At 52.6% G+C, this 68,710-nt stretch overlaps 11 protein-coding genes across 11 annotated transcripts; 5 read left to right on the top strand and 6 right to left on the bottom strand.

The window, feature by feature from the left end:
• Positions 1-529: 529 nt before the first annotated feature.
• Positions 530-1,480, bottom strand: LOC104031697 (olfactory receptor 4S2). The gene has a single exon (XM_009483775.2). The coding sequence runs from the start codon at positions 1,463-1,465 to the stop codon at positions 530-532; it is 936 nt and encodes a 311-aa protein (XP_009482050.1). The 5' UTR covers positions 1,466-1,480.
• Positions 1,481-10,704: 9,224 nt separating this feature from the next.
• On the top strand, positions 10,705-11,729 carry LOC142593828 (proto-oncogene Mas-like). Its single transcript, XM_075713113.1, has one exon. The coding sequence runs from the start codon at positions 10,705-10,707 to the stop codon at positions 11,659-11,661; it is 957 nt and encodes a 318-aa protein (XP_075569228.1). The 3' UTR covers positions 11,662-11,729.
• Positions 11,730-16,504: 4,775 nt separating this feature from the next.
• Positions 16,505-17,461, top strand: LOC104026810 (proto-oncogene Mas). Its single transcript, XM_009491860.2, has one exon. It carries the CDS (start codon positions 16,505-16,507, stop codon positions 17,459-17,461), a length of 957 nt encoding a protein of 318 aa, XP_009490135.2.
• A 7,307-nt stretch (positions 17,462-24,768) lies between these two features.
• Positions 24,769-25,651, bottom strand: LOC142593767 (proto-oncogene Mas-like). The gene is given in 2 exon segments (XM_075712364.1): positions 24,769-25,446; positions 25,448-25,651. Coding segments are annotated over 2 exon segments (882 nt in total).
• Positions 25,652-27,137: 1,486 nt separating this feature from the next.
• Positions 27,138-28,124, bottom strand: LOC104035305 (mas-related G-protein coupled receptor member H). The gene has a single exon (XM_075712363.1). It carries the CDS (start codon positions 28,122-28,124, stop codon positions 27,138-27,140), a length of 987 nt encoding a protein of 328 aa, XP_075568478.1.
• A 4,029-nt stretch (positions 28,125-32,153) lies between these two features.
• LOC142593766 (mas-related G-protein coupled receptor member D-like) lies at positions 32,154-33,313 on the top strand. Its single transcript, XM_075712362.1, is given in 2 exon segments — positions 32,154-32,970; positions 32,973-33,313. Coding segments are annotated over 2 exon segments (969 nt in total). The 5' UTR covers positions 32,154-32,342.
• A 5,267-nt stretch (positions 33,314-38,580) lies between these two features.
• LOC104035304 (proto-oncogene Mas-like) lies at positions 38,581-39,552 on the bottom strand. Its single transcript, XM_009488550.2, has one exon. It carries the CDS (start codon positions 39,550-39,552, stop codon positions 38,581-38,583), a length of 972 nt encoding a protein of 323 aa, XP_009486825.1.
• A 2,932-nt stretch (positions 39,553-42,484) lies between these two features.
• On the bottom strand, positions 42,485-43,465 carry LOC104035303 (proto-oncogene Mas). The gene has a single exon (XM_009488549.1). The coding sequence runs from the start codon at positions 43,463-43,465 to the stop codon at positions 42,485-42,487; it is 981 nt and encodes a 326-aa protein (XP_009486824.1).
• Positions 43,466-52,944: 9,479 nt separating this feature from the next.
• LOC104037656 (mas-related G-protein coupled receptor member H) lies at positions 52,945-54,300 on the top strand. The gene is made up of 2 exons (XM_075712907.1): positions 52,945-52,999; positions 53,333-54,300. Exon 2 carries the CDS (start codon positions 53,359-53,361, stop codon positions 54,298-54,300), a length of 942 nt encoding a protein of 313 aa, XP_075569022.1. The 5' UTR covers positions 52,945-52,999; positions 53,333-53,358.
• Positions 54,301-60,154: 5,854 nt separating this feature from the next.
• LOC104027097 (mas-related G-protein coupled receptor member H) lies at positions 60,155-61,093 on the bottom strand. The gene has a single exon (XM_009477727.2). The coding sequence runs from the start codon at positions 61,067-61,069 to the stop codon at positions 60,155-60,157; it is 915 nt and encodes a 304-aa protein (XP_009476002.2). The 5' UTR covers positions 61,070-61,093.
• Positions 61,068-65,567, top strand: RHOD (ras homolog family member D). The gene is made up of 7 exons (XM_075712359.1): positions 61,068-61,077; positions 61,374-61,554; positions 63,710-63,827; positions 64,527-64,614; positions 64,919-65,028; positions 65,166-65,300; positions 65,397-65,567. The coding sequence occupies exons 1-7, from the start codon at positions 61,068-61,070 to the stop codon at positions 65,565-65,567; spliced, it is 813 nt and encodes a 270-aa protein (XP_075568474.1).
• The last annotated feature ends 3,143 nt before the right edge of the window (positions 65,568-68,710 follow it).

Genomic DNA, 68,710 nt, shown 5'->3' with positions numbered 1-68,710 from the left:
ATGACCCAACTAACACCTAATATCAGGTTTTTAATTGCTAACCCATGGATTCAAGATAGCACAAGGTGGTTCTCATAAAAAGGCATTTACTGCAAGCAGAAAAGGGCCTCCTTTGGTTTGGTATGACTGTTTCCAGCAGCAGGTGACCATAGTCCTCTCTTTCCCAGCCAAATGAATTACAGAGCAGATGGAGTTCGTCTGAAAGTTTATGCCTGAATAATGGGATGCTCTTCCTAGACAACATTTTCAGTATTTTTGATAGTATTTATTTGAACACTGATGTTTCAGTTAGTGCTTAGGAGCCCCAGGCCTGCGCTAGTTAACAAGGGAAGAGAAGGGGGATGCCTGCTTGTCACAGAGTTCACAATGTCTTTCAAATCAAAAGATGAACCTTCACTGTCTTCCTAATTACAACAGGAGCTAACAGCAAGCTTTTCTTTGAAAGGCAGTTCTTGGGGAATTTTCACAAAAGACATTATAGTGAAAGATGCTTGATTTTCTCCAAACCTTTGGAAATGTTACCACAGTTCTACACTTTTCCATTTTCACTTCCCACTTTTCTACTCCACAGTTTTCTCATGGCACTCTTTACCTCCTCATTTCTTAGCGTGTAGATGAGTGGGTTCAGCATGGGTGCGATGACAGTGTAAAACACTGCCATGCTCTTGTCCTTCAATAGATTGCTGGACGGACGCATGTAGATGAACATGCATGGCCCGAAGAACAGAATCACCACAGTGATGTGGGACCCACAGGTGGAGAGGGCCTTATGCCATCCTTTGGATGTTTGACTTTTCAAGGAAACCAGGATGAAAACATAGGACATGACCAGGATGAAGAAACAGCTCAGAGTTATCATTCCGCTGTTGACAACGACAATGATGCCCACAGCATACGTGTCGGTACAGGCCAGTTGTAGTAGGGGGTGGACATCACAGAAGTAGTGGTCAATTTTGTTAGGGCCACAGAAGGGGAGCTGTGTGGTTAGAAGAGTCTGCACTACAGAGTGCATGAAGCCTCCTACCCACGAGCCGATGACCATCCAGCCACACACATGCCTGGTCATGAGGGTGGTGTAGTGGAGAGGTCTGCAGATGGCAATGCAGCGATCGTAGGCCATCACTGTGAGGATGAAGATCTCTGTGCAGCCAAAGAAATGTACCGCAAACAGCTGTGCTATGCAACCCACAAAGGAGATGGTTTTATTTTCAACGAGAAAGTCAGCAATCATTTTGGGAGCTGTGGCAGAAGAGTAACAGATATCTACAAAGGACAAGTAGCAGAGGAAGAAATACATGGGGGAGTTCAGACGTTGACTGCTAATTACAGTGATAACAATGAGCAGATTTGCTGGCACAGTAATCATATAGAAGAACAGAAACATCACAAAACATATTTTCTGCACCCCTTGATTCTCTGAGAGGCCCAGAAGAATGAATTCCTTCACACTGCTTGCATTCTCCATGTTAATCGGTTGGGCAGCGATATGCAACGTACAGCCTAGGCACATGGGAAAAATAAAGACAAGTGATTCATCAGGTTTTTTCATTGTTAATAATAAATTCTTTATCAGATGTGCATACAGACTAAGAAATATAGAGGATTAGTATTAAGTTTATGAAGTGGGGGTTTTGTTGAGTTTTTTTCCTTCCCTCTCTAGGCATTCAATTCTCCTTGCATGAGATTTCAGCCGTGGCTGTTACCACACTGAGACAGCTGCACTTCGTGATATGCTCCTCCACCCTGGTCCTCCAGGATTCTGAAGGACTGGATCTATGGCTAGTGTGCTAAGGACAAGGCCAGCGTGTTCACCTCGAGCACTACAGTGGCTACCAATGTTTAATAGCATGGTTGCTCTCGGTGTGGACAAAGTCCATGAAAACAATTTTTGTAAAAATAGTGCCTTTAAGAACACCTGGAATTATTCCTTGGAATGCTGATTTATCTTATAAGCAAAAAATGATCTTTGAATTGTTGTTCAGAGAGGAAATGAAACCACCCACAGAGAAAAAATAATCTCTTGTGTATGTACATTGTGAAATGCAAATTTGCAGCTTCATGGGCTGAACAATGAGTTCTGGGGAAGTTATCTGTCATGGTGAAAGCAGCAAGCAATTTCACATAGGGCTTGCTCTAGCATTTACCTTGCTCTAAATCTCAGCAATGTTCCTTTAAGAGGACGGAAGAATGAAAGGATCTTTTCAGATCTTCTGTCCCAACGCTGTATGAATTTGACTTTATAATGGTTTGTGATACACTCTGGGGGATATTCTCAAGGGTTAATTTCTGTTTGGTGAAACCAGTCTAGCTGGTGGTCAAAGTCTCTCTATAGGCAGAACAGCTAAACTAAAGTCCTTTACAGAACTCTTCTTTTTCCATTGACTAGGAGGAGCCCAAGTAAATTATCATCAGCAGGGTAAAGTCAACTTCAGAGAATAATCGTTTTTGTCCCCTGAAAGTAGCTCAGAGCGTTCCATAATGCCACAACTCCCCCCCCCCCCCCTTTTTTTTTTTGGTGCTATGGCTGAACTCTAGGCATGTCTACACCTCTACAGTTTCTCTTTTCAGACATGGTCACATTCCGGTGTGAATGTGGGACTTCTTTAGTTTGGCCTGTTCCAGCTATAGCCCCTGGAGCAGTACCTGTCACTAGTAAATAAATAATCTACATCTTTAAATAGACTTAGTCCTTAACATTACCAACTTGCCAGTATGCACCTAGATATCAGAGTTTCTTTGATCAAATAAGCATGGAAAACAATTTACAGAGTTTAACAAAAAAACAGGTAGCTCTTGGAAACAAATTATCAGCTATATGGGATTCATCCTAGTATCAAAACATTCCCAGTCAACTGCTGTTAAAAATCACCATTGCAAGTCCTGCCCAATGACAATACAAGCAGTTCTCCCTGTTTGTGCAAGTGATCTGAACAGATCTGTGGAATGATTCGGTTAATTCAAATTATCTAGCACCTATTTAAACTTACAGCAAAATCAGAAACTCTTGTGCAGGCAAAAGCTGATCAAGCATCCACAGGAAACACTGAAATGGAGAAAAACCAAAATTGCTCTCAAACCCACAAAGGAAAGCCTAGAAAGGAAGTTGGGAAAGTTAGGGACTTTTCCTGTGCTTACAGCTGTACTAACAGTATGTGAAAGATATTCAAGAAGGGGGGTAAAATTTACATGGATAATTTCTTTTCTGATATATCTCCAGGAAAAAAAGATCAGTAAGAACAATGTGATATTGATTTCTACCTAGTCTTACCAAGTTGTGATCCTTTCCATCCCTCCTCTCTTCACTTAGCACTGACATAGTTTTCTACAGAAAACAGAAGGACAAAATGGGTACTTATTTACAGCTGTGCAGTAGCCAGTGGAAGAGAAACAGCCGGGCTCCATCTAGGCCAGAGCAGAACTGGAAGCAAACCCTACCAGTCTTGGTGTCATGTTTAGGCAATCAGGGGTTCAGAAAGGAGCGGCCAAGAGATAAATGGCCAAGGAGAACTATATTCCTGAATAACAGCAGATGGGAAGCTCCTAAGCTAAAACAATGTGTATATTTTTGAAAGGATTGTAAAGATACGACCCATTCACAACAGACAGCTTTACTGTGTGTCCCTTTTCGTAAGGCCCCTGTCACCACCACTAAATTGCATTTTACAATATATTCATCTGCCTCATTCCATCTCACTGACATAGGCACCTATATCTGAGCCGGTCGTATGCACTCTTTTTTCTGCCTTTGCAGCACAATTCATGACCAGCCTAAGGTGTCTACTTAAAGATGCGATGAATTACATGCTGGAGGTGCCTATTTCTTTCTGTTGACTCTGAGAGGATGACTAGAACGATTAATTCACTAGAGGATTCCCACAGGTTATGTCTTACCTCTAAAAGTATCTTTTCAGGGAGAGATTAGAGGTATATGATATAATGCAATCAATTGCAAAATAAAATAAATACAATGTGGATTGCTAACATTTCAAAAGTGATGAGAAATTGCACCATCTCCTTATTGCAAGCATTCTTCCCTAAAATCTCAGGTGGTTAATGGGAAACAAAATAAGAAAATAACCTAATCTGGGACGACGGAACTGGCTCTGTGCATAGTTTCAGCCAAAGATAGCCGTAGAGAGTTGATAAGTTTACTGAAAAATTCTTTTTGTATTTTCACATTTCTTCAAGAAGAAGGGAAACAAAAGAGCAAAGGCAATCAGGAAAAGAAAAGAAGAAAGGAAACAAAAACAGAAAAGAAAGAATCCAGAGAACCTGGAAAACTTACCTCCTCTGTGTTTGGAGATCTAATTTTTTGTGGAAGGGCAGTATGATTTTATCTTCTCAACACCTGCCTTTCCTGGTAGGAATGTGTTAGAGCACAGAGTCTTTAAAGAACATAGAATGGCTTCTGGAAAGCTTCCAACGCTTGCTTAGGAGGTGCCTTTTACTGTATAATCCCATCTAATTTAATTTCTCGCTTTTCTGTATCACAAGCGTTATCTTGGTATTTTCTGCCTATGTGAGAACTGCTTTGCTGGGCTCTCTGGATAGTGTGGCCTGGCCTGGGTGCACTGAACGGTGCACTCACAGCCCAGCAGCAGAAAGAAGGCTGAGAAGAAAACTGTTTAAGTAGCACTCTTTAACCCTCTCCAAGGAAATCCCCCACCTGAAGGGCTCTTGGGGCTGGGGGAGGGAGGCGTGGAGGCTTAGTGAAGGGAAGACATGAAAGGAAGGGGCAAAGGAGGAGAAATTCATTCTGCCCTGACTGAAAAGTTTAAGCAAACACATTTTAAAGAAATAGCCGCCGGTCAGTGATAATGATATTATGAAGGCATTTCAGGATTTCTCCAGTAGAAATAACAGCCATTGGATTAGCTGAATATTAAACTGGACAAGTTAATCCTTTCCAGAGTCCTTCATTAAACCCTGCTTTATGGTTTTCCCAAGTGTAGAGGCCCATTAGATCCACTTCTTGGCTTTATAGCATTGTGAGTAATAAACCAGTACTTTTAAATCTTTGTGTATTCCAAAAAGTAAATACATGAAACACAAATCTTCATTAAAAAAAAAGATCAGAGAGATTTCTAGTAGTAAGGAGAGAGGTACCATGCTCTGGGGGTGGTAAAGAGTTACCTGTCACAGTAGTCTTTTAAAGGGCAGGTTAGGCACACTTCTCAGTAGCAGTTATGATTAAGTTTTCACAGAGACAGAAGCTGGCCTGGGTTACCTCTTGATGACCCTTGAAGTCCTACTTTGCATGAAATTTCGTCACTGGGAACCCACTGAATAAAGCCTCTTGCAAGAACTTATATGTTTGAGCAAAGATCAGTGAATTACAGAGTAAGTAGAAAAAAATCCTTCTCTTACAAATGGGGAAACAGAGGGAAGAAGTCAGCTCTTTTATTCCTATGGAAGTCAGCTGAGTTGAGTCTTTGTCACTCTAGGCTTTCCTATGGAAAGAAATACATCTCTCCAGAAATTGATTCACCCAATCTACCTCAGACCTGCTTTTAGGATGGGATTAGGCCTGAAACAGACATCTAGAGTTTGAACAAAATCACTTAGGGCAAACAAAGGCCACATCCAAAGAATTACAGTCAATGGCTCAATGTCCAAGTAGAAACCAGCAATGAGCAGTGTCCCTCAAGGATCCGTACTGGGACCAATACTATTTAATATCTTCATGATTGATACAGACAGTGGGATTGAGTGCACCCTCAGCGAGTTTGCAGATGGCACCAAGCTGAGTGGTGCAGTTGATATGCTTGAGGGAGGGATTCCATCCAGAAGGACCTTGACAGGCTCAACGAGTGGGCCCATGAGAACCTCATGAAGTTCAGTAAGGTCAAGTGCAAGGTCCTGAGGAGGTTAACTACTACTCTGGGTGAAAATAGTCCTCTAACTTAAATATCATCTTACACTGTAGTCTGGAGTCCTGGCCAGGTTAATAAGGGTTAACAGTAGTCACTATAGGAAACGGAGTATTGGGTAAGAAAGTAAAAAGCAGTCTTACAATCTTTGGGAAAGGAAGAGGAACAATGAATGACAGAAGAAGCTAAAGATGAACCATCAGGTACTTGGCCTGCTAAGCTAATTTGGGCCAGATCTGCCACTTTCTGTACCCACTGACACACGTGACAGCAATTTGGCTAGTGTCATACACATCTTCTTTTGTTTCCCTAGCCAAATGGCCTAGTAGAAGTGACTTAATGCACAAGCTCAAATCAAGAGTTGCTGGTATGTCCTGTTGCAAAATAGTTCCCTATAAGGATGTGCTTACTGCCAGGAAAGGAGAAAGGCATTTTCTCCGTTTTCACTCCACTTATTTTGGCACGTGGATCTGGACACCACGGCAGTGGTAGCTCATGCACATGGAGGGACTGTGCATGGTGAGAAGATGAGTGAGGTGTTGTGGGTGGGTAATGAATGCTGGCAAGGAGCTGTCTGGATAGAGACATGAGGTGATAAAGAGGTGTGAATTTGATGGTGAGCAGGATGGGGCTGAGACACTGTTTGGGGGAAAGCTGTGAAACTGGAAATGGAAGGCATGAGGCTGGAGGCTATCTTGAGGGATTTTGTGAAATCAGAAGTGCTTGAGGTGTGGTGAAGGACTGTGCTGGAAGACAGTATGAAGTGGCAGGTAATACTGTGGGGTGTGGAGTTGTGTTGAAAGACCTCAGGATATCAGAAGTGTGCAGTGTGTATTGAAGGCAGCACAAGCAGAGGTTGTGCAATTGTAGCTGCTGAGGTGTGGCAAGGCTATGGAGTTTGGGTGGACCGTCCTCCAGGAAAGGTTGTGTGAAGCAATAGGGAGGTAACTCATGTTGGGAGAGGCTGTGGGTCAGAAGAGGACACTGCGGTTGTGGGTGTGTTAAGGCCAGTTTGGCAGGGACGATAGGCCCTTGGGGAATGGGAAGTGCCGAGGGAGGTTGTGAAATCATCAGCAGGCATTATGGAAGAGGACTGACAATTTCTCAATCTATGTGACCCTGAGCAGCAGTAAGGCATCCTTTTCAAGAACTGTGAAACTAGAGCATCTCAGGGACATGAGTAGGAAACAAAGCATCAGTGCAAGAGGCAATAATAATGTAATTTTGTACAGAGAGTTCTTGCTTTCTTTGTATAGTGAGACTGGCTGAAGAGGAGGGAAGCAGTAAAACATGTCCAGAGCCATGACAGTGAGAGGTTTTGTACAAAGAAAGAAGGGGGAAGTGTGACCACACACAACTACATATTTCCCCAAAAGAGTGATTGGCTGGATGTCAGATGTCACGTTGAAAACACTGTGGCTTTTTAAACAGTGTCTAACTAGCCCAGCACTACAGTATGATACAAAGATTTTATCTGGACCATACATCACAGAATTCAGGTGACAGTTTTACCCAGCAGACCCATACCAGGAAGCTGCTGCAAATCAGTCACTGAAATTTCGCAGAACTCACAAAAAGGTGAGAAATTCCTAGATGGTATCTTTGCCATTGCACTCTGTCTAATACTTTCTGTCATGCCATTGCACTCTGTCTAATGCTTTCTGTCATGCTTTTGGAGAGATGGTGAGGGGAAGGGAGGAGGAAAAAAAACTGAGGAAAGGAGATCAAATATTTTCTTCTGCTGTTTAGAAATTGGCTATAGGTAAGCAATCGTCTTGATCATTTTCAAGATAAGGAGAGCTTCATTCTGGGGACCCTTTTCCATGAATTTTTGTTATTGAATTGCTCTAAATACACTTCTGTAATATAAGATACCATTACTCAGAGACCTAGCATTAGCAGTTTTGGTCTTAAATGATCATTTAAGATTAACCAAGAAAATACAACATCATAACTTTGTGTCCATAGTCTAAAATGTCTTTGTGGTGTCAGGGTTGTTCAGACTGACATCTGCCACAAGAACTACATGGTACTCAGCATGCAAACCACAGGAAGGATGTTTCATCTCAAGAGAGAAAAAGACCACCTAGGCTCAGTCTGCTGCTGCTTGATGCAAGCTTTCATTAATTAGATTCATTAAGCAAGTAGATTCATATCCTGAATGTGTCTTGGAGACAACAAGAAATCAGTCTTTCCAAGGTCATACAATAAATATATGAGAACTGTGGGTGACTTTTTTGGTATTCTTTTCCATGGTCTACAGAAGTCAGAGAAGGATTCCTTCACTTCCATTACAGTGGAAGGCAAAATTGTTGATGTTTTGTCATTTATCCACAGGGCGTCCATTATAGCCATATGTGTACCTGGCAGTCTTTATGCATATATGACCAATGGCACAGGGCCATGTCATTTAACATTAGGAAATATGCTTGACAAGCTCAAGTTAGACAGCTAAGCACCTGGCATTCCCTGAATGCCCAGCGGAGAGAGACACACTTCTGGAGGATGAGGTCTTCTGGAGATGACTGCAGCAGGGAGGCAGAATAGCCGCTTTCCTAAAATGGGCACCGGGTCAAAAGGCTGGAGTGGGCTTAGGCAGAGCTCAAGTGACACTCAAATGTTCATGTCCTCTTCAAATCAATCGGAAATTTGCTTCAGGTTACACAGATAGCTTGTGGCAGTGATAGTGCTGCATTGGGTCTTCTAAAGGCTAGAAAACCATTTAACCACCGGGTCTTCCTTTCTCCTCACAGCAGACTTGTTTCACAGAATTAGAGGCTGCTTCAGCTTCTTTCTCCTTGGAATCAATGTCTGATAATTTGCTGCCACCCCAAAAGCAGGTAGCGAGGAAATGAACAAAGTCATAAGGCCATATCTCTGCAATTGCTTGCTACAGATGTTCAGGGAAGAGGTAGCCTTGCTAGTGATGTTGGTCAGGCAGTACGCCGGTCTCCCCAGATGAGGAAAGAGAAGATGAGTTTGAATTCAGGGGTGTTCCTGTTGTGAAACTGTGCTACAACAGAGATTCTGTGCATTCTGAAGGACATGATGGGTTTTGTTTTCCGTAGTCCCTTTCAGTATGTACTAAAATTCTTTCATCAGAGACCACTGGTTTCTAAAGTCTTAATGTTAGAAGCACTCGAGGTCCCGTAACAGCTGAGGATGGAATCATCCAACCTTCTATGTAAGAATATGGTGCAGTGCCAGAAGTTCCCTGGTTTCAGTCAGCCCTAAAGTTTTCACATCTGGCAAGCCCTAGTGAAGTTAAGGGTGGAATTTACCCCAGCTAACTTCAGCTGTCCACACACTAATCCTCTCGCTGAAGCTGGCGCTCTGCAATGTATCTGCAGGCAGCAAAGACAGGCAGGTGACTGCACACCTACCTAAGACACCTATCTCAGGATAAAATACATTACCGTTGCAGGTGCTCATAAACCTCCTTTGATTCAAATGGCAGCTTTAAAGGCAATGTTAAATCAGATGTTTGCATTTTTAATGGTGAAAGCCAGGTTTAACAGTCCCAGCTGGATTCCCAGCCAAGCACTGCTGACGTACGTGCCTTCCATGGATTAATGTGGCAAGACGGTCTCCACTGCTCCAGGCCATCATCTGGGCCAGGAAATAACCTGCATCATGCATTTATCTTGCCTCTATCCACGCAACACTGAAGACAGTGTGTCTGGAGTGCTGAGATGAAACAATAATGATTCAATCTGTCACATTTTGCTTGTTTATGGAAGGCCATCTCCACATATGCTGCAGCATTTTACGAAGAGAGAGCAGAATACTCATGGTGGTTAGACTGTTCAAAGAATCTTCTCTTCCTAGCTCTCCCCATTTTGACTTGTTCCTCTCTTCTTTTTAACTATCTCCTGCTGTCTTTCAAGACACTTCTCTACCTTCCCACATCAAAGTTAAGAGCTGGTGGGGAGAGAGGAAAAGAGTCACGCTGTTTGACCTTTTCAGACAAAAAAAAAGGTGTGAAATCTATTTTTCAGCTTCCCCCCCCCCCAAGATTCTCATTCAGATCCCAGTATCGTGGGGGAAGAAGCAGGATGAACTGCCTCAGGGAATGGGGTGAAATAATTATTTCAGTCATAATCCCAATGTCCTGTGAGGGTCAGACATTTTGTCCCACATATAGTTCTTACAGTTTCTGGGAAGGAAGTTGTTAAGGGCTGATTCCATCAGACTGAATTGCTTATTGTCTGTACCTAGGGCTCAAGAGAACAAACCAACCACATTAAACCACACTTTATTAAATAGAAATCAGTCATCAACATAAAAAACTACCAGCTATTTTGAGTACTCCCTACCATGTTTTCTGAGCATATGCATAGGACTCTACCAGTTTTCATGCTAATTAAACTTGTATGCTGATTGCCTAGAACTTTCACACACATTTGACAAGATTTGTCTCCCCTAATCCTAGCCACATGAAGCAAAGACAATTGTATATACAAGAGCTGTTAACACTGGGTTGTCTTTTTATTCAGACAAGAAAAAGAGGTACTTTTCAGACATGATTAATCTGAGCTTTTTTAAGATATTTGTTTCCCAATACTGACTGCAAAAATAACCCTCAAGAAATGAATTTTTAAAAGGGAGAAATACACCGCAGTCTAACTTCTACATGTCGTATAGAATTTGGCCTTAAACACAGTGCTTTGAACAACGCTCTGTGCCCCAAGTCCAAACACATCAATCCCTCCCTAAATCAAGCTCTGGCTACAAAGAGCTGGAACAAATCCAGAAACACCACCATGAAGGAAAGTCACACTGGAGTTACCACCTCTGTCCTTTCTGCTTACAGGTCTGTCTAAAAGAATTCATTATGAGTACTTCAGCTATATCAATCGTCCTTCCAACTGCAACCAGCCAGGCTCATGGGACTAATCAGAGTGTGGCTGTGGGAAAGACAGAGGCATCATATGCTGTCCTCAAGTTCATGGAGAGCTTCTGCCTCATCAGCGCTGCCTGTGGGATGGTGGGAAATGGCATGGTCCTATGGTACCTTGGCTTCCGCATCCGGAGGAACCACTTCACTGTCTACATCCTGAACCTGGCCGCTGCAGACTTCGGGTATCTCCTCTGCATCGCCATTGAGACAGTTCAGTACCTGATGCAGTTCAACGTGGGGGTGCAGTTTGGGATATTCCTCTTCCTGGACCTTTTCATGTATGGCACTGGCCTGTATCTCCTGACCACCATCAGCGTCGAGAGGTGCCTGTCTGTCCTGTGTCCCATCTGGTGCCGAAGCCACCGCCCAAAGAACTTGTCCAGCATCATCTCTGGGCTGCTCTGGGGTCTCTCCCTGCTGCTGAACACGCTTGGGTATGGTTTGTGTACCGTTCGCCCCTCTGCCAGGAGCTGCCGTCTCCTGCTCATCACCATCGGAGCCTTGGACTTCCTCTTCTGCACGCCGCTCATGCTGCTCTTCAGCCTGACCCTCTTCCTAAGAGTCAAGTGCAGTTCCCAACACCTCCGAACAGGCAGGCTCTTCATCGTCATCATGCTCACCGTCCTCTTCTTCCTCATTTTCGCTGTGCCTCTGAGCGTCCTGATCCTCTTTGACTTCTTGGGCTACAAATTCCTCTACTCCCCAGAGATCGGCTTTGTGCTGTCCTGTGTGAATAGCACTCTCAACCCCATCATTTACTTCCTTGTGGGGAGCTACAAGGATCGGAGAATCAAGTTCGCCCTCAGGCTGGCATTCCAGAGGGCCTTTGAAGATTCAGCAGATGACAAAGATGAACGGGAAACCCGTGACACAGTAACGATGTCCTCTTAGTACCCTGCTGTGCCTAACACAGTAACACTGGTCTGGAGCTGAGGGCCGATAGTTTACAGAATTTAAGAATTCTGAGGTACTGGGGAAGGCTTATCTCACCTAACCTTCAGTATCTTCACTGTAGATATCTACCCTTTAGCTAGTTATTTTAAGTTCCGTCTGTTGTCGGTGAAAACAGAGAGGCACCTGGACCACAGAATTTATCTGACCTGTATTAGGACCCCATTGAAATTGCCTATTCCTTTTCAGTGGCCGTCAAATGATTTCAATTTGATAAGGTGAAATGTCTTGGTGTCTGCATTTCACCAAAAGAATCCCACTCAGAATTTGCAGCTCACTCAATAAATTTCTGCCTTTCAGAGCACAAGAATATCAAGTTCATAAATTCTCAGTCACTTTTTACTCAGGTCTCTGAAGATGAGATGGGAACCAATCCTCCTCCTGTTGAAATCAGCCACAAAATTCCTGGAAGGAGAGTCTATCTCACTCACTTAATTTTAAATACCTGTATCTCAGCAACACATGCAACCTTTTGCGGCTCACAGAGTGCACGATTCTTTGTTTCCTAACATGAGCATTTCAAATAGTGAAATGATTCCTGCCCTAGAAGTTCCTTTCTTCTATTAACTAGGGAGGTTTCCATACCATAGAGTTGTGATGTAGTAGAAAAGGGCCTCAACCCCTCCCAACTTGCCTTACAACTTTATGCACTGGTTGCATGCTCCCTCTTCTTGTGTTTCAAAGAAATACGGGGCTGGAGTTGCATATTATTTTAGCTTCCTCCAGCCCGGGACAGAGTATCTCCATCTAACTACAGCATGCATTGGGTTGTTATTTCTTCCTCTAAGAAGGACAGATGATAAGAACCCATGGCTTCTAACATCTCCTCTACAAATAGAAATAAATTCAAGGATAGGTCAAAAATAGGAAACAGAAGAAAGGTAAATAAATACCACAATTTGCAACAAATTATTCTCTAGACCCAATCCCTTGAGATGCAAAATGTGATTAATTGAAGTGTTGTACTATCAGACTAGATAACATTTGCTCTTTTAACCTAAATTGATAGAAAAAGGCAACACAGGTAATTTTCTTTGAGAAACCTTACAGATTTCCTCTTCATGACTTCATCTGCAAATACATTCCTAAAGGGAAGCTGCATTCTTCTATTGTCTATTGTGTTTTTTCTGTTCATTTGTCTTTTTATTAATTTTGAAATGCACCACTTAAAAAAATAGTGGTTCACCCTAATGTCTGTAGTTGCTTTTTGCTTCCTGTTTACAGTTCCTGAAAGCTGAAATTTGAGTTCCATTTCTACTATTCTTTAATTTTTAATGCTATTGTTCTGCGATGTACATATAGTGGATTCAGATTAGGTCTAGTAAGGTTTTTTTCTTCTAACTTCTACTGCTGAGGGGAAGAGAGCATCCATTTATCAGAAAACATGTTAAAAATGTTTTCCTTTTAATATCTGTAATGTTTTTATCATTGGGATAACCGAAACATTTCCATTATTATTAAAAATGTCAAAAGATTTTTTTTAAAAAAGGAAAACAATTTGTATTTAAAAATGTTTTTGTGCTCAGAAGAAGCCATCAACTGATAAAAACATACTGAATATGAAAAACTTTCCATCCTGACAGCTTGTCCTTAAACATACCCATCATGAAGACATGCGGCATTTCATGTGAACACATTTTACCCATCACATTAATATGATCACTTTACATCCAACCCTGGACATTCAAAAGGTGATGCCTGCATATGAACAAGCATTGTAGACACCCTCAATCATCCATGGTAAAAGACAAACATTCTCAGGGGTGGCATCTGCCAGATATTTGCAATGTATCTCCTGTGGTCCAAAATAAGTCAGTGATAGGATCTGCAAGGAGATGGGGATTATTTGTAGGCTTTTCCACCTTGAACTAACACCAAAATAGTCAGCCCAGCCTGCCAGGGAAAATGTCCTCAGCATCTGAACTAAGTTTGTCCTCTGAATTGCTCGCTATCCCTCTGGAAGGATGCCAGGGCATCCAGAAGATCAGCAGTCACGCATGAGAAGGGTACGTTCCTCAGGGGCCACCAGCACCCTGAAAAAAACCCTCATTTCTGCTTCCCTGGGGACAGCTGAAAGGAGACAGGCAGCCCAGGCCATAAGTGTTGAGCGTGCTCCTCAACACAGTCCATGTGCCAGCGGCATGCGGTGCCTGCGAGGGATGGTGTCACCTGTTCAAGGACAGCAAACCTGCCTCCACTCCTCTGAGGAGTCCCTAGACACCAGAGTCTGAAATAATCTTTACTTTCTCATTGATTTCAGCAGAAGGCACACGCATTACTGTTGGTATTTCTGCGGTGCAGTCAAGGCCTGGAGGAAAGGATGTGTATGGGCATGTGGACGCTTGTGAACAGTCTGGTTTTCACCACATGCAGGCGAGTGAAAGACTCTCCTGTGCCTTGATTTGGTTCCCTTTCCCAAGCCTCTGTCCCCTGGTAGTTATCCCCACCCTCCCCTTCAAGCAGCTACCCCATTCTCCATTCCAAGAGCTTCTACAACAACCAGCCCACTTCTCTCCCTCACCCCAGCCTACCTCACACACACCTCGAAGGAGCAGCCTTCCCCTTGCAGCCCTCCCCAGCATCAGCTGCCAAATTCCTTCTCTTGCACCTTTCATGGAGATGTGGCTTCATGCCACAGGAAGGAATGGGCAGCAGCTAGGAGGAGAAGGCTACATCCTCTTTGAAAGAGGAGAGTCAGGGTCAGCTAACTGGGGACAGAAGGAGGAGCAAGCACCTCCAGACAGCGATCTTTTGCACTATTTAGGTGCTGCACCAGCTCATAGCCAAGTGGTGTCTTACAGCCCACAGAGCAACTTGGGATCAGGCACAAAGAGCAGAGGAGGAACAACAGTGCAAACGGGCTTTGGCAGGTCTTGCTGGTGAGACCTGAGATACGTTATAGAAACCCCACTTTAGGCCCTACAGGTTGTATGCTTTAAAAGCTTAACTGTCAAAAACACAGTCACCGATTCCTACCCAGGCCAGAAAAAGACAGCACGTCAAAGCAATTGTCCATAGGCAAGGAGCTGTAGATAAAGGACTTTTAGTCCGGTCCTAAGCTCTGTTTAATTCGAACTAAGAGAGGTGACAAAGTCAGGTAACCACAATGTCACAAAATTTGGATCAGGTCTGCTCAAAGGCAACTCCTGACTGCAGAGGCAGAGAAAGATCTTTGCTTCTTCACAGTGTGACACCAGAAGACTGAGGGTCATTTGTCGCCCTGGAGCCAACACCTGCCCATTTCCAAATTTGCACAGCCACATGATGAGAAGTCCTTCCTGTCCATTTTATGTGGCACACAGCAAGTTTATTTCTTGTCTGCAGTATTTCTGTTAATTGCTACAAATAAATTGCGGTGTTTACTATCCTTCTAAAGTCCCTTTCAGCTCAACCCTTTAAGATACTTTATGCCTCTGGGGTCAGAGGTGAGCAACGAGTCATCAAGGAGCTGTAAGAGCGCTGCGCAGTTTAGAGAGGCTCCACCTATCAGAGGAGAAAGAAATAGGCACCTTTTTACACATACTGTGAAAGAAAGGCTCAGAAGCATTCCGGGGTGGAAAGTGAGGGCTGATCATGTCCAGAAAGGACTACTGATGCCTAGCACTCAGGGAATGAAGGCCTCATTGTCTGATCTGTCTCCCTCAGCCCAGGCATATTGGACAAGCCATTTTTCTTCTTGGGGTCTTGGCAGGATTTGGGAAAAGGCATTGCACAGGAAGTGAATTTTGAAGGAAACATTGGGAAAAGGGGTACTGTCCCGCAGACTAATCCGATCTAAACCAAGTGTGATTTTCCAAGAAAGGCAAAACGAAACAGAATACCGTTCCTCTGAGAACTTCCCACAATCTCTACTAACCACTCATTTATACATCCCTAGCATAACAGCATTTGGCCCTAGTACAAATGCACAAAGAGCCTTTCACAGATGCAAGCAAAATCCCAGAGCATCACTGGCAATGGAATCCCTGGCAGGTAATTTTCTCCCCACCTACTGTAGAAGCAACCAGAGAAGTGGAGCAGAAATGTGAACTTGCCTCACAACATAAAAGAAACCCATTCTCATCTGCTGCTGACTTCATCCCATCATCCTCCTCTGCACAGTGAAAACGCTCCTTCCTGACAGCACCTGCTTCATGACATCGCAGAAGACACAAGCTGAATCTGCAGACTGAAACACCTTCCCCGTCTTTTCCACAGAAACTATTTCCCAGAAGATCCAATGGGATAAATGAGAAACCAAGAGAAAGACACTCTAGAGCTGCTGCCAGATCCCAGCTTCTCTGAGAGCTCAACTCAGCTGCACAGGGGCAGAAGGTAAGCATTTGAGGACTGGGTTCAGAAACGCCCCACCATCCACACGTCCTGCAGTGTTCTTTGTCTCTGCCGTGCCATTTTCCAGTCCTCTCTCACAGGCATACATGCACACACAGTCACTACGTAGTCACGCCCTCCCAATCTCCTACTGCTCTGTCTGTAAGTAGCAATGTTTTCTTCTTTTTCTTTACTCTGTTGAACGGTCTCATTCTCTCTTCTTCTGCATGGATGCCACACTTAGCCAATCTCCACCTCTCCAAATTCCTGCATGATTTTGCCCTCTCCTCAACATCTTGCATCTTGCTAGCTGTTACCTACATAGATAGCAACCATGCATGCCCCTTGAGAGCTATCTGTCCCAAGCCACAAAGCTGTAAGAATTGAAGCAATGTGTCAGTCACAAAATGCCCTCTGTCAATACTCTGATCCCAAGAGAAACAGAATGGAGAGACGTATTTGATTTGTGGTCATGACTGAGGAGCTCATAACGCTCTTTCCCCAAAGCAACGCAAGCAGGGCTCATAGGACTAATCAGAGTGTGGCTGTGGGAAAGACAGAGGCATCATATGCTGTCCTCAAGTTCATGGAGAGCTTCTGCCTCATCAGCACTGCCTGTGGGATGGTGGGAAATGGCATGGTCCTATGGTACCTTGGCTTCCGCATCCGGAGGAACCACTTCACTGTCTACATCCTGAACCTGGCCGCTGCAGACTTCGGGTATCTCCTCTGCATCGCCATTGAGACAGTTCAGTACCTGATGCAGTTCAACGTGGGGGTGCAGTTTGGGATATTCCTCTTCCTGGACCTTTTCATGTATGGCACTGGCCTGTATCTCCTGACCACCATCAGCGTCGAGAGGTGCCTGTCTGTCCTGTGTCCCATCTGGTGCCGAAGCCACCGCCCAAAGAACTTGTCCAGCATCATCTCTGGGCTGCTCTGGGGTCTCTCCCTGCTGCTGAACACGCTTGGGTATGGTTTGTGTACCATTCGCCCCTCTGCCAGGAGCTGCCGTCTCCTGCTCATCACCATCGGAGCCTTGGACTTCCTCTTCTGCACGCCGCTCATGCTGCTCTTCAGCCTGACCCTCTTCCTAAGAGTCAAGTGCAGTTCCCAACACCTCCGAACAGGCAGGCTCTTCATCGTCATCATGCTCACCGTCCTCTTCTTCCTCATTTTCGCTGTGCCTCTGAGCGTCCTGATCCTCTTTGACTTCTTGGGCTACAAATTCCTCTACTCCCCAGAGATCGGCTTTGTGCTGTCCTGTGTGAATAGCACTCTCAACCCCATCATTTACTTCCTTGTGGGGAGCTACAAGGATCGGAGAATCAAGTTCGCCCTCAGGCTGGCATTCCAGAGGGCCTTTGAAGATTCAGCAGATGACAAAGATGAACGGGAAACCCGTGACACAATAACTATGTCCTCCTAAATTTCTCCCATTTTTTTGCCCAAGCACCTATTGAAATGGAGAGAAGGAAAGAGAGAGGAAGAACATAAAGATTCCTTTGAACCATTGGATCCTAGGTCCCAGGAGTGGGGGGAAAAGTGAATATATGAATCTAATTTAGGGCTATACCAAGCCATGTTACTAGGCTCATATGTTAACCCCATATTCAAATGCACTTCTGTTTATTTAGATTCCTCCATAGTAAAGCATGAGAACTGTCTTTGTGGCTAGCGTACTTTGCTTACTGTCACTCTCTTTGGGTGCCAAGTTTAAGAAACAGCATTTTTAAATGGCTCTGCCTGGTCTTTGCTTTTTTCTCTCAGCTGTGACTCTAGAGCCAACATTTCAGCTCCTTTTCCATCAACTTTCTCACTTCTAAAGCCATTGCATGGCTCACATATTGTCAAAAATGCCTTTTGAAAACTAATTTCAAAACCAATTACTTTTGGCAATAAAGCATAAAAGCAATCTCCCTTCACACACACACACACACACACACCCAATTTATTCTTTAAAAAAAACCCCAGAAATCAGTTGTTCAAAAAGAGACATGGAAGCAAGCATGCCCACAATGTGGTAGAGGATCAGAGATCTATGTGGGAGATACGCTCCTCTGCTCACCAGGCGTCTGCTTGGATAATGTCCCTGGAGGCTCCACCAGAAGGAGCCTGCCAAAACCACCCTGGCCACAAACTGAAAGCCTCCTCTTAAAAAAAGGGAGGGACACAGAGGCGTGGGGTAGATTTTTGTAGGGGGAAAAATGAATGAAGGGATGAGCTTCTGGCAGAGATGGTGGCGCAGAAGAGCTTCAGAAGCAGCTGAGAGAGACACACACTGCACAGTCCTGCACAGTAGAGGAGTCTCTGCAAGGCTTGGCAGCAAAAGGTATTACCTGGCTGCAGGCACAGACTAGACTTTTCAGACCCTCTCTCCTGGCATCTGCTTCAAATCCCTGTGGGGGTCCCATGAAGCCCTGGCCAGAAGAAATCTAGGACAGCTTTTGGGGATCACAAGAGGAGTCAGAAGGTGTTGGAGAACACAGACAGGATTAGTGCTGTCAAGGACATTCTCTTTCCTGAATGTACCTTTATGGCAGAATTCCCTTATCCTCATTTTTACTCCTTTCATGCACCTTTCAAAACTCACTTGCATAGCAACAAAGGGGCCTTTTCTCCCTCCTTCACCCCCAGCTCAGGCAGCCGGGGATGCTCCCTGAGTGTCACATCTCAAATAGTGTGACACATCCCTGCAGTAAAGGTGACTGGTCGCAGAAATTTGAGTGGGGTTAATTCAACAAATTCAGCCAAGGGAAGAGCTGGGCCAAGGCTGTTGCATGGGCTCTTGGACACTCTACATGGCACTTGCCATGTCAGACTTAATCCTCAATATGCCATTCACTTTCTTTTTTCCCTAAGAGAACAGATGTAATCTGAGACTAGGATTAAAAGGCTCATACTATTTAAGATGTCAACATTACCCCAAACTTCAAAGTACAGATACTATTACTCTGCTTTTTCTATTCAGATTAGTAAAGTGCCACTACATTTTCCCTGGAAATGAACTGGACAGGAATTTGGAAGGTTTAGAAAACAAGGCAGAAAATTTTATGGTATCCAAACAGAAAATGTACCTTTGTCAGGAAGATGAGCTAAGGATAGAAGTGAAGCAGTTGTGGTAGGGAGAGGTGATTTTTTGTTATATCAAACTAACTAAACTTAGCAAATTTCAGGTTAAATACATACTGAGAACAGTTCCTCTGAGCTCATCCTGATGACTATTCAGTGAGGTGACTCCTCCACCATCTCTCACAGGAGCTGTCTCTTACCTTCCATTTTTGTTTTACTCTTCAGAGGCTTTCCATGGCACAACAAAACCCTTGACCCTCTTGGGTTATTCCTTATAGGGTAGTAGATAAAAAAAATTACTACTGCTGTTTGCAGAAAGAAAACCTCTGGGTGCAACATGTGTTGACCAGCTAAAAATTTGATGGGTTTGATACATGCCCTGAGGAGAACATCAGGCAGGAAGGTAGTGATAAAAATGTAAATCTTTCCCAGCTGATATTGCTCTGTGTATGTTTTAGGTGCTAATGAGGAGGGAAGGATGGAGAAAAATCAGGAGGAAAAATAAACACATTGGGAAATCTGATATGAAGATGGACTTGCATGTGTCTTCATTGTTAAAACACATTGCTCCACACAACATTAGACGATAGGCTTTTGGGTTGGTGGACTCAACACTGGACCGAAGAGGGGTATCGACACCAAAATGCGGATTCCCCTCAGGGCTGATGGGTGACTGCTGTTGCACATAACTTTGTAGCACTCTTGGTTTCACAGCTTTGAGAAGAGACAAGAAGCAGCCGATTGCGCTAAGGAGCAAGAGGAAGCAGGTGTGCAGAGGTGCAACCAGCACCCAGCAAGGTGGGGGTGGGAGGCTGGAAACTTCGTCCCTTCAAAGATGACAAAGAAAAGAGGAATGGGAGGATGGAAATCAGCCCAAACAGAAAAATGGCGATGGTACCTAACAGGGGCACAGCCTAAACTGGGTTCTTGGCCATGAGCAGAGAGGGAACACAGAGGGATCTGGCTGACATTAGGTAAAGGTAGGGGGGAAGGGTAAGAACGGAAGAGTGAAAGAATTAAAAAAAATATATCAGTTACAATGTGTGAAAATCAGCTCAAGAAACTGGCTGCCCTCTTCCTTTCAGACTGGTACCTCAGAAGTTTCTCAAATTCAGTCTCATCTCCTCCTGACAGAGCTTCCCGGCGACTGCAGGCCGCGGCAGAGGTAGCGCTGGAGAGGGCAGGCCCTGCGCCTGTGTCCCAGGGGCGAGGGACCAGAGCGGGGAACACCCGAAGTCCGCTAAGTACAAAAAATTTTGTGTGTGTGTGTGTGTGTACTGGGTGTCTGCGGCAAGCCGCTGGCAGCGCGGGCTGCAGGGTCCTCTGTGAGGGGAGCTGAGGGGCTGCCCTGCGCCGGGCACAGCCGGTTCCAGCCGGTTCTGGCTGGTTGCGGCTGGTTCCAGCCGGTTGCGGCCGGTTGCGGCCAGTTCCACGGCAGCTGCAGACCACAGCTGAGCCCTTCAGGGGAGTCTGTGGCACCGCACGTGTGAGAACGGGCAGAAAACACCAGAGAGGCAGAGGGGGAGGGAGGAAGAGTGAGGAGCAGCGGGGAGAAGAGCGAGGGCAGAGGAGGGGAAGGGTGCGCGGGTGCCACCCCGCCGCTGGGGAGCAGCCTGCGCCGGAGCAGACAGGCATTGCCTGACAGGGACGGGGACTGGTAAGGATTCAGGTTTAACAGGGCCAAGTGCCGGGTCCTGCACTTGGAGCACAACAACCCCACGCAGCGCTACAGGCTTGGGGAAGAGTGGCTGGAAAGCTGCCTGACCGAAAAGGACCTGGGGGTGTTGGTCGACAGCCGGCTGAACATGAGCCAGCAGTGTGCCCAGGTGGCCAAGAAGGCCAACAGCATCCTGGCTTGTATCAGGAAACAGTGTGGCCAGCAGGAGCAGGGAGGTGATTGTGCCCCTGTACTCGGCGCTGGTGAGGCCGCACCTGGAATGCTGTGTCCAGTTTTGGGCCCCTCACTACAAGAAGGACATTGGGGTGCTGGAGCGTGTCCAGAGAAGGGCAACGGAGCTGGGGAAGGGTGTGGAGCACAGGGCTGATGGGGAGCGGCTGAGGGAGCTGGGGGTGTTCAGCCTGGAGAAGAGGAGGCTGAAGGGTGACCTTATCGTTCTGCAGCTCCTGACAGGAGGGGGTAGTGAGGTGGGTGTTGGTCTCTTCTCCCAAGTAGTTAGCGATAGGATGAGAGGAAATGGGCTTAAGCTGCGCCAGGGGAGGTTTAGGTTGGAAATTAGGAAAAATTTCTTGACGGAAAGGGTGGTCAAGAATTGGAAGAGGCTGCCCAGAGAGATGGTGGAGTCCCCATCCCTGGAGGGGTTAAAAAAATGGGTAGATGTGGCACTTGGGGACATGGTTTAGTCTAGTCTACCCTTGATTGGCTTAGAGTAGACTTGGTAGTGTAGGTTAATGGTTGGACTGGATGATCTTAAAGGTCTTTTCCAACCTAAACGATTCTAGGGTTCTATGATTCTATGATTTCCTGTGCAAGGGGAACTAGGGACACGTTTCTCCACCAGTTTTAAAGAGAACTGAGGACTTCTGTCATGTTCTGAGGGTCTGCCATAATACATCAATCCCCGTACCTCAAACCCGTCTCTGTCAGAGGAAAGGACCCGTTACAATGCTTTGTTGCTGGTGTTTCTCTCCCCGTTTCTCCCCTTTCTCTCCCATCCTTTAAGAGGCAAAAGGAAATAAGAACTTTCCTATGCCTAGGGCTGTACTTTCCTGGGAATGTCTGTCCCTATCCAGGTCCCAGCTTGGTGCCGCTGCATCCCAATGCGTGTGGGGAAAACTAGAGAGTGAGACCATGACCAAGGGGGCTTCTGGTGAAAGATACAGAAAGGGAATGGCTGGGAACCAGATCTGTAGAAACAATAAGCTAAGGTGTCATTAGTATTTTAAAAAAAAGTAATAATCCTTCCTCTCAGCACCTGGGCCTGAACCAGGTACTGTAGGGAGTCTGACATGGGGTTAAGGCAGATCGACTCCACAACCTCAGCAGCTTTTCACTGTCAATTTTCCCTACAATTTCCATGTGAATGTTTTCTGATTTACAACCGGTCACTTGGAAGTCTAATATTTCCCAGCTGCACCATGGGTGGCATTTGTCCCCTTGGGATCTCTCAGGACCTTTCACAAAGAAGCTGTCTTATGCATCACCTCAAACCAAAGGAGGAATGAGTTCATGAAGTCCAATTTCTTCTGAACAAAGTTTTAGGGCACTCAGCGATGCTCATGACTTGTAATCTTCTCTGAGTAGACGAAATGACTAATGGAAAGGAACTTTGGAAGATAAGCAGTATAGAAAGCATCCTTTTTTGCTGACAGATATTCCTAGCTTATATAGATTGTTTCTGTCCTGGTAATTACATTAATATTAGCACCTACTGAATTGTTTTGTTTTTATTGTTCTCTGTTTTTTTATTTGATGAATTTCATGGATATTTGGCAATACTATTTTCTCCATCTTAAAATACATCTTGTTATCTCAGTCCATTATGCCTATTCCGGAGCTTCCTTAGGATGTTTCCATCATAGCTGTGCTTTGCATTAGAGCAGCGATATATGCGTCACTGGTTTTCTGGGAAGTTCCTGACAAAAAAGAGGGATCTGAGAAGAACCAGAAATACTCATTACACAATGTGTGGTAGAGGAAATAATACTTGAATTACTGTCAAAGACAGCAGTATGTATAAGGCAAATCATAATGACAATAAACAAAGGGGGAAATGAAGATGAAAAATGAAGACAGAAAATGGGGACTGGGCCAAGTAAATAATTTTTTTTATTTAATACACAGGAAGAACCTTCAAGTCAGTGTGGGATGAAAAAGGACAGAAAAGCCAAGTTTATTTTAGAACAGATAATTCCAGCTGTTAGTCTGATATTTCACAGCTGTGCTTGCTCTTTGGCAGGTGAATGAAACTTTCTCTAGTGATTCCAGAGGGAGCAGGACCAGCCCCTGTGTGACTCGCTCAACTACACATGAGGATTTACACTTGGGATATTCTTCTTCATCTGTCCCGTCCAAGCAAATCCTTTGTCATGCCAACACTTTATACTGTCCACATTCCCCAATTCCACCTGCACCTCTAGCCATCCCAGGACCTCTTTCATCTGCATCCCAAGTTAGGTGTCGATTTGCCATCTTTACCCTACCAGCATCCCATGCTTAGTAAGCTGCAGGACTCAGGCACTCCACCTATGCCATATGCATCATACCTTTGCACGTGTGTAAACACTTTGGCTGTTGTTAACAGCGTCTTGAGGCTGCTTCTGGCCCATGAAAGAGCGAAGCTTTAATGGGAGCTGCATCTATGCGAAAGTGAACTCCAGCAAGGTCCAGAGATATTGCCTATACCTACAAATCCTCCCTCAGTTATGTCCCAAGACAGTCATAATGAAATAGCTATTCTACCCTTAATGGGTTTAGTGGTGGACTTGGTAGTGTTAGGTTAATGGTTGGACTGGATGATCTTAAAGGTCTTTTCCAACCTAAACGATTCTATGATTCTATAGGAAACAGCGATACTTCTATTGTTATGGTGATTTTCTTTTTTATTGTTGAAGAAAACTTCAGTTTGAAATAAGATAAAGTGTTTGGGATGGGAGGGATTTGTCTCTAGCCTTCTAAAAGTAGGATTTAAGTCACTGGATTTTGGATTCTTGCAATGCAGGAATCACAGATGTGCCAGTTGACCCCACTATAAAAACGGAGATCCCGTAAACACAATCAGTGGAGCTGAGAGTGTAACTAGGTAAGGGGAGAAGACAGTAGTGAGGCATCATGGTTTCTAGTGAAACCTCTGCTAAAACAATATTGTAATCAATCACCAAAAGTTCTCCAAAACTTGTTAACTAACGTGAAACAGCTTCAGTGAAAGTGCTGCCCTGCAACAAGAAAACCACAAAGGCTATGACCCCCTGTTACTTCTTTGAACGTTCTGATCAGAACATTTTCCCTTCTTTCTCTGATTTAGACCTAGCTTCCAAAAAGCAGATTTAGATTCCTCAAAAGACCATAAAGACTCATTCACTGACCAAAGGAACAAAAGTTTATTAGGTTGGGTCCGGGGCATGAGGGCCCCGTTGCCCACTGGGCTGCCTGCAGGGCTCAGCATCTTCAGCCCCTGCTGCCGCCCCGCATTCCCCTGCCTGAGCACGCCCCAGTCCCACCAGCACATGCCATTTGCACCATCGAATGTCTCCACATGAGCCTGAGGTAGCTGCAACAAACCCCATCTCTGGTGGGAGCCGCCTCCCATGGGCTGTCACATTGCACGGGAGCCCTCCAGGCTTGGCCACAAGTCAAAGCGATGGAGAAGTTGGCACACAGGCTGCAGACCTGGCCAGCATCCAGGGTCACTCCTCCTCCCCTGCTCTACCTGGCCTGTGCCCCTTGCTCAGCATCGCCTCATACCAGGCATGAGGAGAGGCACCAGCCTCGAGGAGACCTGAGGATGCTTCCTCGGTGGCTGTCCCCACCACAGTCCCAGGCAGAGGAGGCACATCACCAGCCCAGCCACTTGCCCCTCTGCTCTGCCCCACGGGAGCAGCCCCAGCCTCCCTCCCCTCACCAGCAGGCATTCAAACAACCATCTCCGCAGCTGCCATCCTGGGGAGGCGGCTCCCTTCCTTGCACGCTGTTTTCTCTTCAAACACTCAGTGAAAAGTGGTTCTCACCGGGCCCCAGAACCAGGGCTGCCGGTAGCTCCCCACTAGGAAGCCAATTAATGGGTTAATGCTCCTTTTTGCAGCCACCACCAGGAATGATGAACTAAGTTCATCATGCTCAATAAATAAGCTTTCCAAAACTTGCTCGACAGTTAAAGGAACAGCAAAGATGAAGAAGAGGCTGGTGAGAACTGCTACGTACAGCCTCCCTGGGGGACGCCTCGGCAAGCAGCACTGGAGGTTGGTGAATAAGATTGAGGCTGACAGCAGTGGCAGGGTGGAGAATGTGAGGGAACTCAGAAGGTCTGCACCTCTGAATATGTTGCCACAGACAGACATTAGGTAAAAATTACAGCAAATAGAAGTTAAGGAAATGAAAAGGCCAGGCAAAGCCCAGAGCACCCCACACACGTGGTGGTGGCATCGGTACCAGATTGGGAAGAGGACAGAGAGACATTGCTCCACACTGATTGTCAGGAGGTACATGCTGCTAAGGTAACAGAAGAGAAACAGGAGGTCAACTACAATGAAGATCACATCTGGGAAGTTCAAACAAAAAAACCTATCTGTGCTGTGTAAGGCAAATGGTAAACAAAAAAAAAAAAGGATCAGAGAGAAGCCAGCAATGCCCAGGTTCAGGAGGTAGACAGTGAAGCCCCCCAGTGAAGGGCCTCTTCTTCATGTGGAAGTCCAGGCACTGCATGACCACCACATTTCCTGGCATCCCACAGAGCCAAACACCCCACCAAAACAGTGCACAAAACTCAGACATAAAAGTCTGTGATTCACAAGACCGGCTGTCTCTCCCATGCGCTCCATCATACAAAGAATCATTGAATAGAGAGAGGTCTGTTGTGTTGGTCTCCTCCATCACAAATCACCCTGCTCTGGGTGGCCACCTTCTCCCTCTCCAACCACCTCCTAGGGGAGACGAGGAAGGAGAAGGAAATGAGGGGCATCAGCATTCCCAGCACTCGACATCTTTCACCACAGCCCCACACCATCCCCAGGGTACGCCAGGAAGGACCCCGTCCCCTGCTGTGCCCAGGACAGGCTCCCACCCCTCCAGCCCTCTCCCTGGCCAGGAGGCATCTCCTACCTCCTGGTGCTCCTGGGAAGAGTGCTGCTGCAGGAGACCCAGCACACGGGGCTTCCACAAGGCCAGGCTTGCCAGGAGAAAGAGGATGGTGATGGCTGCCAGGACCACCCACTCTGTTTCAGCTTCCTCTTTTGCACCTGGGAGACATCACGTCCTGTGGTCAGGAGACACCACTCACAAATCTCATCACATTGGTGACAGCTTCCCCTCACATGTCCCATGGACGGCGATCTTGTCAGTAGGAGATGGCCACATCACCACCTTCCTCTCCTCCTGCCATCCTCCAGCTTTGTCCCACCATGCGAGGGGCTTCTGGCTTTTGCTGTGTACCTGGCGCTGGACCAGGAGACCCTTCACATTGGGAAATCACCAGTGTGTGGATATGCAACAGCATAAGGTCTTCACCTGCTGTCTCTAACAAAACTCCCCAGGTGTCTCGGCTTAGAGATTGCATCTGTGGGTTACACGGGGCTGCAAATGAGATTTTATCTGCAAGATTCTTGTCTTGCCAAATCTCATCCATCAGCATCATGGAGACAGCTCACTTTTCTCTGTATTTCTTTTTCTTTCCCATTCTCTTTCTTTCTTTTTTTTTCTTTCTCCCTTTCTTTCTTTCTCATTTTCTTTCTCTCTTTCTTTCTCTCCATCTCTCAATCTCTCATTCATTCTCTCTTTCTCAGTTTCTCTTTCTTTCTTTCTTTCTTTCTTATTTATTTATTTATTTATTTTTCTTTCTTTCTTTCTTTCTTTCTTCTTTCTTTCTCTCTTTCTTTCTTTCCTTCTCTCTTTCTCATTCTTCAAATTGTATTTTTACCCCATCTCTTGTTGTCTACACCACTAATCCCCCCAACACCTACCAGGACCCCTTGGCTTGCCCATTTTTGCAATCATTTTTGCAGACCCATGCCTTGTTTGGACAACAGAGATGGCCAGAACTTCCCCAGGGCCTAACGTGTCAGACTTTCCCCAGGCAAGAGATCCCCCAAAACACCAGGAAACTCATCTGCTGAGCCAAAGGAACCAGAGTCTATTTGCTGGGGCCAGAACAGTGAGGGTCATTGCAATGAGGAATACAGCTGGTGCCCAGGGACCAAGCCCAGCTGAGCAGGGCTGCACTGGGTCTATGCCATGTGCCCCCATGCTGAGCTGCAGCGTTGTTCCCCTCCCTGGCAGCAAGCAAGCACTGAGTGCATGGGGACCTCCATCCCCCAGGCTGTCTGCAAGGCTCCGCATTCTGGGCCTCCTCGCCAGCAGTGCTTTATAGAGTGGTCTCCATCGCAGTGTCCTCAGGTACATGGCTCTTCTCCTCGCTCACCACTTTCTCTTCAAACACTCGACGGAAGGCAGCTTTCATGAAGCCTTGGAACCTGCGCTGCCGGCAGCTCCCCACAAGAAAGTAAATGACTGGATTGATGCTGCAGTTCAGCAATGCCAGCAGAAAAGATGTATGTTCAGGAAACAATTCATGCGAACTTGGAAGGTTGAGGAAAACCTCTACGCTGAAAGGAATACCAAAGGCAAAGAAGAAGATCACGTTGAGAAGGACAGCAACATAGAGTTTCCCTGGGTGTCGTCTCTGTGAACCACATCGGAGTTTGATGAACAGGGATAGGTTGGAAATCAACATCACTGATGACAAAATAATGGCAATTGCAATGGCTACACATGCAAATACTGTCTCGTAGCTCTCAGCAAAGTTAAAGCTAAGATACATTGAGGAAACAAAAAAACCAGCGAAAGCCCAGAGCACCCCACTCATGACACCTGATAAGTGCTTTGGGCGGTGGCAGCGATACCAGATTGGGAAGAAGACAGAGATACACCGCTCCACACTGATTGCTGTCAGGAGACCTAGGCTGCTAAGGTCGAAAAAGTGGCACAGAAATCCGACTACAAATACAAATTCTATGTATAAAGAAAAAAAATTATACGAATAAGGACAAGTTGCTGTTAAACTCAAAATTGCCAACATGAGCAGAAAAAACAGGAGGAGCAGAGAGAAGTCAGCAACAGCTAGATTTAGGATGTAGACGGTGAAAGGGTTCTGCTTCATGTGGAAGCCCAGGAACCACATGACTATCCCATTCCCCGCAAGTCCACAGAGAGAAATCCCCATACAGACACCTGCAAAGACCATCAATTCGTAAGATAGTCTTGGGCAAGCATATTCAATATTTTTCCTGTAGTACTCATATCCAGAAGTCATGTAGGTCAGAGAGAGGTCTGTTGTGATGGTCTCCTCCATCGCAAATCACCTTGCTCTGAGTGGCCACCTTCTCCCTCTCCAACCACCTCCTAGGGGAGACAAGGAAGGAGAAGTAAATGAGGGGCATCAGCATTCCCAGCACTCGACATCTTTCACCACAGCCCCACACCATCCCCAGGGTACACCAGGAAGGACCCCGTCCCCTGCTGTGCCCAAGACAGGCTCCCACCCCTCCAGCCCTCTCCCTGGCCAGGAGGCATCTCCCACCTGCCCATCCCTGGCCTCCTACCTCCTGGTGCTCCTGGGAAGAGTGCTGCTGCAGGAGACCCAGCACACAAGCCTGGCCGCGAGGCCAGGCTTGCCGGGAGAAAGAGGATGGTGATAGCTACCAGGGCCACCCACTCTGCTTTGGCCTCGTCCCTCATGCCTGAGGAGCAGACCTTTGCCCAGAGATCATGTTCTGTGGTCAGGAGACCCCCCTCACAATCTCATGACATCGGTGACAGCTTCCCCTCACATGTCCCATGGACGGCGATCTTGTCAGTAGGAGATGGCCACATCAGTTCCTTCCTCTCCTCCCCCCAGCTTTTCACCAGGAGGTGCTGATCTGTTATAATCCCATTACGAAAGGCACTCAGACTCCGTGAAGTGTCATTTTAAATGCCATTTACTAGATCTAAAACAATGAAGAAGGAGAGGATAGCACAGATAATCTTATGTCCCTTCAGGTGTTGGGAAGCCCAGGTGTGGCAGCACCAAACAGGCCTCTGATCAGGGCAGATAATGTCCATGGAAAAGTTACCCCATTATGGTCATTTGAGCTATTACAGGATTTTTTTAAAAAAGAAAACAACTCATTCTACTGTCAGACAAAATGGATGTACACATGAGAACCGTTGCAGCAGTCTTAGATAAAGGCAAGGACGTGCAGGTGGGGTAATCACAACACCCAATGGGAGCTGCCTGCAGGCTTATCCCTTATCATCAACCAACCAGGTTTATCCCATGGCCAATGGAGATGCACAGCATGGCACAGCACAGCATGGCACAGTGCGGGCCTGGGACTACTCAGGTTGAGTGTTTTGTGGATCACTAACTCCATGATGCATAATGGTCTTCTAGTCAGGACCTCTACAACCCCGTCCTCCAGCTTCAGCTGCCATGCCAGTGTCTTCTGGGTTTTGCCATGCAAAGCTGGTGGTGGAAGCCTTCCTCTAGCTCTCTTCTGTTCCTTTGCTATCCTTACAGCCTGCATCACCAAGGGCATGGTGTGGAAGAGATTTGGCAGGGCAAGAGGAAGGCAGAAATATGAGAATGAGTGAGATGAGCCAGGGACCATCAACAATGGGGATGAACGAGCAGAAATCCCTCAGAAGTCCCTGACTGTCCCATGGCCTTAACACTCCTTCTTCTTCTCATCATTCCTCAGGTGCAGAACCACTTCTGGTCATGCCCGTTCCTTCCCCTGCCCCTCCAGCCTCATCATACACCCACTCCCTGCAGCTGGGATGCCAACAGAGACCCCTCAACGGCAGCCAATGAGGCAGAGCACTGGCCCTGTCTCAAGTTGCGTGAGAAATCACCAGTACTCAGATACAGAACGGCACGAGGGCTTTGCCCTCTGCCTCTAATCACATCCCTGACATGCATGTGTCTCCTCTGAGATTACATTTTGTGGGGTACATAATGCCACTGCTGCAAATGTGCTTTTATCTACAAGTGGTTCCTGTCACACAATCTCATCCTTTAGCATTAGAGGGACTAGCATTTTCATTACTTATTTTCTCTCCCTCTTTCATGTGTTTTCCGTCTTTTGCATACCTCTTCTTGAGAGTTATTGCCTATGCTTGTCATCCCCAAGACTGATGTCCTCCAAGGATGTCCTTTAATTTCATATGATGAACACACAGTAATGAACAAGGTCCATAGTCTCTCCAGGGGGTCCAGCCTGGAGCTACAGGAGTTGGGGCCAGAGGTAGAATCATAGAATCATAGAATCATTTAGGTTGGAAAAGACCTTTAAGGTCATCCAGTCCAACCATTAACCTAACATTACCAAGTCCACCACTAAACCAATTAAGGGGAGAGTAATAATTTCATATTTCCTGGCTTGGTGGCTGGATTACTTTTTAATGAAAGTAGAACTAGAATAGAATCATTAAGGTTGGAAAGGATCTCTAAGATCATCAGTCCAACCATCAACCCAACACCCCCATGCCCACTAAACCATGTCCCAAAGTGCCACGTCTGCCCATTTTTTGAACACCTCCAGAGATGGGGACTCCACCACCTCTCTGGGCAGCCTGTTCCAATGCTTGACTACTCTTTCTGTCAAGAAATTTTTCCTAATATCCAATCTAAACCTCCCCTGATGCAGCTTGAACCCATTTCCTCTCATCCTATCTCTAACTACTTGGGAGAAGAGCCCAACACCCACCTCACTACAACCTCCTTTCAGGTAGCTGTAGAGAGTGATAAGGTCTCCCCTCAGCCTCCTCTTCTCCAGGCTAAACACCCCCAGCTCCCTCAGCCGCTCCCCATCAGCCCTGTGCTCCAGACCCTTCCCCAGCTCCGTTGCCCTTCTCTGGACACGCCCCAGCACCTCAATGTCTTTCTTGTACTGAGGGGCACAAACCTGGACACAGTATTTGAGACTTGAAACAAGGCTAGACCATAGGCTTAAGCTCTGTCCATGAGAGTGCGATGGAGACAGGTCTTCAGACAGGCGCAACTCATGCAAAGCTCAAACAAAGCCTGGTTGCTCAGGCCTGACCCTAACTGGAGCCCCTGGTCCCATGGGCAGGGGATGAATGGGTGGGGTCAGGGAAAATAAGGCCTGCTGTTGTCTTCAGGACCCTGGAAGAGAGAATCAGAGTGCCTCACATGGACAGTTCAGTGTGCTATGTTGTTCAGTCGTCCTTCATGAGATTAAGTCCCTCTCTTCCCCTTTCCCACAGTTTTGGGCCTATAAAAATCAGCTCATCATTGTCCTACAATGACAGCATGTGTTTTTCTTTCTTCATCTCCACTGTGAAAAACATTTCCCTTTATTGATTTCTTCTATGGCTTTGTAGCACCAAATTTCTCACAAGTATTATGTTCCATGCTTTGACAGATTGAAGCAAAGCCTCTATCTGACGGTAATGTCTCCCAGAAGAAAGTTGGGAGAAGTCTTTGAGCACCAGTTTACAGATCATTAGAGGCACTGAGCAAAGCCCTCATGCTGTTGCACACCTGCACATCAGTGATTTCCCGCTGTTGAGGGTCCCTGGCTCATCTCTCACTCTCACCTTTCTGCCATCCTCCATCCCTGGGAATGATTTATGTACCCTCCTGTGTTGACAGATGGAGCTTTCCCCATGCAGTCAAGTGGTGCGGCTGGAAAGTAACAGGAGAGCACGTTACTCTGCAAAACTGTGCCCAAAGCTTCCTGGTCTGGGATAATACGCCCTTCACACACCTCCCACATTGTACATGAACCGTCCAGCCAGCATCATCCCTTATTGGCATGGTGCTCCTCTCTCTTCCTTCACCTCCAAGTAGAAGATCTTGCTTGCCCTTGGCTCTGAGGGGGTTGTCTCCTATGGTTTGGGGGCTATAGCGAAGTTACTGAAAGTACGTTCCAGGTTTTGCCACACATTATGGCAAAACCTCTGTACGGGGGCAAAGTGCCCCTGGAGACAGCAGGGGGAAGTCTTGGACCACCAGGTACACACAGTGAAAGCCATAAGCCCTTGCATGGTGGGACAAAGCTGGAGGATGAAGGGGGTGACGTGGCCAACTCTTACTGACAATATCGCTGTCCATGGGACATGTGAGCGGAAGCTGTCACTGATGTCATGAGATTGTGAGGGGAGTCTCCTGACCACGGAATGTGATCTCTGGGCAAAGGTCTGCTCCTCAGGCACGAGAGACAAGGCCAAAGCAGAGTGGCCCTGGCAGGCATCACAAGACCCTTTCCCCTGGCAAGCCTGGAGGCCTCGTGTGCTGGGTCTCCTGCAGCAGCACTCTTCCCAGGAGCACCAGAAGGAGGGAGATGCCTCCTGGCCAGGGAGAGGGCTGGAGGGGTGGGAGCCTGTCCTGGGCACAGCAGGGGACGGGGTCCTTCCTGCCGCAGCCTGGGGCTAGCTTGCAGCCATGGCGAAAGATGTTGAGTGCTGGGAATGCTGATGCCCCTCATTTACTTCTCCTTCCTCATCTCTCCCAGGAGGTGGTGGGAGAAGGAGAAGGTGGCCACCCAGAGCAGGGTGATTTGCGATGGAGGAGACCATCACAACAGACCTCTCTCTGACCTACGTGACTTCTGGATATGCAGACTATCAGGCAGTTAATGAATCTCAGTGTATGCTAGGAGATTTTAGCATGTTGATAATTTCAGCTGTCTGTATTGGTATTTGCCTGTGTGGACTTGTGGGGAATACGGTGGTCGTGTGGTTCCTGGGCTTCCACATGAAGAAGAACCCCCTCACTGTCTACGTCCTGAACCTGGCCATCGCTGACTTCTCTCTGCCCCTGTTCCTTCTTGTTAAACTTATACTACACGTTATTTCAACAGTCTATTGTATTTTCTCATTTCAATATCTTCTCACCGGTTATATGCTGATGGCTCTGTTTCTGTTTTCATATTTTGCCAGCACGAATCTCCTGACAGCAATGAGTGCAGAGAGGTGCCTGTCTGTTTTGTTCCCAATCTGGTACCAGTGTCGCCGCCCAAAGCACTTGTCAGGCATCCTGTGTAGGGTGCTCTGGGCTCTTGCCGGACTTTTTGTTTCTTTGGCTTTGATTAGTTGTTATTTGCATATAAGCTGTGAACAACCATTACAAGGTTTAAGCACTGTGAATTTTCTCATTTTGTTTTTATTCCCATTCCTTTCCAACCTTACACTATCATCAAACTCCGACGTGGCTCACAGAGACAACACCCAGGGAAACTCTGTGTTGCTGTCCTACTCGGTGTGATCTTCTGGTTCATCTTTGGGTTTCCTTTCAGTGTGGTGATGCTCTTTAATCCTATTTATTTCAAACTGGTTTACCTTCATATTTCTTACCTTCTGGCATCACTGAACAGCAGCATCAACCCATTCATTTACTTTCTGGTGGGGAGCTGCTGGCAGCATGGGTTCCAGGGCTCTGCAAAAGTCAACCTCCACCAAGTATTCAAAGAGAAAGCGGTGAGTGAGGCGGGGAGCCACGTGCCTGGGGACACTGCGGTGGAGAACACTCTGTAAGGCACTGCTGGCGAGATGGCCTGGAGATGTGGAGCCTCGCAGGCAGCCTGGGGGATGGAGGCATGGGGGCTTGTAGCACGGACCCAGCGCAGCACTGCTCAGCTGGGCTCGGTCCCTGGGCTACGGCTGTATTCCCCATTTGCAGTGACCCTCATTGCTCTGGCCCCAGCAAATAAACTCTGGCTCCTTGGGTTCAGCAGATGAGTTTCATGGTGTTTGGGGGGATCTCTTGCCTGGGGAAAGTCTGACACGTTAGGCCCTGGGGAAGTTCTGGCCATCTCTGTTGTCCAAACAAGGCATGGGTCTGCAAAAATGATTGCAAAAATGGGCAAGCCAAGGGTGCCATGCAGACATCTCACCAGCACCGCTGCGCCCGTGCAGAAGTGAAAAGCTAAGCAAGGAGTAGAGGCAATTGGTCCCGTGGGAAGCAGCTGTGTGGCTCATCCGCGGGGTAGTGCAGCCCCCTCCTGACCCTGGTTCCCTCGGCATGGAGACATTGAGATGGCAGAGCTGGCCGTGCCTCTCTGTCTGCTGCCGCCATGCTGGGAGGTGGAGGGTGAGGACCCCTGGGAGAGACACTTGCTCCTGGAAGCTGAGCAGGATACATAGAATCATAGAATCATTTAGGTTGGAAAAGACCTTTAAGATCATCCAGTCCAACCATTAACCTAACACTACCAAGTCCACATTAAACCAATTAAGGGGAGAGGAATAATTTCATGTTTCCTGGCTTGGTGGCTGGATTATTTATAATGAAAGTAAAAACTAGGAATCATTAAGGTTGGAGAGGACCTCTAAGATCATCAGTCCAACCATCAACCCAACACCCCCATGCCCACTAAACCATGTCCCAAAGTGCCACGTCTGCCCATTTTTTGAACACTTCCAGGGATGGGGACTCCACCACCCCTTCCGGCAGCCTCTTCCAATGCTTGACAACCCTTTCCGTGAAGAAATTTTTCCTAATATCCAATCTAAACCTCCCCTGGCACAGCTTGAGCCCATTTCCTCTCATCCTATCACTGGTTACTTGGGAGAAGAGACCAACACCCACCCTCACTACCCCCTCCTGTCAGGAGCTGCAGAGCAATAAGGTCTCCGCTCAGCCTCCTCTTCTCCAGGCTGAACACCCCCAGCTCCTTCAGCCGCTCCCCATCAGCCCTGTGCTCCACACCCTTCCCCAGCTCCGTTGCCCTTCTCTGGACACGCTCCAGCACCCCAATGTCCTTCTTGTAGTGAGGGGTCCAAAACTGGACACAGCATTCCAGGTGCAGCCTCACCAGTGCCAAGTACAGGGGGACAATCACCTCCCTGCTCCTGCTGGCCCTCATGAACTGAGGCTAGCTGGCAACTCAGCTGCACCAAAATTCCCCTCCCAGCTCAGCTGAACCCCTCTGCCTCCTCCGGGCCTGTGCGGACTCCCCCGAGCAGGAGCAGGACCCCCAGGCCCCCGCTGCTCACCCACACCCTGGGCTGGGAAGGCTGCGGGGACACATCCAGCGCGGGGCCGGCAGTGTTTTCACAAATATCTGCGGGGTTGATGCCTCTAGATGGCAGGAGAGGGGTATGGATCGCACAGAGCATCCTTGCTCTTGTCTGAAGAGCCAGGCAGCAGAGCCGGCCCTGCACACCCAGCTGATGGAAAGGGAAACAAACCAACATCAGGTAGGGCTGCAGAGTTGGGGAAGAAACAAGAGCATTCTCTTGTACGTTAAGTGGGAATTTGTCACACCGTTTCGTTCCATGGTTAAATCGTTCTGAGAAAAGTACGGGTTCGACAGCGCCGGAGGATTGCGAGTGGCATGTTCCCGGCACTCATGTTCATGCCAAGAAGTTCACGCAAGGTGCTGCATTCCAGCTGTGCTCCAGGGGAACGTGGCTTTTTGCAACAGACTACAGCCGGGTGATGAGACATCGAATCCTAGAGGTTGTCACCTCTCTGCTGGGGTCTCTCAGGGACCGGACAGCAGAGTAAGCTGCTGTCCAGCCCTGCTGCTATCAGTCCCTACAGGAAAACCAGAATTTTAAGACATGTTTCACTTCTCAATATCTCCACAGAAGTTTTGTCCAAGGAGACAAAAGCATCCCAAAGGAGGCTTCAGACTCTCTTGCCTGACTTCAGCCAAGGCTATGATACCCCGTGCTCCAAACTTGGAAGGGGAAATGGGAGGAGCTATGTCTCCAGAAAAGGCACTGATTTTGGAAAGGAAATATTTCAAGGTGAAGAGTGAGACAACACAGTGCAACTCAGGATGTCTGATGCCGAAGATCACCTCTCTGATGCCAGAGAGAAACATGGCGGGCAGATGTCAGCTGCAGAGGCTGAGATGGGAACCTGCCCTGGCACAGCTCACCAAACGCTCCCCAAACACAGCTCCAAGCCATGCCATGAAGCAAGGCAGGGGATTACCAGATCAGATGGTCTTGGCAAGACAGAGACACTAATTCCTGTATTGTCTTTGCTCGCAGCAAAGATTCCGTAGTAACTCCACTGAACACACCTCTGTGGCCATGACCAAAAAGATCCTGAAATATGAAAATTAACATAACCAGATGTATGGGCCACTTAATTTTATAGGAATTAGAAGCATCTCACTGCTAATCTGCCTGTGTGGGCTGGCAGGGAGTGGGGTCATCCTTGGGTTCCCCAGCTTCAGCATCAAGAGGAAGCGCTCCACCGCCTCCATCCTGAACCTGGCCGTCCTCAGGAGGACATGAGCAGCTCCTCTGCACAGCTGTTTCAACGACTAACCATACACTCCAAAGTCCTGATTGTACTGATCTTTTTCTAGCTACCTACCTAAGGCATCATTTTGTTACTACTCCTAAATTAAATTTTGATTTCTTTTTTGGTTTCCAACATGGTAACTCTGACCTGAAAGTCTGTCAAATACACAGCGACTGGGCTTCACTGCACAGCTTGTCGCTAGTGAACAGAGCAAGGCTGACTCGACTCTGTCAGAAAATGGCTTATTTTCTCTCAAAGCTTCTGTCTTGTCTGTGAGGAGGACAGGTACCTCCGGAGCATGATCATCCTAAGGTAGGTGCCTGCAATAGTTGGGATGAGCCATGTGTTGACAGTGCCAAGACCTCCTTGTTCATTCTGGGAGGGACCTGGACAGCAGACGACATCTGTCTGGGATGCTTGCAGTTAGCAGAGATGTATCCCACTGCAAGAAGCCTCCAGTTGAGCCAAGCCACGAGAGCGGAGCTGAAAGCTTTCCTCGGGAACAGCTGAGCACACTGGAAGAGCACCTCTTTGTAGGGTGGAGGGCTGAGGCTGGCTGAGGCCAGCTGAGGCAGGCAGAGGTGGAAGGGCAGAGGAAAGACCAGAAGGAAAGGACCTAGCAGCATCCCAGCAACTGGGAGACTGCTAGGAAAAGCAGGGAGGGGGCACACGGCCTGACAGGGGAGATCATCCCATTTGCAGGTGGCAGGGACGCCTGTCGTCACCCACCCATTTCCCTGCCTCTTACACAGTGGGAAGTTGTCCGCCCTTTTCCCACTGCCTTAAATCCAAGGGTACCTAACATGCCACTGCTTTTAGAAAGAGAAGCTGAAGTATAACCCATGGGTGGTGAGTCACGCTGTGAAGACACATGATGAGATTAAACATAAGAAGCATTTATTAACAGAGTTGTTTTACAGAACAAGGCAGGAGTCTTCCATAGTCGAGAGGGGTCTTTTTCTCCCTCTCTCCCACTTTTCTGTCCTTTGGAAAGTAAAAACTTTCGGAGTTACAACCTGTTGTCCAGGAAAGGGCTCCCACCATCCAGGGAGTGTCTCCCAAGGCAGGTGCAGAACAACCACAATCCTCCCGTGTGCTTTTCCTCCTTCCCAGGATCTCCTTCACCTGCAGTGTCACCCAGGCCACCACCTATCTGAGCTTCTTGTTTTCACCAGAGAGTTTTATGTGTTTAGTTATCGTGGCTCTGAACCTGTACCACGCCAAGTGATTGATTTTCATTCCAGCCTGTCTGGTGACACGTAGCTCTGGGCAGAGGGACAAGCCAAAGGGCAGAGAAACTTCCTGTCACCATCCCAGGTACTGAAGCCATGGCATCAGTAGTTCCTGGGTCTGCTCTGCTGATGCCTTTTCTTCCCCCACTCCTCCCTGCCAGCTGCGTCTTCCCAATCTTTCCCTTGTGCTCATACGAAAGTTAGTGCAGCCTGGTAGGGAGTGGCACCAGGAAACAAAACCAGCTCAGATGCAATGGTTTGTTGGTGGCTTAGTTCATAGGCAAACGAGAGCTGGTGTATCCCCCAGCTCCTTGGTAGCAAGGGCTGACAGAGACAGAGGGGAGAGAGAAGCGGAGAAAGCACTGCCACTACCCCTTTTGCGCAGGGAGTGCCTGAGCCAGGCTACAGGGATCCAGTCCTCATGGCCTCAACAGCGTCTTTTCCATAAAACGTCCACTGGTTTCCTTCCCTCTCCCTGTATCCTCTTTCACATGGAAAATCCAGTCTTTACAGAGTCTTCAGGCAGGGCTGCGCTTTTTGGGTTGTTTCATTTTAACCCTACTCCTCTTGTTTTTCTAGATGAGGAACAGACACACCAGAAATAGATAGAGACCTCAGGTCATGATTGCAAAATGGCATTTGCTCAGGCTAACCATCCAGACAGCTGGGAGAAAAGTGGGAGGAACCATATGAGAGGCAGTTCCAGTCAAAAACCCTTGCGTGCAGACAACCCACATGATGTGCGGACAAAACTGTGCAGCCGAAGCAATGCATTTTGGGGAAAGCCTTCCAGGGGTGATCCCAAACGCATGCCTACTTGCCTGGTAACAAAGCTGAATGTGAAATCTCCACATATTCTTACACATGTCAGCACCCGCTGGAGATGCACACACAAGGGTTTGCCCAGGAACTGTTCTGTCTTGCTGTGCCAAGCTTCCTTACCCACCCGCACCCTGCTCTTAAGCAGACACACCAAAAAAAACCTGCTGGCATGAGCTGAGAGCCTCTGCAGCTCTGTTTCAATAGTGCGCAGGGTAGAGCAAGCTCACTTTTGAGACAGGAAAAACTCAGAACTGTTGAATACAACAGATTCAAAGCAAAAGTTTCAAAGCAAAAGGTTTCGATGGTTATTTCATCGGCTGTCCAGTGTCCACCCCAGGCAGGAGTTCCCATGCCACCCAGCACATTTCGTTGTGCTGCAGCTAATTCTGTTCAGCTGCAGCCAGACCCGCACCGAAGCCATCTTCCTTGTCTCACCCTGGCTCACGGGACGCCTCCATCTTCTCTCACGGAGGGGCTGCAGAGGTTTAAACAGCTGTTTCCACTGTATTTTCTCTGGGAGTTTCACCTCTATTTTGGGGCTCTGTTACATCTTCAAAAGCCCTCTGGAAAGCAACCCTAGCAGAGAGTGTGCGCTTCTTGGCACAGCTCCCAGCCAAGAAGTAAATAACAGGGTTGATACTGCTGTTCACACAGGCAAGCAGAAGAGAGCTGTCATAGACAAAAACAGAAAAATCAAATAGTCTTAGCAAGATCCAGTAGCCAAAGTCAGCAGTGAAGAAGGGGAAGAAGAAGATAGCTAGAAGGACCACAACACAGAGATTCTTTGGGGGATATTGCCATGAACAGCACAAGACCCTGGCAAGCAGGGTTAGACCGGAAAAAATGAGGATAAGCACGGATAAGAGGTAGCTCAAGACAAAGACAATGAGTGCTGCAGGGTTGAAGTAGACGGTCATGGTGAGCAGGAAGGAGAGGGCCCAGAGCGGGGCACACACGAGCACTGGCAAGCACCGGGAGTGGTGGCAGGGACAGCGGGCTGTGGGGACGACGGCCAGAGATGTGATGGCACTGAAGGCTGTCAGGAGGTAGACGCTGGCGGTGAAAGTGAAGAGGATGGTGATGTTCAACACAGTTGTCACGTCCAGCCTGTGACAAAGGCTCTCTGAGCTGTAAAATATCACAAGGGCAATGGCGATGGAGAGGAGGAAAGTGAAGTCGGCGACGGTCAGGCTTAGGACGTAGACGGTGATGGGGTTCCTGCGGATGCAGGATCTGAGGAACCAGAGGACAGCCCCGTTCCCCATCAGCCCGCAGAGGCAGATGAACAGGGTGAGAAGGACTTCGCTCAAGTGACTGCCTTCACAGTCGGTCCAGTGGTAGTGATTGTCCTCAGGCCTCAGCAGCCTGTGATGCCAACTCGTGTTATTCGCTGTCCCACCGGGCTGGCTCCAGCAAGCAGGGATGGCTCTTTCCATGGCAGGGAACAATGCGCTCATGATGAGACCTCTGCTCCTTCTCCTTCCCCCTCGCACAGCTGCAGGGACGAGATGAAAGGCAGACGTGTTAGCAACTCTGCTGTCCCCCACGCTAGGTTTTTGAGATCTTTGCAGCCATGCCCCAGCTTCCATGTGGAGGAGCACAGAGAGAAACAAGGGACAGGAGACATGGAAGACAGGATGTGGGGAGACGGGTATGAACCGCCCGGTACAAGAGCAGGTACAGAAGTGGAGCAAAAGCCAGGGAGATGCCTCCTTCCTGGCTTTGGACAGGACAGATCTGGAGAAGGGAAATAATAGGAGGAAAGGATTATCCTTGGAGATGGAGTTGTCAAAGAGCAAGTGGGTTTGAGGGTGGATCTGATATGGATTTTCAGGTATCTAATATTACAACTGATATTACTAAACTGCTGGGTTCCTTCAGTGGGACACTCATTTCATTATTCCCCTGCCACCTTTTCCCCACAATATTTGTAGGTCTTAATATCCTGGAGACCACTATTCCCCAATCAGATTTGGCACAAATTAACCAACAGGTTCAAAACCAATGAGGCGAGGCACTGATTAGGGCTGAACCTCACCCTCCCCCCCCCCCCGCCCCCCGAAAAGTCTGACCTCCTTTCCTCTCGCAGCCTGGAGAACTTCACTGGAGCAGACGCGCTGCAGACTCACACCACCTCGCGCTCGCCAGCTGCCGCCCCCGTGATGGGATCTTCATGAGGTTTCCTGGAATTATCACTTGGCAAACTGAACCAAAGCCTGCCTTGGTGAGCCTGTGCAGCGTGCAGCGCGGGGTCTTTCTCAGGTCCTTTCACAAACCACTTTTCTCGCTGCTTGCCAAGCAGGTCATGTTCTCAAGCGTTCTTGCAAACAGGGAACTATTTCATTGCATTGGACAGTATCGGGGTTCTGGTTATAATCTGTTCTTGGCTTTGTACAGGAAATGAGTAACAAAAACGTCTCAGAAACTAGACCTATGGGAAAAGCAGATTGTCTCCATGTCAGGTTCCTCTTTCATTTCATTTTAAAGCAACCCCAATCCCAAAATATGTGTATCTTTGAACTGGCTGAACTTCTCTCCTGTTGTTCCAGGGGTGTATCTCTAGGACCCTGCGCTGCAAGCTGGGCGTTACTCCAAAACTCCGCTTTCTGATTCAGAGCTAGGTTTGACACTTGTATACCACAATTTCACAGTGATACTTGACCTTCAAATACACCGTTTCCAAGAGCATGCTACTATGTACAGCAAGGAGCTAATTGAATAATAAGATCTGTGTGTGAACCAGAGCACAGGCAGGCGGTGGAGAGATGACTTAGGGTTTCAGGAAAATCTTTTTTTCTTAAGGAGAGGTGAATCAATGCTGCTCACTTGGCTTTAGCCATCTAAAAGTTAAGGGTTGCGTCTGCATTGTCTTCTACACTCCCTTTGTAGTCAGTCAGCAGCCTAAAATGGTTTTCTCAGACAGGCTCCCGTAATTTCTAGTGAGCTGAAGTTAGGTGAGATGACTCTTACCCAGACTGACTGCAGTGAAGGTGAAATGCAAACAGCTCCTGTTGCATCTGGGAGCAAGGGATGCTCCTGCTGGGAGCTGGCACCCGTGGGGACCCCAGGACCAAAACCGCCTCCTTTCTCCCTCGCTGACGCTGTGTTTGTGTCCCCAACTACAGGTTCTCACATCCCCTCACCAAGCCAACCCTTTCAAGTGCAAACAGGTCATGACAAGGAAAGCATCAAGGTACACCAGCATAATGCCACGCAACACAACGCTTGCTGCCCCATCTCTCTGTGTGCTCAGCAAAAGAGCAGGATTACCCAGAGTTTCTCAGCTTCTGCTTTCGTGGGCAACATCCTGAGCACATTCACCTAAAATTATGATTTCCAACACAAGATTTACAGATATCGGTTATTTGTTTGTATCGGGGTCAGGCTTGTATATGTTCAAAGGAAGCTACATTCTGTAAATATTATGGCTCTGGTAGCAGTTGTTTCTGTGTGTCAGGAAAGCTAATAAAACCGTCTGGCAGGCAGAGCTCAACCTCCTTGAGCTATCACCTGCGAGAACCTTCCCATCCTCTATTTCTGTCTCTTTTCTTGGGTCTGCCATGGCAGTTTGCTCCACAGGCTTCTCCACCCAGTGCACAGAATTACCATCAGCCCCTAGATGTCTGTCTGTCCGTCCTCTGTCCATCCTGGTCTCTTTGCCCGTCCCTTCCTGCCTCTCTGGTTAAACCCCCTTGGCAGGGTGAAGGTTTGGCTGCTGGCTGATGCTGTCAGCTCCAGCAGCCAGACTGTGATGGGTTTTCTCTGTCAGACTGTGGCACGGGAGGACGTCAAGCCGGAGGAAGCTGAAAAACATCATTTCTGTCCCTCACCATCATCTCCTCTGGTCTGGGGGCTTTTGCAGATGAAGGTAGTGAGTGGTCGGTGCTTTAGTACCAGGCACCGAGGTCCCAGAGGCAAGTAGAGGCAGGAAGAGTTGGGACTCTCCGTGCTAGGAAGCAGACAAGGTGCAGATCGGCACACAGGAGTGTGGCCATGTTAACCCTGGAGAACAGAACAGATGAGGCAGAACTTTCTGGACCACATCATTTCAGCATTATAAACTAGCGGGCAACGTGAGGAGACTGTCACAGCTATAAGTTTGAGCACAAGCAAGGGCACCCCATGGAGCCAGCAAAGGAAGAAACTGCAATCACCAGCAAGTTATATGAAAGACACTTTTATTAAAATAACTTAAAAACAAATTTGAGGTGGGAACCAGCCCTGCCCCTGGAAATCTCATCGAGCGTGGCCATGTCCTGGGGGATGCGTGGCTATCCTCTGCCAGTCCTGTTCGCCCAGCTGGGCATGGGCTCTGCTCCCGTGGGTGCTGGCCCGGGGTGCAGAGGCAGGGCTGCTCCTCTCCAGGTGCCAGTCTGCAGCCGTAGGGGTTTAGGCAGCAACGCCCATCACAGGGGTCTCACCCACCTCTTGGGAGTCTGCCTTATCCTCAAAGACCCTCTGAAGAGCCAGTTTGACAGATCCCCTGAACCTGGACTTGCCGTAGCTCCCAACCAGGACATAAATAACTGGATTGATGCTGCTGTTGACAGAGGCCAGCAACAGGCAGATCTCAAAGACAAAATTAATGTAGACAAAGAAGTTGAGGAAGATCTGGACACTGAGCGGGATGCCAAAGAGGAGGAAGAAGAAAACAGTGAGGAAGATGACAATGTACAGCCTCGCTGGGTGGTGTTGCCAGGAGCTATGCCTAAGCTTGATGAAGAGGATCACGTTGGAAATAACCATAAAGGGAGTGAAAAAGCAGAAATTGAGAAAGCACAAGGTTCCAAGAACCTTCCAGCAGTGTTCAGAGTGACCCAGGTCACACACGAAGTACACCAGCCCGGCAAGCACACAGGCGAGGGCCCACAGCAGGCTGCATATGATGGCTGACAGGAGCTTCGGGCGGTGGCATCGGCACCAGAAGGGCCAGAGGGCACCCACACACCTCTCCACACTGATGGCCGTGAGGACATAGAAGCTGGTGCTGTACGTGAGCAGAACCATGGAGTGAAATAGCGGCAGCACCTGCAAAAGCGCTGGCTGAAAGCAGCTGAGCATGGGCATATGATATATTACAAGGAAAGCCGATGTGCAGAGGAGAAAGCAGGTGTCTGCAATGGCCAGGTTGAGGAGGTAGGCAGTGAAGGGGTTCCTCCTGATGCGGAAGCCGAGGAGCCAGAGGATGGCTCCATTCCCCACTAGCCCACACAGGCAGATGAGCAGCGTGGTGCTACCGGTGACAATTTCAGGGATGTGTTCTGCAAAACACCTGGTCCCATTGTGTCCACCTCCATAGACCATGCTCTCCGTTGTTGCTGGAGGCACTGTATGCCAGTCACGGATAGTGTTGTTGGGATGTCGGTCCATCTTCCTCCTTTCTCTCTCGTGCTCACCTGGGGAAAGGCAAGAGATGAAGGCAAAATTAGTAACTCTTAGGTCCCCAGTACAGTGAATGTCCTCTGGTCATTCAGTCTTCCCCCCTTCTCCATGAGCTACAACAGCTGCAACCCAGCAAATATAACAGAGAAAAAAAAAAAAAAAAGGAGAGGAGAGGAGAGGAGAGGAGAGGAGAGGAGAGGAGAGGAGAGGAGAGGAGAGGAGGGAAGGGAAGGGAAGGGAAGGGAAGGGAAGGGAAGGGAAGAGAAGAGAAGAGAAGAGAAGAGAAGAGAAGAGAAGAGAAGAGAAGAGAAGAGAAGAGAAGAGAAGAGAAGAGAAGAGAAGAGAAGAGAAGAGAAGAGAAGAGAAGAGAAGAGAAAGAGGCGATCAAGAGAAATAGGAATAGGAGGGAAAAGTTTGGCCCAGGGTGGCAGGAGACAGAGAGCTGGAAGAGGAGTGGAGGGAGAAAAAAAAGGCATGCAGAGCCATTTGCCCTTTAAGGACTGAAAAGGGCTAAGGAGGTGAATGGGAAGAATGGAAAGACCGAGGAAGAGCAGAGCTGCGTGCCCCAGAGACAGGAGCGGAGGCGAGCCCCAGACCACTCTCACCAGGCACGGAGGGGTCCGGTGCGGGCAGAGTCCTTGCACAGCCTTGGTATCCCGGAGCTGCAAACTCCAGTCCCCTCTGTCAGACTTGCACGTGAAATTTTACAAAGCTGCCATGCCAAAACCCTCCCAGGCGAGATCTGGCCACCAGAAACAAGGTAACTCCATGATGAGCTTCCTCCGACGGTCCGTGTGTGCAGGGTCTGGTACCCTGTCTCTTCCTCAGCTCAAGGCCAAATGGGCCCCGGGGCCACGGTCCTGGGTTTCTGCTGAGGGGTGGGTGGCTGTGGGCATGCTGACGTGCCAGGGCTTAATCATCACCTCTGACAGCAGCGGAAGCAGCTTGCCCAAGAGTCATCCTCACAGGACAGGCATTGCAGACCCATCTGCTTGTTACTTCAAATGCTTCCTGTTTGCAAACCCACCGTTGGGCATGAAACTATCACCTTCCTTCTTCGCTGCTTCTCTTCTGCGCCCAGCTGCAACGGCCCTGAGACGTGTCGTGGTTCCTGTCTGTGTAAATGTCCACTTTTTGCTGCCACACAGAAGCCACCAGCACCCCATCAACCCCGGGGAAATCATGCTCGACACCACGCCCACCGACTGTCGCTTCCCCGCTTGCAAGAGCTGGAAGAACTGGATGCCTCCATCACCCCCTGCCAGGGGGTGGGCAGGGAGGGAAGCGGGATGGGGTGACGCACCCAGCCGCCGCGGCCCGGGGACGACACAGACCGCCGGGCCTGCCCTCCTCGGATGCCGGCGAGTGGGCGGCTGCTCCGTGCCCCGTCCTCACGTCTCACGCCTGCCAGGGTTGCAGGACACGGCATGAGCCCTCGGAGGGGACTTTTTGCTCACGAGTGATCACTGCGGGGCAGGAGCCTCCTCATGGCAGCGGCCCCATCCCTTTGCCCTGCTCCAAGCATCTTTTTCGGGGCCAGGGAGATCTGTCCTGCTTCTTTGTCTACTGTACAGCAATTCTAAACAAATAGCTCAGAAGAAATCATTGGAGACACCCAGAGCAAGAGGAAGAAAATGCGAATGGCAGGGAGAGCATCCTGTCCAGCCCCGGGCTGCAGTCCTGCCTGCACCTCCATCCTAAATCCTGCCTGCATCTCCATCCCAAATCCTGCCTGCACCTCCATCCCAAATCCCGCCTGCACCTCCATCCTATAATCCCGCCTGCACTTCCATCCCAAATCCTGCCTGCACCTCCATCCTAAATCCCGCCTGCACCTCCATCCTATAATCCTGCCTGCACCTCCATCCCAAATCCCGCCTGCGCCTCCATCCTAAATCCCGCCTGCACCTCCATCCTAAATCCCGCCTGCACCTCCATCCTAAATCCTGCCTGCATCTCCATCCCAAATCCTGCCTGCGCCTCCATCCCAAATCCCGCCTGCACCTCCATCCTATAATCCCGCCTGCACTTCCATCCCAAATCCTGCCTGCACCTCCATCCTAAATCCCGCCTGCACCTCCATCCCAAATCCCACCTGCACCTCCGTCCTATAATCCCACCTGCACCTCCATCCTAAATCCTGCCTGTACCTCCATCCTAAATCTCGCCTGCGCCTCCATCCTATAATCCCGCCTGCACCTCCATCCCAAATCCTGCCTGCACCTCCATCCCAAATCCTGCCTGCACCTCCATCCCAAATCCCGCCTGCACCTCCATCCTATAATCCTGCCTGCACCTCCATCCCAAATCCCGCCTGCGCCTCCATCCTAAATCCAGCCTGCACCTCCATCCTAAATCCCGCCTGCACCTCCATCCTAAATCCTGCCTGCACCTCCATCCCAAATCCTGCCTGCACCTCCATCCCAAATCCCGCCTGCACCTCCATCCTATAATCCCACCTGCACTTCCATCCCAAATCCTGCCTGCACCTCCATCCTAAATCCCGCCTGCACCTCCATCCCAAATCCCGCCTGCACCTCCATCCTATAATCCCGCCTGCACCTCCATCCTATAATCCCGCCTGCACCTCCATCCCAAATCCCGCCTGCATCTCCATCCTATAATCCCGCCTGCACCTCCATCCCAAATCCGCCTGCCTGTGGGCAGGGGAGCGGAGGGGACGCGGCGTGCTGGCGGGGTACTCTGCTTCCCCTAAGACTGTGACCGAGTGGGAAGTGAAAGACTCCCGACGTTAGTTAACAGACCTGATTTGGCATGAAGCCCGGGCTCCTCCAAATTCCTTAATAAATAATATTTAGTTAAATGGTAACGAAGCTGGGCCGAGGGAGAGGTTGGATGCCGTAATCGGCCCCAGCTCTTCGGCGTCTCCGAAGCCGCCGAGCTGCTCCGGCCACCGGCTGGTTTCGAGAGCGGCTTCAGCTCCCGCAGGGATCGCGGGATCCACCAGGAAAGGGGCCGCGCCGTCGCACTCCTTTTCGTATTTAAAAGAAGGGTTCCACAGAAAATGAGATTAAAGGAGGGAGTAATAGGATCGTAAGCAGGATGCTGAGAGCCCAGCCGAGCGTAGGGCAGAGGCGGCCGTGGGGACGGTTCCTCCTGAGGGCTCGCTCTCAGCCGGCGGCACCGGAGGCACTGGAGGAATGCGCTCAGCGTCTGTTTGGCTACGTTTCCCAATTGTAAATAATGTTAAACATTTGCTAAATGTTAAACGATGTTAATGTGACAAGTAAATAACAAATAATAAATACTACTAATAGTAAGTAGTAAGTAGGGAATAGTAAATACTAAGTAGTAGATGGTAAATAATAAACTGGAGATGGTAAATAATAAACTGGAGATGGTAGATAATAAAGAGTAAATTAGTGAATAAATAGTAAATAATAAATGCTAAACAATAAATAACAATTAATGACTAACAAATAAATATAAATAGCAAATAACAAATAAATACAAATAAAATAGATACATTAAGCTATAAATAAACAATAAATAATAGCTGTTATTATTATTAACATGATTAATAATGTTGAAGCTGCTGCCTGGGGAATCTCCCTCCTGCCGAGCGGTCGCACGCCCGGCTGGGTGGGCGTTGGGCTGGGGGTCGTGGTTCCCGACGGCAGCTCCTGACCCGGGGGTCCTGGCGCACCCGAGGACAACCAGCGCAGGGACAATGATGATTATTGGACCGGGCGCCCATTTATTTCACACGGTGGCAGCCACTTAGGCATCCAAATCTCTGATTCTTCATCAGCTGGCAGTTAATAACTCCCACCGGTGACAGCCGTGCCGGGGAGAAGGGTGACAAGTTCCCTCACACCGTTGCCCCTAAAGGCAACTTTTGGCATCGTTTTCAACGACTGAGTTTCTTCTCTCTATGGTAAAAATGGGAGAAAGGGGCAATATTAAGAAACAAACTCATAGTCTTTAATTAAACGTGGAGTTTACCCGCTCTGAAGTCGCACAGTGCTCAGAAATAAACCCGTGGCAGACGCTCGAGAGAGCTCTTCGTACAAACACTTGGGTTTTGCCTGGTTGCCACAAGGAACCAGCGCATTTCTTTTGGGCTGGGTTTCACCGGACAGCGCAGGCTGTCGCCTCACAGCATCCCCTCTGCGCATCACCCTTTCCTTCCCAGGACCACCGTGCAAAAGTCTTCACCGACTTCTCCCTGGAAGACTCTGATTTGCTTTGTATCCCTTTCAGATCACTGTGATCCCAGGGGGGGGAAAAAAAAAAAAAAAGCAGAAAGCAGAGTGGGTGATGGTCTTTTACCATCTCTGCCATATCCAGGGCCAGCTGGACAAAACACCAAACCACAGGAACGTATGTGTGAACTGAACTTAATTAATCGGCATTCCTCTGCCTGCGGCTCACGCTGCGCTGCTGGGGAGGGCTCGAGCGGAGGCACTCATTTCCCAGCAGAAGAAACATCTTCTTACAACCCACCCAGCAGTCGAAGAAGACCCATACAATTACAAGAAATTAGAACAAAATTATAAACACCTCTAACAAGGTAGTAACAAAACCGTATAATCAATAGCAAAAGGCAATCCCTTCACCCAGGATTGTTTAAATAGCTTAATTAAAAATCAAGTATCTTAGCGATGAGCTTCCAAGTGTCCCAGTGAATAACGCCGCTGCCAAAGCTTGCAGTAATTACCGCTGCCATCTCCAGCTCTCACTGGCTTTGCCCCAAACGTCCTTCCAACCACAAGTCCTTTGGGCCAGCTTGCTCCAAATTCCCCCCTCGGCACGCTCCCAGCATCTGGTCTGGCCACGGAGGAGCGGGCAGGGTGCCCCGGCACGGCATCTTTTGGGAAGCCCCTGCCCGCAGGAGAAATGTGCTGGGAATAGTCACCCGCCGCGGGCAATGCACCCTGCCAGCTCCGAACCCGCGCCGCTGTGGGGCTTCTCCTTCATCCCCTTCAAAACTCAACCCAAAGGTAGCTTTTGCGTGCTAAAGCAATGTTAGGATTAGCTAAAAATGTCCTGCCCCGGTTAAACGCGATGCAGCTGCACCGCAGCTGTCTCCCTGTTGCTCCCAACGCTTCTGTTCAGTCAGATTTCCATGGGCCAGGGGGAAAGCATGACCCTCTGCAGTCTTAACCCGTCTTCAGCCAGTGTGAATCAGCATGGGTCTGCAGGATGGTACCTCCCTTCTTCACCGTCCATCCTCCTCCTCCCGGGAAGGCAGAGCCCGCAGGCACCGGAGCTGCGCCCAGCTCTGGGTGAGACCCAGCGCAGCATCCATAGCCATGAATGGCACGACAACACCCCAACAGCTCTCACTTCCCAGGCGTTTTCCTCGCCGAAACTTGTCCAGATAGGTTTCTGCTCTTGTTGTGGCTTTCCCCAGGGTACGAATCTTGCAGGGGTGACCATGTGAACCCTCAGCCCTGAGGAGCCGCCAGCGCTGGGCAGCAATTCGTGGGAGCAGCTGGGGAGGTGCGAGCTGTGCCGGCACGCGGGGACTGAGAACACCCTGGTGTGCGCTCCCGACGTCCGTTCGCAGAGACAGCGAAAGGCTGAAAACCTTTCCGTGCGACCGAGGGGTGATGCTGCCTGCTTAAGGTCTGTTCTCTCAAGATAAAAATAGACATCTGGAGAAAAACTTTACGTCAGCTGCAAAATCTTACCAATCCACATTAATGAGCCATCTCTGCCCCTGCAAGCACCAGTGTCTGCACTTGCAGGAGAGAAGGTGCCTACTGATCTGAGAGAGATAAGGAGGCTCCTGGATGACTCCTCCCCTGCGTTTTTTTTTACTAATAATACTTTGTAGTTTGCATGCATGGCACGGCCTTCGTTGAAAAGAAACGGCACAGATCCTTAAGCATTTGCGCAGGGAGAAAAGAAAAATCCAAAACCACCAAGTCACGAGAGAAGGGAGCCGTTCGCTCAAGCGCAGAGAACGTAACGCTGGCAACTGAGAATTGGCTTGGGTCGCACAAAAGGAGAGGATTTGTTGGTTTATGTAAAGGATTGTTCCCTGAGGTCTAAGAGCATGTTAAACACAGTCACAGGTTATGAAATTCAGATTTAATTTTGCTGTGTCTTGTAAACTTCGTAAAAGGCTGGTGACAGTACGTGCCCTTCTGCACTAGGCTGTCTTCATGACAAGAAGTTTACGATAAGGAGAATTCCCCTTTCTGAAAGAACCGGCCATGCAGAGCCCAGTGACCTCTTGCCTCTCCCGTCTTCAGATGAATCATCCCTCCCGCTGCCAGACGCAATGGTGCAGATAGTGGGGCTGATAATGCTGTTTCTGTGAAAGACGTTCAACGAGCGCACAATAAAATTGTTTTCTTCTTTCCCCTATAACAAAAAAAAACACCCAAACCCAAGCCGTCCCCCCAGAAAAAAAAATCAAGAAGAGGGAGAGGCTGACACAAGCAGCGCTGCCACGCCAGGCTCCTCCACGTGAGACTTGAGGATCTTTTGGTTTTTTGACATTAATTTAGCAAAATCCTGTCCTTTATTGTAAAAAAAGAATCTACAGAGAATCCCAACACAGCAAAGATTCAGCCTAACCAGATTTTTGTTTCATATGCACTTGATCAGGTAAACAGACTCAGAAAAAAAAAAAAAAGGCAGCAAAAAGATTCCCGTCATCCCCAGACTAACGTCTCCATCTGCTTCACTAAACTCCATTGGAAAAAAAAAATGGCCATTTCTTTATGAACTCTGTGCACTGATTGGAAAAGACAGTGATGTTTTCAGCTGCCCTCCCCGTGTGTAGCAGGGAATCCCCAGTCTCCGGCCAGTTGCGATATATTTATCTGTATTTCCCAGCTGAGTGGCTGGAGGGAGGTGGATGGGAGCGCTGCGGAGTGGAAGCGGGCTTGAGGTCAGCTCGGCTGCGGCCAGCCTGCCCAGGTAATTAGCAGCCAGGGAATAGAGGGCTTCCTCCCCGCTCCCGCAGGTCGGGATTGTGAAGAACTCCAGTGCAACTCACAGTGACTCAGAACGCTATATTTAGCCTTAAAACCAAAGCACACAAACAGACAAAACCCCCAAAAGAAGAACCCTGAAGTCAGCGCACAGTAATCTCTTCGGGAACGGACACGTCTAAGAAATGGGATGTGCGTGCACAGAACGATTCGGTGAGACGGCTGGAGCCGTTCATTTCTAGATGCTGAGGACACCTGAAGAATGAGCGCGAGGTTTCATTCACAAATCCTCCCGGTGCTACGGACACACGCGCGTATGTGCCTGCTCCTGGGGCTGTCCCCGTCCATCCCACCCCGAGTCCAAATCCCAGGAGTGCCGCAGTCAGGACGCTCTTTCCCCTCTGACCCTGCAAACTGGAAAGCAGCCCCCTCAAAGGCTAACGGGGACCACGGCGGTTTTGCCTGACCTCAGGAAGCTGGGATGCGGCGGATGAATTTAGCTGGGGGATGCAGGAGGAGAAGGGAGTGGGGAGAATCCCGCAGCTCCCACCGGCATCGCCAAGGCTCGTGGCTCAGCGATGGGCTCTGCCCGTGCAGCTTGGTCCGGCTTCTCATATGGAACGCGGGTGATAGGGTCTGCTTTCGTAATACAACCCCCGCTGAAGGAAGGGACTTAGGCATGAAGTGACTTTAATAAGAAAACCCTTGGAAACAACTCTGCCCTTACCAAAAGTGCTGAAACTGGAGTTGTTAACGGGGTAAATCTGGTGTCTTTGGTGAGAAGCCAAAAGTGTCTCCCAGTTGCAACAGCACCCTTGCATGGGAGAGGCAGGGCGCTCCTTGGGGCGGTGGGTGCCTCCAGAGAAGCTCTTCCTCTGCTGAGGCAACCGCAAGCCTCGCTTTATGGCCCGCTGTTGTCATTTTAATCATCACGGCAAGGATGTTGATTGCGCAAAACATATTGGCTACGACATTGAGCCCTTTGCAGGCCGTGCAGTGGCTGCGAGGAGCTGGGGGTCCCCGTGGACCTGCCCGGGGGGCGGTGCGGCCAGATTAGGCGTGGGGGGCGAGTGCCTCCAAGGAGATGCTCTGAGCCGGAGCCGTGAATCACAGGAGGGTTTAACAACATCCAGGCAGAGCTCAGGAGCCACAGCCCAGGGTGTGCGGGCTACCAAAGGGGTGGGATCCGCTAAAAACAACCACCAGCGCTCCCAAGGCTGAGGAGGAGGATGTGCCGCTGGTGAAGAGCTTGGAGCGCCGCAGCTCACGGTAATGGCCCACTGGGAGGGGGAGCGCAGCACCCCGAAAGCTGGTCTCTAATAGCTTTCCTTGCATTACTAAAGGGGTATTAGCAATAATTAATCACAGAATGCTTTGGGTTGGAAGGGACCTTTAGAGCCCACCCAGCCCAACCCCTGCAGTGCCAGGGACAGCTTTAACCAGCCCAGGGTGCTCAGAGCCCCGTCCAACCTGGCCTGGGATGGTTCCAGGGATGGGGCCTCCACCGCCTCTCTGGGCAACCTGTGCCAGTGCCTCACCACCCTCACTGTAAACAATTTCTTCCTTATATCCAGTCTAAATCTATTCTTCTTTAGTTTAATCTGGGCTATAAGTGCTACTATCGTTGTAACCTGGCTGAAAACAACTGTTGTCCTTCAACTGGGCTGTCAAAGCCCGCATGAGACCAATGAGAAATGCTAATTCTTGGCTCCAGTTCGAAGGTGTGCTCCCCTGGGCCAAGGGGAGGTTTTGGCGATGAACCCCGTACTCTTCCCAGAAGGGGAGTCACTTCTGAGAAGCAGCCAGCCACCCCGCCAGCGCTGCTGGTGCTGCCAGCATTGCCAACACCGCCAGCATCGCCGGCACCGCCAACACCGCTGGCATCGCCAACACTGCTGGCATCACCAGCATCGCCAACACCACTGGCATTGCCAACACCGCTGGCATCGCCAACACTGCTGGCATCACCAGCATCGCCAACACCACTGGCATTGCCAACACCGCTGGCATCACCAACACGGCTGGCATCGCCAGCACCGCCAGCATCGCGCGCTTCTGCTGGAGGGATGATGCACCCCCGGGGGATGCTGAGGTCCGGGGAGCCCTGTAACAGGCAGGGGAGAAAGGAAGAATGGCAGAAACCTGCCAGGAGAGGGAAGGCAGCCATCGAGCAAGTAGTTGTCTAGGGACGACTGTGTCTTATCAGGAGTAAACGAGGAGCCATTCACAAAATTCTGCTTGCGGAGCTCCTGGCAAAAGCTACTTCCTTTCTGGCAAAAAAAAAGGGAGATAAATAAAAACGAGGAAGCAGAGCTCTGACGTAGCCACAGTTACAAAACCCTTCCCAACTCCCCTGAGACCCCACTGCAGCTGGGGGAGCAGCGCGCTTCTGCGGGGCACGCTGGGGACCGGGCACGGCGAGGAGCTGTGGCAGGACAAGAGCGGGGACCTCCTGGTGACTGGGGGACTGTCTTCTTCATGCAGCTGCCCTGGGAGGATCCGCTTCAGGATATGGATCCAAAGGGAGCGTGAGATGCCAAGACACCAACGCTGATCTGCCCGAGCACAGCTGGAAAGACAGCCCTTGCCTGCTGCTTCACCAAAGCTAACAGTTAAGTGCGATGTTTTCCTTCATCCCTACCCCACCTTCCTTTCCTCCAGCATCCGCTGCCAGCAGCTACGTTCCTCCCACCCTCTCCTGGGGACCGGCAGCGCTCTCCCCAGGCACATCCCCCACTGCCCTGCGCTTGCCTTCTGCATCTCCTGGTGAACCTCCCCCTCCCTCCCCTCCCGTCTCCCACCCCGCAATGTCCACCTCTCCCCTCCCCGGCACATCCCGCTTGCCCTCCGCTGATGCCTTCCTGATGCAGGGAGCTGGCAAGGGGCCACGAGGCTCAGCCCCGGCTTCTCCAAGCCACTAACTCCCTGTCCACTCTGACCGCAGCCGGGGTCCACGTCCCACCTCCCGCCATGGAGCTGAACCAGACGTCCCCACCTCCCACGTGGCCCACGCCGACCACCGATGGAGACGACCCGTGCAGGGTAGAGGTCGCCGACATGGCCATAGACGGTGTCACGCTGCTCGTCTGCCTCTGCGGGCTGATGGGGAACGGGGCCGTCCTATGGCTCCTCGGCTTCCGCATCCGCAGGAACCCCATCACCGTCTACATCCTCAACCTGGCCGTCGCCGACTTCACCTTCCTCCTCTTCATGGTCATTTCATCCATCCTCTACATGATGGAGAACGCTTGCTCCACTGTTGTGTCTCGGGTGTACCTGAGGTCGCTTTTCCTGCTCTCGCTGTTCTCCTACAACATGGGTCTGTACCTCCTGACTGCCATCAGCATCGAGAGGTGCGTGTCCGTCCTCTGCTCCAGCATCTGCCGCCCCCAGCACTTGTCGGCCGTGGTGTGTGCCCTGCTCTGGGCCCTCTCCATCGCCGTCATTGCTGCAGTGACTTCTCTGTGCCTCTTGCACGAGCACGAGCACTGCCAGATGGCTCTCATCTCTACGTATGCCCTCAACTTCCTCATCTTTGCCCCACCCATGGTCATTTCCAGCACAATCCTCTTCATGAAGGTCCTGTGTGGCTCCCAGCAGCGCCAACCCAAGAGGCTCTACATCGTTATCTTCCTCACTGTCCTCTTCTTCCTCCTCTTCGCTCTTCCCCTCAGCATCTGGAATTTCCTGCAGCAGTTCAGCTACACCATCGTGCCCTCCCAGGTTGTTTTCTTGCTTGCCTGCATCAACAGCAGCGTCAACCCCTTCATCTACTTCTTGGTGGGGAGCTGCCGGAGGCACTGCTCCTTCGTGCCCCTCAAGGTCGCCTTCCGGAGGGTCTTCGAGGAGCCAGAAAACAACACAGCATGCAGCAACGATACTATGATGGACACGCTGGCCGCAGCCTGTTGAAGCCTTTCCACCGCTCCGCTTAAGGCCCCCGGGACAGTGGCTGAGGGTTTCCTTGAGTAACCAGATGAATAAATGTCTGCGGTATTTCCCCCCATGTCACCTTCTGGTGGTGTAACTCTGCCCCCTGCAGAAGAGGAGAGCAGGGGCATCGCCAAGGGCGATGTGGGGACGGATGCTCTGCGGGCAGCGCCCCGAGCACGGCTTTCCTCCTCCCTGCCAGCCCACCCCAGTTCCTGGGCACTATTTCCCCAAGGGGAACGTGCGCCAGAGGACCGCGTTCCCATCTCGCTACACCGTCGGCTTTTCGGTATGAGCATCGCCTTTGGGGAAACTCTGACTCGCGTACGCCGTGGAGGTAAAACCCAGTCGGTGTCCTAAGCCCCCTCTCCCCATCCCGCATCCCAGCCTGCGCAGCCTCTCTGAGCTCTGCTCCCCTCCCGCCTCCTGCGATGTGGGCGATGGGGACCCGCCGCCCCTCGCCAGGCTCTGCCGAGCCCCCGCCGCCCTCCCCTCCCGCCGGTACCCGGTTCCTGTATCTCGCGGCTGCCTGAAATCAATAAACAGCATCGTGCACCCTGAGCCGCCTTCCGTCCGTGTTTGCCGGCTTCGTCTGGGTCCCGCTGCGGCCGGGGGCGCGGGGTGGAGGGAGGGGAGACGTGCACCCGGCTTGCGCTCTCCGCGGCAAAAACGGGGCCAGCAGCCCGCAGCTGGGACCGCGCCGGCACAGCCGCGGCACGCAGGATGGGCCCAGGGTGCCCCCAGGCTGTTTTATTAGTGTCACAGCAAACATCTCCCCAAACATTTTTTTTTTTTTTAATTTTGTAAGCCAGGTCTAAGTGTAAAGGACTCTTCCTTCTGAAGTTCTTCCTCTCCCCTGGCTTCTGCAGCCTGGAGCATTTCTCCTTCTTCAGCAGGCGAGGACGGTGCAGCAGCAAGGGGAGGGGGTGTCCGTGGTCCCCAGCCCGGCCACCACCTTCCAGGAGCAGGTTGCCACGTCTGTCGGTCACCACGGGCTCCACGGGGCATCGCACGCCTCCCTAGGGCTTTGCCAAGGTCTCAGCCGGTCGCAAAGCCTCCCGCCGCAGCGGTGGGGAGAGCTGCAGGTGTGCAGAACGACGGTGCCACAGCCAGCAGCTGTGTGTCAGACGGCTCCGGACCAAACGCCGTCGTGCCGGGCCTCGGTTTCCCCCGGCGCCATGGCGGAGCCAGGAGGAAGGCACGGTGCCCAGCCTCGCGCTGCCCCGGCTCCACGCCAGGCTGCTCGCTGCAGCCTCCTCCCGCGCTGCCAGGCTGGGGTTGGTGCTCCTCCTGGCCCGCCGAGCGCGGACCCCGCCACGTCCCACACCCTGCATGCAGCCCCACCGTGTCCTGCACCGTCCCACCAGCCCCACCACATCCAGAACCTTCGCACCAGCCCCACCACAGCCCGCACCCCCCGGCCAGCCCCACCACATCCTGCACCATCCCACCAGCCCCACTGTGTCCTGCACCTTCCCACCAGCCCCACCACGTCCAGAACCTTCCCATCAGCCCCACATCCCACACCCCCCGGCCAGCCCCACCACATCCTGCACCTTCCCACCAACCTCAACATGTCCTGCACCGTCCCACCAGCCCCACCACGTCCAGAACCTTCCCACCAGCCCCACTGTGTCCTGCACTGCTTCCCACCAGCCCCACCACATCCCACACCCCCTGGCCAGCCCCACCATATCCAGAACCTTACCACCAGCCCCACCAAGTGCAGAACCTTCCCACCAACCCCACCACATCCCGCAAACTCCAGCCAGCCCCACCACATCCTGCACCTTCCCACCAACCTCGCCATGTCCTGCACCATCCCACCATCCTCGCCATGTCCTGCACCATCCCACCAGCCCCACCATGTCCTGCACTGTCCCACCAGCCCCACTGTGTCCTGCACTGCTTCCCACCAGCCCCACCACATCCCACACCCCCTGGCCAGCCCCACCATATCCAGAACCTTACCACCAGCCCCACCAAGTGCAGAACCTTCCCACCAACCCCACCACATCCTGCAAACTCCAGCCAGCCCCACCACATCCTGCACCTTCCCACCAACCTCGCCATGTCCTGCACCATCCCACCAGCCCACCAGCCCCACCATGTCCAGCACCTTCCCACCAGCCCCACCATGTTCTGCACTCCTTCCCACCAGCCCCCCACATCCCACACCCCCCGGCCAGCCCCACCACATCCTGCACCTTCCCACCAACCTCGCCATGTCCTGCACCATCCCACCATCCTCGCCATGTCCTGCACCATCCCACCATCCTCGCCATGTCCTGCACCATCCCACCAGCCCCACCATGTCCTGCACTGTCCCACCAGCCCCACCACATCCCACACACCCTGTCCAGCCCCACCACATCCAGAACCTTCCCACCAACCCCACCACATCCTGCACTGTCCCACCAGCCCCACCACATCCTGCACCTTCCCACCAACCTCGCCATGTCCTGCACCATCCCACCATCCTCGCCATGTCCTGCACCTTCCCACCAGCCCCACCATGTTCTGCACTCCTTCCCACCAGCCCCCCACATCCCACACCCCCCGGCCAGCCCCACCACATCCTGCACCTTCCCACCAACCTCGCCATGTCCTGCACCATCCCACCATCCTCGCCATGTCCTGCACCATCCCACCAGCCCCACCATGTCCTGCACTGTCCCACCAGCCCCACCACATCCCACACACCCTGTCCAGCCCCACCACATCCAGAACCTTCCCACCAACCCCACCACATCCTGCACTGTCCCACCAGCCCCACCACATCCTGCACCTTCCCACCAACCTCGCCATGTCCTGCACCATCCCACCATCCTCGCCATGTCCTGCACCTTCCCACCAGCCCCACCGTGTCCTGCACTCCTTCCCACCAGCCCCACCATGTTCTGCACTGTCCCACCAGCCCCACCACATCCCACACACCCTGTCCAGCCCCACCATGTCCAGCACCTTCCCACCAGCCCCACCACGTCCAGAACCTTCCCACCAGCCCCACTGTGTCCTGCACCTTCCCACCAGCCCCACCACATCCCACACCCCCCAGCCAGCCCCACCATGTCCAGATCCTTCCCACCCGCCCCACCACATCCAGAACCTTCCCACCAGCCCCACCACATCCCGCACACCCCGGCCAGCCCCACCACATCCTGCACCTTCCCACCAACCTCGCCATGTTCAGCACCATCCCACCATCCTCGCCATGTCCTGCACCATCCCACCATCCTCACCATGTCCTGCACCTTCCCACCAGCCCCACCGTGTCCTGCACTCCTTCCCACCAACCCCACCATGTCCTGCACCTTCCCACCAACCTCGCTGTGTCCTGCACTCCTTCCCACCAACCCCACCATGTCCTGCACCTTCCCACCAACCTCGCTGTGTCCTGCACTCCTTCCCACCAACCCCACGTCCTGCACCTTCCCACCAACCCCACCATGTCCTGCACCTTCCCACCAACCTCGCCGTGTCCTGCACCATCCCACCCAGCCCCACCATGTCCTGCACCATCCCACCAGCCCCACCGTGTCCTGCACCATCCCACCAGCCCCACCGTGTCCTGCACCTTCCCACCAGCCCCACCGTGTCCTGCACCGTCCCACCAGCCCCACCATGTTCTGCACCATCCCACCAGCCCCCCCACATCCCGCACCTCCCACCCCAACCCCCCCACGTCCCGCCCCCCCCCCCGCAGCCCCCCCACCTCCCGCCCCCCCGCCAGCCCCACGCCTGAGGCTCCAGTGCCTCCCCTGCGTGCGCTGCTCACCCCGCGCCGCCCCAGAGGGTGTTTGGGGGGGCAGAGCTTCACCCCCACCCGCGTCCCCCGTGGCGCAGCCCCCCGCCCCGCAGCGGCCGGAGAGGCAGGAGAGGCGGCGGCCGGAGCCAGCGGCTTTATTGGGGCGGAGGAGCGGGGCCGGGGCCGGGCGAGGCGCAGCCCCGGCGGGAGGAGCGGAGGCTTCGCCCGGGGCGGGGGGCAGGAGCGGGGCTGCCGGGCACCCGCGGCCGCAGCCCCCGCCCCGAGAGCCGCTCCCCGGGAGGTTTTCGGGGGGTCCGCGCTCCCCGCCCCTCGCTGGAGGGCGAAGGAGCCCCGCGCGCCGCGCCCCCCCCCCGCCCAAAAACCCTGCGCGCCCTGCGGGGGGAACGGCCGGGGGCGGGGGGGGTGGGAATGGAGGTGGGAATGGGGTGGGGATGAGGGTGGGGATGAGAATGGGGATGGGAATGGGGATGGAATGGGGATGGGAATGGGGTGGGGATGGCGGTGGGGATGGGGATGGGAATGGGGATGGGGTGGGGATGGGGGTGGGAATGGGGGTGGGAATGGGATGGGGTGGGGATGGGAATGGGGGTGGGAATGGGATGGGGATGGGGATGAGAATGGGGATAGGGATGGGGATGGGGATGGGGATGGGGATGGGGGTGGGGACAGGGATGGGGGTGGGAATGGGGGTGGGAATGGGATGGGGATGAGAAGGGGGATGGGGATGGGGATGGGGATGGGGATGAGACGGGGAATGGGGATGGGAGTGGGGATGGGATGGGAATGGGGATGGGAATGGGGATGGGGATGGGGATGAGAATGGGAATGGGGGTGGGAATGGGATGGGGATGAGGATGGGGATGAGAATGGGGATGGGATGGGGATAGGGATGGGGATGGGGATGGGAATGGGGACAGGGATGGGGGTGGGAATGGGATGGGGTGGGGATAGGGATGGGGATGGGAATGGGGGTGGGGACAGGTATAGGGATAGGAATGGGGATGGGATGGGGATGGGGGTGGGAATGGGATAGGGATGAGGATGGGGATAGGGATGGGGATGGGGGTGGGAATGGGGATGGGAACAGGGACGGGGATAGGGATGGGGACAGGGATGGGGGTGGGGATGGGAATGGGGATGGGGATGAGACGGGGAATGGGGATGGGAATGGGGATAGGGATGGGGAATGGGGATGGGGGTGGGGATGGGGATGGGGATGAGACGGGGAATGGGGATGGGAGTGGGGAATGGGGATGGGGGTGGGGATGGGGATGGGGATGAGACGGGGAATGGGGATGGGAATGGGGATAGGGATGGGGAATGGGGATGGGGGTGGGGATGGGGATGAGACGGGGAATGGGGATGGGAATGGGGATAGGGATGGGGAATGGGGATGGGGGTGGGGATGGGGATGGGGATGAGACGGGGAATGGGGATGGGAGTGGGGATGGGATGGGAATGGGGGTGGGAATGGGGATGGGGATGAGAATGGGGATGAGAATGGGAATGGGGGTGGGAATGGGGATAGGGATGGGGAATGGGCATGGGGAATGGGAAAGGAGATGGAGATGGGAAAGGAGATGGGGATGGGGAATGGGGATGGGAGTGGGGATGGGCACAGGGATGGGGATGGGATGGAGTGGGAATGGGGGTGGGGAATGTGGTTGGGGATGAGAAGGGGAATGGGGGTGGGAATGGGGAAAGGGATGGGGAATGGGGATGGGGATGGGGATGGGGAAAGGGATGGGGAATGGGGATGGGAATGGGGATGGGGATGAGAAGGGGGATGGGGATGGGGGTGGGAATGGGATGGGATGGGGAATGGGGATGGGAATGAGGATGGGGATGGGAATGAGGATGGGGAATGGGAATGGGGATGGGAATGGGAATGGGGATGGGGAATGGGAAAGGTGATGGGGATGGGGAACAGGAATCGGGAATGGGGATGCGATGTATCCCAACACACAGTCACAGGAAGGTGACCCGCAGGCCCAGCCGGGAGCAAGGGTGGGTGCCTGAGCATGAAGCCGGGGTGGGCAGCGCAGCAGTTGTGACCACAGTGGCCTCTTAGCTGGAGATCACGGTGACCCCCGTCTCTTCGAAGACCCTCTGGAAGGCAACCTGGAGGGGCATGAAGGAGCAGTGCCTCCGGCAGCTCCCCACCAAGAAGTAGATGAAGGGGTTGATGCTGCTGTTGATGCAGGCAAGCAGGAAAACAACCTGGGAGGGCATGACGGTGTAGCCGAACTGCTGCAGGAAATTCCAGATGCTGAGGGGAACCCCAAAGAGGAGAAAGAAGAGGACAGTGAGGAAGATAACGATGTAGAGCCTCTTGGGTTGGCGCTGCTGGGAGGCACACAGGACCTTAATGAACAGGATCACATTGGAAATGACCATGGGTGGGGCACAGATGAGGAAGTTGAGGACATACATGGAGATGAGAGCCATCTGGCAGTGCTCGTGCTCGTGCAAGAGGCACAGAGAAGTCACTGCAGCAATGACGGCGATGGAGAGGGCGCAGAGCAGGGCACACACCACGGCCGACAAGTGCTGGGGGCGGCGGCAGCGGTACCAGAGCGGGCAGAGGATGGACACGCACCTCTCGATGCCGATGGTCATCAGGAGGTACAGGCCCATGTTGTAGGAGAACAGCGAGAGCAGGAAAAGCGACCTCAGGTACACCCGAGACACAACAGTGGAGCAAGCGTTCTCCATCATGTAGAGGATGGATGAAATGACCATGAAGAGGAGGAAGGTGAAGTCGGCGACGGCCAGGTTGAGGATGTAGACGGTGATGGGGTTCCTGCGGATGCGGAAGCCGAGGAGCCATAGGACGGCCCCGTTCCCCATCAGCCCACAGAGGCAGATGAGCAGCGTGACACCGTCTATGGCCATGTCGGCGACCTCTACCCTGCACGGGTCGTCTCCATCGGTGGTTGGCGTGGGCCACGTGGGAGGTGGGGACGTCTGGTTCAGCTCCATGGCGGGAGGTGGGACGTGGACCCCGGCTGCAGTCAGAGCAGACGGGGAGTTAGCGGAACCCCGAAGGATGTGTTGGGGAGAGGGGTCCTGGTGATGTGGCGCAGCAGGGCTGGGGACAGGGTGCGACGGGAGGGCTGGGGGGCGGCTGCCTCCCCAGCGGTGGGCTGGGGGGTGAGCAGAGGAGAGGCTGGAGGGGCTCCAGGCACCCCGAGGGAGGATGCACACGGGAGCGGTGAGAGGGGCTGCAGGGAGACGCAAGCAGCTCCCCGGGGTGGGCTCCGCTCCCGATGCCCTACCTTTCCAGGCAGCAGCGCGGGGTCGACGTGCCCGCGCGTCCGAGTGGGGCACGCTCCCTCCTTCGGGCTCTCCTTGCCACGATCTTCTCAGATGAGGAGAACTGGGGTCTCGGCGTCCTCAGAAGACCCGAGCAGCCTGTCTGTCCTCCAAGTACAGCTGCTCTTCGGGGCGTTTCTGCAAGATCACGGGTGAGGTGGTAAGAGCACTGGGCAGTTTCAAAGATACAGGCTGTACCACCCAGCCTCTTTTCCTGTCAAATTTCCGTTGGTCTTACGGGAAAGGAAATGTTTTGCCCAACAGAATACCCCAGAGGATGAATACTGCAGCAGCTACATCTTGCTGTGAAAGAATCTTGATGCTTTTAGGATTCAACCTGATATCTCATTAGACTGGTAATTACCACCTTCCTAATTGTTTTATTGTGCTCCAGTCTCCTCCCCCCACCCTGCCCTGACGCTGGCGTCCTTCTGAGCTTGTTCATCACTGTGTGCGTTCGCCTTCCAGCCTCTCAGCATGTGAATCGCCGCTGTTTCTCCTCCATCTTTGTCTCGCATCAGGCCTGGGTGGGAATTTGGTGTTCGAGCCATAGGTTTGGACTCGCCCCGGTTGGTCTGGGGGCTGCAGTGCCCTCCCGGTCGGGCTGGTACCCACCGAGGGAGCCGGGGGGGCCGGTGGCAGGAGAGGAGGGGATGAACCAGCCATAGGGCTGGGGGGAACGGCGGGGATGGGCACACATCATCCCCCCCCATCCCTCCCCGCGCCCCTATACCAAAAGCGCCCGTTCGCCCCCACCGGGGCCTTGGGGTGGCAGAGGAGGGCACCGACGGGACGGGAGGGGAGGGGGTCTTGGGGACCTCCGAGCTGGGATGTGGGGGACGTGGTCTCTCCTTCCTCCCCAGAGCGGCACCGGCTGCCCTCTGCGTCCCCTCCAGCCGTGGGGCTGGTGGCGGGCACGGTCAGACGGCGGGCAAAGCACCGGGTGCCCTCTGCTCCTCCAGCAAGGGCAGAAAGCTGCTTCTTCGGCTCATTAAGCCGGCTAATTGCTGCTAGGACCGCTAACACCCTTGCCTGGCTCAGCGGGGGCGGCTGGCGCACCCACAGCAGGGCTGGGGGAGCCGGCGGGAGGGGGCACCCATGCACGGGGCTCCCTGAGCCCAGCCACCATCTAGAAACGCCCCACGTCCCAAATCCCGTCCCAAATCCCTCGCGGCTGAGCATCCTCTGAGCTCCCACCTCCCAGAGCGGGGTCGTGGGGGTCCCCATCCCCGGGGAAGGCGGGCAAGGATTGCCGTGGGTTATAGGGGGTGGTTAATGCGGGGTTCACACATGTCCGGGCCCCCCGGGACCGGCGCTGGGTTGGCACGTCCCCGAGGAAAGCGGGGGGGTTGCAGTTCCTCTCCGCCAGCGTGCCGGGATCACCGGGGAAAGACATTTGGCCGGGGCGGGGTGGGGGGGGGGGCAGCCGTGCCAGCCAGGTCCTGCTGGGCCGGGCGCCAGGGACAGGGCTTCCACGGCAGGGCACGGCTCCGGCACGGCACAAGACGGCACGACTTGGCACGGCCGGGCAGGGCTGGGCACGGCACATCACCCGGTGTGACGGAAGGGGTGGCACCGGCGGGAGAGCCGGAGCCGTGAGTCACCCCTCGACGCCTCCCTCCACCCTGGACTTTGCCTCCTGCGGGTGCTCGGGGCAATAAAACCCAGGTTTGGGGAGGGGGGGGGGGGGGGGGGGGGGGGGGGTCGGGGTAGGGCCCCCTGGCTGCAGCGGGCACGCAGGGGGGCACACGCGCGTGTGCTTGCACGCACGAGCGCGGGGACGCGCGCAGGAGGGAGCCGTGCAAGGGCTGTGCGCGCGTGCAAGAGGACGCGGCGGGGTGGGGGGGGGGGGGGGATGCGTGCGAGGAGGAGCCGGGCCCGCCAGCATGTGCGGGCGTGCAAAGGAGCCGCACGCGTGCGATGGGAGTCGTGCAAGGGGCGGCCGGGCACGTGCGCGGGCGGGCGGGCGGGCGCGAGGGCAAGCGTCGCGCGGGCCGGCGGGAGGCAGAGGCGAGCGGGGCCCGCAGGCGGCGGGGGACGGCGGGCACGCGCGGGGCAGCGGCCCCACGCGCGTGCAAAGGCGGGCCGTGCGTGTGCGAGGACGCCGGGGCGCCTACGGGCAGCCTGTAGGCCTGCCAGCCGTGCCCCAGCCCCGGCCATCGCCACCCGCACGGCCACAGCCCCGAGCGACGCCGCGGGCGGGCCCGGCGGGAGGGTGGGGGCCGCACCCTGGGCCGGGCGGGTGCCTCCCGCCGCCCTGTCCCCATCCTCGTCCCCGCCGAGGCCCCGACGGCTGCCCCCATGCAGCGGGGAGCGCGACGGGCCGGGCCCCGCCGAGGCCGAGGTCAAGGCCGTCGTCGTGGGGGACGGGGGCTGCGGGAAGACGTCTCTGCTGGTGGCCTTCGCCAGGGGGGATTTCCCCAAGGTACCAGGGCCTCACGGGGCCCTGGGACCTCAGCCCCGGTGGGACCCGGTCGCGGGTGGGGGTCCCGGTCGCCGAGCGGCTCCCCACGCGGGCCTGCCGCGGCTGGGGGAGCTGCCGGGGAGCGGCGGCGCGGGCAAAGGGCGGTGGAGCGGGACGGGACGGGCGCGGTGGCGGCAGCGGGGCCGTTGGCGGCGGGACGTGGGGCTGGGGGTGGGGGGGGACGACGGAGCCTGGGGGGGGGACCAGTCTGGGGCTGACGGGGGTCCGGGGCGGCCCCCGCCTCGGCGGGCGGACGGGCGCCTCTGCCTCGGCTGCGGGGTCTCGGAGGAGCGGGGGCTGTCCCGCAGCGAGGGCACGGATGGGACCCGGGGGGTGCGGGAATGGGGGGCAGCCCATGGGGACCCCAGCACCGCTCTCCCGGCCCCCCGCCCGGGGCCTCCCGCCTGCCTGGGGCTCGGTGCCGCCGTGGGCTGGGGCGGCGGGGGGGCACAGTCCTGGGGCTGGGGGGGGACAAGGAGGGTCCCCACCCCACGCCCCCCGGGGAGGCACCGCCATCTCCTGCCCTCCCCGCTCCCCTCTCCCGAGCCCGGGTGCCTCCCCGTGCCCCGCACACGTCCCCGGGGGGGGGTTCCCCTCCGCCGCCGCTGCTCGCGGGGTGGGGGGGGGGACCCAGCTCACGTCCCCGCTGTCCCCTGCCAGGCCTACGTCCCCACCGTCTTCGAGAAGTACACGGCCTCCCTGCAGGCTGGCGGCAAGCACGTGAAGATCCACCTCTGGGACACGGCAGGTGGGACAGGAGGGGACGGGGCAGGCAGTCGTGTGTCCCCCCCAGCTCCAGCCCGTGGGTTTTGGGGTGTCCCCCCCCACCCATGGGTCATGCCTTGGAGGGGTGTCCCCATGCACCGACCGTGGGAGATGGGGGTTAAGGCACAGCCGGCCAGGCCACCGAGGGTGTCACTGCCAGCGGCGCTGCCTTTCTGTCCCCGGAGCCCCCCCGGGCTGGGGGGGCAGACGCGGTCCCAAGCTGGGAGGGGGGGGACCCAGCCCAGTAAGGGAACTGGTGTATAATGGTCTGCTGCTCCACCCGGCAGGGCAGGAAGACTACGACCGGCTTCGCCCGCTGTCCTACTCGGACACCAACGTCGTCCTCATCTGCTTTGACGTCACCAGCCCCAACAGCTACGACAACATCCTAACGAAGGTAACGAGGGCCCCGGGGGGGCTGCCCCCGCCCCACGTGTCCTCCCCGTGCCAGGCGGCGTGGAGCTGCCGCCCGTCCCGTGTCCCCGTCCCCCGGGGCGACATGGGGTGACGTGTGCGCGCGGGTGTCCCCCGCAGTGGTACCCGGAGGTGAACCACTTCTGCAAGGGCGTCCCGGTGCTGCTGGTGGGCTGCAAGACGGACCTGCGGCAGGACCGGGCGGTGCTGCGCAAGCTGCGGGAGGGACGCCTGGAACCCGTCTCCTACCAGCAGGCAAGTGCCACCCCCAGACGGGCCGGGGATGCCCCCCAGCACGGGGCGGCGGGGGAGCCGGGGCCCTGGGGGGTCTGACCCCGCGGCTCCCCGCAGGGAGAGGCCATGGCCCGGCAGCTCCACGCCGTGTCCTACTTGGAGTGCTCGGCCAGGTACCAGGAGAACGTCGAGGACATCTTCGTGGAGGCCTGCCGTGCCGCCTTCAGCGCCGCCCGCCGGAGCCAGCGCAGGAGGCGACGGCCCAGGAGGGGCTGCGTGCTCTGCTGAGCCCCCCGCCACCCCTGGCATCGCCCCTGGGGCCTGATGCTGTCCCTCCCGCTCCGGCTCAGGACACCGCCACGGCTCCTGGCTGCTGCCAGACCCCCTCTGCCACCGCCGGACCCCCGCTCCCACCGCCGGACCCCCGCTCCACCGCCGGACCCCTGCTCCCCACCGCCGGACCCCCGCTCCACCGCCGGACCCCTGCTCCCACCACTGGACCCCTGCCGGACCCCTGCTCCCACCGCCAGACCCCTGCTCCACTGCCGGACCCCCGCTCCACCGCCGGACCCCTGCCGGACCCCTGCTCCCACCGCCGGACCCCCGCTCCACCGCCGGACCCCCGCTCCCACCGCCGGACCCCCGCTCCACCGCCGGACCCCTGCTCCCACCACTGGACCCCCACTCCACTGCCGGACCCCTGCTCCCACCGCCGGACCCCCCGCTCCACCGCCGGACCCCTGCTCCACTGCCGGACCCCCGCTCCCACCGCCGGACCCCCGCTCCACCGCCGGACCCCTGCTCCCACTGCCAGACCCCCGCTCCACCGCCGGACCCCTGCTCCCACCGCCGGACCCCCGCTCCACCGCCGGACCCCTGCTCCACTGCCGGACCCCTGCTCCCACCGCCGGACCCCCGCTCCACCGCCAGACCCCTGCTCCCACCGCCGGACCCCTGCTCCCACCACTGGACCCCTGCCGGACCCCCGCTCCACCGCCGGACCCCTGCTCCCACCGCCAGACCCCCGCTCCACCGCCGGACCCCTGCTCCCACCGCCGGACCCCCGCTCCACCGCCGGACCCCTGCTCCCACCGCCGCCGTGCTTCCGTCCCCCCGCCAGCCGGCCCTGCGGGACTGGTGCTGCCGGTCGCCGTGGGGTGCCAGCAGGAAGGTGTCCCCACCCCGGGCATGAAGAAACTGTCCCAGCACCCGAGCGTCCTCTGCCAGCCTGCCCGCACCGAGCCCCGCGGGCAGACGGGGTCTGGGAGCGGAGAACTGATTTTTGGGGGGGGGGGGGGAGTTGGGGTCCCCTTCCCGCTGGCAGGCCAGCGAGGGAGGGGTGACACGGGGTGATTTCGGTGCGGTTCTGCCATTAAAGCGCAAGACCGGTCAGCGTGCTGCGGTCGCTGCGGGCAGGGGCAGCCCCGGCACGGCATGGGGGGGACGGGGGCCCTGCCACGGGCCCTCTGCCGCCGGGCAGCCTCCGGGAACGAGCCCCCTCCCGCTTTTTGGCTGGGGCGTGTGGATGCATGGGTATAGGTGTGTGCTGCATGGGTATAGGTGTTCTGCATGTATCTGGGTGTGCGCTGCATGTATGTAGGTGTGCTGCCTGTGTATAGGGGTGTGCTGCATGTATATACATGTGTTCTGCATCTGTATGGGTGTGTGCTGCATGTATATAGGTGGGTTCTGCATGTATATAGGTGTTCTGCACGTATCTAGTTATGGGCTGCACCTATGTAGGTATGCGCTGCATGTATATAGGTGTGTGCTGCATGTATGTAGGTGTTCTGCACGTATATAGGTATGCACTGCATGTGTATAGGTGTGTGCTGCATGAGTATAGGTGTTCTGCATGTATCTAGGTGTGGGCTGCACATATATAGGTATGCGCTGCATGTATATAGGCATGTGCTGCATGTATGTAGGTGTTCTGCACGTATATAGGTGTCCGCTGCATGTGTATAGGTGTGTGCTGCATGTATCTAGGTGTTCTGCACGTATATAGGTGTGTGCTGCATGTACACAGGTGTGTTCTGCATGTATACAGGTGTGTGCTGCGTGTGTCTAGATGTGTTCTGCATGTCTATAGGTGTGCACTGCGTGTGTATAGGTGTGTTCTGCATGTCTATAGGTGTGCGCTCCATGTACACAGGTGTGTTCTGCATGGGTATAGGTGTTCTGCATGTATATAGGCATGTGCTGCATGTATATAGATGTGTTCTGCACGTATCTAGGTGTGTGCTGCGCATATATAGGTGTGTTCTGCATGTATCTAGGTGTGTGCTGCCTGTGTATAGGTGTGTTCTGCACGTATCTAGGTGTGTGCTGCACATATATAGGTGTGTTCTGCATGTATATAGGCGTGTGCGGCATATATCTAGGTGTTCTGCATGTATATAGGTGTACGCGGCATGTACACAAATGTGTTCTGCCTGTGTATAGGTGTGTGCTGCTTCTGTGTGTGTGCGCTGTGTGTCTATAGGTGTGTTCTGCATGTATCTAGGTGTGTGCTGCATGTGTATGGGTGTGTTCTGCACGTATATAGGTGTGTTCTGTATGTACTCAGGTGTGTTCTGCACGTACACAGGTGTGTTCTGTGCATATCTAGGTGTGTTCTGTGCATATCTAGGTGTCTTCTGCACGCACACAGGCATGTTCTGCATGTACACAGGTGTGTTCTGCACGCACGCAGGCGTGTTCTGCACGCACGCAGGTGTGTTCTGCATGCACAGGCGTGTTCTGCACGCACACAGGTGAGTTCTGCACGCACGCAGGCGTGTTCTGCACGCACACAGGTGTGTTCTGCACGCACAGGCGTGTTCTGCACGCACACAGGTGTGTTCTGCATGCACAGGCGTGTTCTGCACGCACACAGGTGAGTTCTGCATGCACGCAGGTGTGTTCTGCATGCACGCAGGTGAGTTCTGCACGCACGCAGGCATGTTCTGCACGCACACAGGTGTGTTCTGCATGAACAGGCGTGTTCTGCACGCACACAGGTGTGTTCTGCACGTACTCAGGCGTGTTCTGCACGCACGCAGGTGTGTTCTGCATGCACGCAGGCGTGTTCTGCACGCACACAGGTGTGTTCTGCATGCACAGGCGTGTTCTGCACGCACACAGGTGTGTTCTGCACACACACAGGTGTGTTCTGCATGCACAGGCGTGTTCTGCACACACACAGGCGTGTTCTGCACGTACTCAGGCGTGTTCTGCACGCACGCAGGCGTGTTCTGCACGCACACAGGTGTGTTCTGCATGCACAGGCGTGTTCTGCACACACACAGGCGTGTTCTGCACATACTCAGGCGTGTTCTGCACGTACGCAGGCGTGTTCTGCATGCACGCAGGTGTGTTCTGCACGTACGCAGGCGTGTTCTGCACGCACACAGGTGTGTTCTGCATGCACAGGCGTGTTCTGCACACAC

Source organism: Pelecanus crispus, chromosome 6 (assembly GCF_030463565.1).
Source record: "Pelecanus crispus isolate bPelCri1 chromosome 6, bPelCri1.pri, whole genome shotgun sequence".
In the NCBI taxonomy this organism is placed as follows: Eukaryota; Metazoa; Chordata; class Aves; order Pelecaniformes; family Pelecanidae; genus Pelecanus; species Pelecanus crispus.
Note: the sequence above shows the minus strand (reverse complement) of the source record. Positions and strands in the feature narration are given on the sequence as shown.

Bases quoted from the DNA above. Each gene is read 5' to 3' on its own strand.
- LOC142593828 (XM_075713113.1), top strand. From the start codon at position 10,705: ATGAGTACTTCAGCTATATCAATCGTCCTTCCAACTGCAACCAGCCAG.
- LOC104037656 (XM_075712907.1), top strand. From the start codon at position 53,359: ATGGAGCTGAACCAGACGTCCCCACCTCCCACGTGGCCCACGCCGACC.
- LOC104026810 (XM_009491860.2), top strand. From the start codon at position 16,505: ATGACTGAGGAGCTCATAACGCTCTTTCCCCAAAGCAACGCAAGCAGG.
- RHOD (XM_075712359.1), top strand. The intron at 63,828-64,526 runs GTACCAGGGCCT...GTCCCCTGCCAG, and splicing joins CCAGGGGGGATTTCCCCAAG to GCCTACGTCCCCACCGTCTT. The intron at 65,029-65,165 runs GTAACGAGGGCC...TGTCCCCCGCAG, and splicing joins ACGACAACATCCTAACGAAG to TGGTACCCGGAGGTGAACCA.
- LOC104035304 (XM_009488550.2), bottom strand. From the start codon at position 39,552: ATGAGCGCATTGTTCCCTGCCATGGAAAGAGCCATCCCTGCTTGCTGG.
- LOC104035305 (XM_075712363.1), bottom strand. From the start codon at position 28,124: ATGGAGGAGACCATCACAACAGACCTCTCTCTGACCTACATGACTTCT.
- LOC104031697 (XM_009483775.2), bottom strand. From the start codon at position 1,465: ATGGAGAATGCAAGCAGTGTGAAGGAATTCATTCTTCTGGGCCTCTCA.
- LOC104027097 (XM_009477727.2), bottom strand. From the start codon at position 61,069: ATGGAGCTGAACCAGACGTCCCCACCTCCCACGTGGCCCACGCCAACC.
- LOC104035303 (XM_009488549.1), bottom strand. From the start codon at position 43,465: ATGGACCGACATCCCAACAACACTATCCGTGACTGGCATACAGTGCCT.